Below are 72,089 nucleotides of genomic sequence, written 5' to 3'. Positions count from 1 at the left end.
GAAGATTCCGATGCATGGATTTCTTCGAAGGATCATGTTCTTTTGCATAAAAGAAGGTTGTCTTTTTGTGATAAGTGATTAGTTAATGTATTTTATTGTTTTCTAAATCTTGATGTTAGATGTGTTCAAAGATTCCAAATTCCTAAACTATATATAGTACTAATAAAGTTGATGTAATCGTATAGTTAAACGACCATTTTAAAATTGATAAATGAACATGAAAGCTGTTGACTGCTTCCTCTTGAAAAAGGGCCAAAGACTTGAAATGTGGTGAATTTCATGCATAATAACTATTTAATCATTAAGAGATGAGCTGCCCATTGTTTTGGATTTTGGATTTTTCATATATTATAAAAGTGAGAATATAATAGGCTGATGGTAAAAAAAAGAAATACTACATACTTTTAGGGGGTGCATTTACTAGATATGTCATATGTGTGGGTGTATTTTTCTTAGACTGACATGGATGTAAATTGTCTACTTATATATGCTGAGTAATATACTACGTCGAACCCTAATAATAGAATAGTCGATAAAGAATTACATATCATAAAATTAATATTTTTGGAATTGATAATTACTCCTATTATTTATACGAGTACGTTTTTATATCATTTGCTTGCACCAAAAAAAAAACTTTGAACTTAATGCATACGTCTCTCGATGGTGATGCCTGCCTGTTCCCAGTGACCTCTATTTTTATTTTCTCAAAATTATATACTTACAAAACACATTTAATGCTCACATGAATACCAGTACTACTAATTCTCTCACGGATTAATGATTCTCTTTGGCTAAAAAGATTTCCATTAAAGAATTATATTTTGAAGTTTCTAAAACTCTATATTCGAAGTTTAAAGTTATTCTTCTCTAAAAGCAAAACTTTAAACTCAATTTCAAAACTATTTATATTTCATAATATGATCCTTATATTTGTCATAACTAATTTGAATTCATAAAACTTTTGTAAATAACTAGGACATATATAAACATATTACAATAATATTAATTAATAAAATATTTTATTAAATATAAAAATTCAAATAATAATAGATTAATTAATATTAAACTTCAAACAAAATAAAATGATTTTTGTAATGCATATATGATCTATTAGTGTATTTCGAAGTAAAAATGGCTCTCCTCATTTTTACTTTGTAGATTACGAGCTAAAAATTGTTGAAATCGGGTAATATTGATACTTGTAAATACATTAGTTTGGAACAAGAAAGTAAAAGAGAAATATATAATATTGCTAAAATACTAATTTTATTCGATGATATTAATACTTGTGAATATATTCGATATGAACAAGAAAGAATTGTACGAAAAAGACATCAAAAACAACAACAACAACCATCTTCATTTACATACAAAAAATTGGACAATATTTAAAAATTTGAAGGTTCCGGATCAAACTTACCTGACTAGTAGTGTTGTTGTAATATTTAAATTTGTGTAATAGTTATATTTTCATGTAATTTTTTAAAATATTTTTGTTAAGTTTTTTTTGTGTATATTATTGTTGTCTAAATCTATCTTAAAATCTTTTAAATCTTATTTTAAAGGTTTATTTAATTTTATGTGTAAAATTTAAAATCTGTAAACAAAATTTAAAATATTTATGAGATAGTTTTTTTAAGGATTAAAACAATAAACATGAAAATATTTATAAATCATAAAAGTGATGTGTGATTATGTGGACCAAAATGCAAATAAAAATATGAAACTTTAAATTTGAAGTTTTGAGTAGTGAAACTTCAAATATAGAGTTTCACTCCTCAAAACTTCAATTGAAGTTTTGAAGTTTCTTTTTGGAGAGCAAAAAACTTCATATTTGAAGTTATAGAGTGTCTTTTGGAGATGCTCTAAGTAAATTTAAATGCAGAATTTCAAATCAACCACATTAAAATTATAAATCGGTGAAGCCAAAAAGTTAAAAATTCAATTTTCTTTAAGAATAAAGAAAACATTGATTTGAAATAAGCCACATCAAAATTGCATAAATGAAAAAATTAATGTAAAATGTAAATTTTGTTAGTCTGCTTATACTTTTATTTAGGTTCATTTAGTTAAACTTAAAGATATCCTCAGAGAGAGATAGAAGTTGTTGCATGTGGAATGAATGTCTTTGCACAGTGGGAGCCATAAATGGAGAGATTTAAGGAGCTATAGTGATCATTCAACTACCCCCATTCAATCTCGATATTTTATTTCTTACATTCCATTTTTAATAATAAATTTGTAAATTTATATACTGATTTGTTGAATTGTGCGGAAACCAAGCTTTTCAAAAATATTTTTTTGTTTATAGTTTGGTGTATATTTTTTTTCCTTTTTTCATGTATCCGGGAAATGTCTAGTAGGTATGGCTGGGAAATAGTCATGGGCTATTTGTGGGTCCGGTCAAATTTGAAGTCCATTTTAGGTGGAGAAGAGAAGGGCTCAACTAACGGACATGATGTATTGGGCTCAAATGTTGATTTAGCTAAAATACTACAAACGCGAGTATTGCGCGTGGGTTTTTTTTACCTAAACTGCTCTCAGCTCGTAACCGATGCTTTACAAAAAGGATTTTCTTTGCACGAGTTGCAAAACTTAACAAGGTAAAAAATAATTCGGTCACCCATGTTTAATCAATCAATCACTAATGAATTTGGTCAAATTATGTAACTTTCTGCACCCTAGTTAAGTTTTCTGAATCATGTGTACTCTGTCACTTTTGCAGGTTATTATACAAGTTGCATCTATTTATAAGCAAAATCCAATACATACAAGTGTAAATGTATCTTTTTACTCTCTGCCTCTATGGCTCTATATATATACGTTCACAACTATTATGGTTTATCTATAAAGGCAAAGTATGATAAATAGTCGGAGTTGTTTCTACCATTCAAGACGATGTGTGAATCGATGAAATGAGATGGTGAGAAATGTATGTGAATAAGGAAACACAGAGTCTGTGATGGTGAAGATAGGTTTCAGAATCTAAAAAGGAAGAAAGAGAAAGTTTTGAGATGGAGGGGGTGGAAAGGGTTAAAATAGGGGTTGATAGAGAGAAATGGGGAGGATGTGCAGTGCGATTCTTCATCTGCAAGTAGAGCAAACCTTTTGAAGCATATCTCTCTACTCTTCATTCAGTTGGGTATGTTTGTTCTTTGGCACGGCAAAAAATAAGCTCGTTAATGATATCCTCAAGCTCATCATTATAAAGTGGGGGTTGTGATTAATTTAACCAACGTTGAAAAGTAGATACATTCGATTAGTCTCCCAATTTTATTTTAGTATAGTTTAATTTTAAAATATTCTCTATTTCATAATATAAAATTTCCTCACATTTTATGAATTTTATATTTATTTAATATTTTAAGACAATTATACTCATGTAATTTTAATGATTTTTTTTGATTATATTTAATAAAACTTTTGTTTTTGAATATCTCTACTTTTAGATTAAATTTTTACATTATAAAATTTTTACATTTTATGAATGTATGCGAAATTTAAGGCAGTTTCAGGTTACGTTTGCAACGGATTGTTCTCAACTGGTGAAGATGGTTTCGGAACCAGAGGAATGACCAGCATTTGAAAGCTACCTGGAAGATATCAAGACTTTGCGACAAATTTTTGTCAACTCAGAAATTGTTCATGTTCTTAGGAAGGAGAACAAAAGGGCGGATAGCTTGGCACAGAGTGCTCGGCAACAACTGTCTTTCGTCGTGCACATGGATGTAGTTTTACCACCTTGGTTTACAGAGTCTACATGAGTCTGTAAATGTTTGCTGTCAAAAAAAAAAAAAAAGTTTCACCAACAAAAAAAAGAGAATTAAGTTTCTAGTATTTTTATTTTAGCTAACAACAAATATTCATTATAAACAAGGTTAGTTTGCTCTTTGTTTGTTTTTAGGTAAATTATTAAAAAGAAGTAGATACATAAACGTAAATTACTTGGTATGATATTTTCGAAATCAGGTTCAAATGTTTGACAAAAGATATCATTGAAAATTAAATAAAAGTTTTTAAACGAAATACAAATGGGTTTAGTCGTTAGAACAGTTAAATATATGTAGTCTTCTATTCTATTCAAATAAGAATACAATATAAAAATAACCTTAGTTTCATGTGGAAACAACAGAAACCCCATCCAAAAGGACTAGGGTTTGGACTTACTTTTGTTAGATTTATGGGCTGATAATAATTAGTGTGCACCTCAGGCTTCCCCCGATCCAAAAATATGTTTGACGTGATTGTTTCAGGTTTATTCAATGAGCTAATCATGGAAGATTAAGGCTAATGAGCTAATCATAGAGGATTAAGGCTCATGAATACATGATATAGAAGATTTGATCTATAGAAATGGTGTACTAGGTTTTTTCGTTCATGTGACATGAGTGCAACTTAAACTACTCTTAATTATGTAGCAACATCTGAAAGTAAATCCAAATATCTAACTTATAGATTTATTTTAATAGATATGTATTTTCAGTAGATTAAATCTGCGTTAACGGTTTTTCAATTTATAGTCATTTTCTCAGTATTAATATAAAGAAAAATTCTTTAAAGATTGCCTGGTTTGGTTTAATAAATCGTTAATAAACATGTATGGTTTTGAAATGAATTCATATTTTAGAAATATTATCTTATTATATCTAATTTATAAATTTGTTTTAATATATATGTACTTTCGGTAGATTAAATCTGCATAAACGGTTTTTCAATTTATAGTAAGGGGGGTGTATTGAATTAATGATTTTAGGAGATTTTGGGATTTTATTAAAATCCCCTGTTATTCAATCAATCATTTTAAAAAATCTTTTAAAATCTCCTGTTATTCAATATGTGATTTATGAAAAATCATTTCAATTCTCTTACAATCCCCTGTTATTCAATTAACAATTTGCATAAACTATATCAAATCTCCTGTTATTCAATTGAAAATAATATTTAACAAGAAAAATTTGTGATATAGATTTTAGGAGACTTCACGTTCTTTTTTAGTTAAAAATAGTTCTTGTAAAACAACATCTCTACTAGGATAAGACCTGCGCCTTGCGCAGGATGAGTTTATTTGTATATATTATCGATAGTTTTTTTTATATATGTGATCATTTTATTTATATATATAAAATATTTTTTGTTGTTATTATATAATTTCTTTCCGATGGATCGGATCAATTTTTATTAAAAATAATGGAACAAAACTATAATTAATACATCATGGGTTGATCGGATTGGACATTAAACAAATTATGACATAAAAACCTTATTTTTTCCATCGAACACATTCTTGGAAAAAATGAACAATATTGTTTTCACAGTTGAATTATTTTGACTTTTATCTTCCATATGGTTTTGAAAGCTTTCAAATCAACCATCGAATTGATACATGTCATTTTAATGTTTTTAGTCGTATACTTAAGGAAAACTTACATTTTTGTAATTTAAAGTCGTTTTAAAAAATTCAAAATATAATATCTAAGAAAAAATCTAACATATAAGAAAAATCTAACATATAAGGTGTCCTCATTTTGTATTTTAAAGTCGTTTTTTTTAAAAAAATAACATATAAGGTTTTCTCATTTTTGTAATTTAAAGTCATTTTAAAAAATTCAAAATATAACATATAAGAAAAAATCTAATTTTTTATTATATGGTTAATGTGATTGTTTATTTTTTTTAATAATATAAAATTAAAGAAAAAGAAGAAGGATGCAAAAATTGTTATCAAATCTTTATTATTCATAATCATTAATTGACATATATATGTAAATCATATTAGGTAATTTTGTAGCTTTTATTTAGGGAACGAATACACACTTCTTATATTTTAGGTTAATATAATGTTCTCTAGTGGACATTATACAAATTATGACATAAAAACCTTATTTTTTTCCTCGAACACAATTTTGAAAAAGTGAATAGTATTGTTTTCACAGTTGAATTATTTTAACTTTTAACTTACATATGGTTTTGAAGGCTTTCAAATCAACCATCGGACTGATACATGTCATTTTAATGTTTTTAGTCGTATACTTAAGGAAAACTTACATTTTTGTAATTTAAAGTTGTTTAAAAAAAATTCAAAATATAACATATAAGAAAAAATCTAACATATAAGGTGTCCTCATTTTTGTATTTTAAAGTCGTTTTAAAAAAAAGAAACATATAAGGTTTCCTCATTTTTGTAATTTAAAGTCATTTTAAAAAATTCAAAATATAACATATAAGAAAAAATCTAATTTTTTATTATATAGTTAATGTTATCAAATCTTTATTATTCATAATCATTAATTGTCATATATATGCAAATCATATTAGGTAATTTTGTAGCTTTTATTTAAGGAAAGAATACACACTTCTTATATTTTAGGTTAATATAATGTTCTCTAGTGAACATTAAACAAATTATGACATAAAAATCTTATTTTTTCCAGCGAACACATTCTTGAAAAAAGTGAACAGTATTGTTTTCACAGTTGAATTATTTTGACTTTTATCTTCCATATGGTTTTGAAAGCTTTCAAATCAACCATCAAATTGATACATGTCATTTTAATGTTTTTAGTCGTATACTTAAGGAAAACTTACATTTTTGTAATTTAAAGTCGTTTTAAAAAAATTCAAAATATAGCATATAAGAAAATTCTAACATATAAGAAAAATATAACATATAAGGTCTCCTCATTTTTGTATTTTAAAGTCTTTAAAAAAATATATATAACATATAAAGGTTTCCTTATTTTGTAATTTAAAGTCATTTAAAAAAATTCAAAATATAACATATAAGAAAAAATCTAATTTTTTTATTATATTGTTAATGTGATTGTTTAAGTTTTTTTAATAATATAAATTTAACAAAAATGAAGAAGGATGCAAAAATTGTTATCAAATCTTTATTATTCATAATCATTAATTCCCGTATATATGTAAATCATATTAGGTAATTCCGTAGCCTTTATTTAAGGAAATAATACACACTTCATATATTTTAGGTTAATATAATGTTCTCTAGTGTTATATAATTATGGAATAATGTGACACCATTAGATGAAACTATACTTTATATTAGATGCTCTAGAATTCTTTGAAATAGAATTTAGAAGGCATTTAGAGTGCCACCTAGGATTTGAGATTTTTTTTAATTAATACAAAATTAAGGTTCTAATTTTTCAAATGCTTCTCAATTAATATATAGGGGATAGATGTTATTTGAGGATATTTGAAATAAATTAATTAATACATTTTGAATATATGTATGAACACAACATACGCACATATGAATCAGTTCTCCGTATCACCCCACACTTCCTCACCTAGCCACCGATCTCTTCTCCACACCACCCTCACCTGCTCTTCTCTCCTCCTAACCAAGCTACCCCTCTCTATCCCTTCCCTTCGGTTCAACGTGCCACTGACGTGTCAAGGATTTTAGCTTTTCTTATCTCCAGCTCGCTAATCCTTAATCCCTTGTCCACCTCTATGATCTAGTTGTTAGGCTGGTTTCATCCTCTCATGGACTCGATGCAGCCTCGTTGTGGCTTCTTCTTCACTCATGATGTCCCCGTCCTCCACCACAACTTCACGCGCAGCTACACAATTAAAAGGTTCGATCTTGGAGGCCAGCCTTCACTAATTACTTGAAGGAACTGGTCTCTTATCGTCGTTATATGTCATGAGTCAAGCTCTGTTTATTCTCTTTTGACATCCACCGTGTCCTCAACCTTGCAAGGTTTGTTCCTTTTTTTTCTCTGTTCATAATCATCATCGAGCAAAACATAATTATGGGCTGTTTTCTGAGAAAAAAAAAACATTAGCTTGGACTTTATGCCTGATGTGCTGTTTTCTGACAAAATATAATCATGGGCTTCTTAGTTATTTATTAGGGTTAGGTTGTTAGATATCAGTGTATATATGTGTTCAATATCACGTAGTTATCTTATATTCTAAAGGGAGAGGCTTCCAAATTGTTATTGAACTTCAAAGATCATCCTCTTTTCTATCATAGTGAGTAGTATTTTTATTTACTTTATTTTACATCCCCATTTGTTTTAATACTTTGTTATGTTTTCATGAATATATATGTTTTCTTTGCATAATGTTCTTACCATCCCTGTTGTACTTTGTGATTAGTTAGCTTCCATATAATGGGAGATTCCCAAGATGCAAAAGGTAAGGGTCGATATCATATATGGTCTGGACCTGAAAACAGATTGTTATTACGGTCACTACACTACAAGAAAACAGTGGTATTCTAACGGACATTCCGACGGAAAATGAAATCTTCGGAATATCCCGAGGAATTTCCGAGGATATTCCGAGGAAACACAAAATTTGGTTTCCTCGGAATTTCCTCGGAATATACTGACGGAATTCCGAGGAAATATAAATCCGTCGGAATATTCTTACGGAATACCGAGGAAACATGTATTCCTCGAAAAAAACCGATGAATTCCGAGGATATATTATAGCCGTTAGAGAGCCGTTGGGGGATTTTAAAAATTCTGAGGAAATTCCGACGAACTAGCTGTTGGCGTCGGAATTCCGTCGGAATTTCCTCGGTCTGTCGGCAGGATTTCAACTATAAATACAAGCACCCCTCTTCCTCTTCAGTCACTCCATATCTTCATCCTCCCTCTTACTCTCTTTACACACGAATTTGATTCATAAAAAACATGTCTTCTTCAAATTATTTTCGTTCTTGGATCGATCGACCTCATTTGGATCCGAACACGAGATTGCTTACGGAAGAATACCAACGAGGTATAACCGAATTCATGGGGTTAGTTCACCGACAACCGGAAGGAAAAACAGGTATGTTAAGATGTCCTTGCTCTAATTGTAAAAATAGAAAGGTTATTAAAGAGTGGGATGTTTGGATTCATCTATATTTGAGTGGGTTTACACGAAGTTGCAAAATTTGGTATCATCATGGGGAAACTGGTTATGAACATGATAGTACTAGCGAACCTCAGCCAGCGGCTAGATTAGAAGAACCAATTAAAACGGATGTAGATTATGGTGTAGGTACTGAGCATATGGTAAATGATCATTTTAGAGGGGAAGATTTACCCAATGCAGAAGCTAGGAGATTTTATGATATGTTGGATGCTGGAAAGCAACCATTGTACGAAGGTTGCAGAGATGGTCATTCAGCTTTATCATCTGCTACAAGATTGATGGGCATTAAAACAGATTATAATTTGGCTGAAGACTGTGTGGATGCGATTGCTGATTTTGTAAAAAGTATTCTACCCGAGGATAATGTAGCTCCTGGTTCATACTACGAGGTTCAGAAACTCGTAGCTGGTCTTGGTTTATCGTATCAGGTAATAGATGTATGTAGCGACAACTGCATGATTTATTGGAGGGCGGATGAACAGCGGGTTACATGCAAATTTTGTGGGAAGCCTCGTTATAAAGATACGAGTGGAAGAGTTCCAGTGCCATATAAAGGATGTGGTATTTGCCTTTGACGGAAAGGTTGCAGAGGTTGTATCTGTCTGAACGCACAGTGCAACCAATGAGATGGCATGCGGAGCACTCAACAGATGGTGAGATCAGACATCCTTCAGATGCAAAAGCGTGGAAGCATTTCCAATCAAAGTATCCCGACTTTGCGTATGAGAGAAGAAATGTCTACCTTGGATTATGTACTGATGGTTTCAGCCCGTTTGGCAAGAGTGGAAGACAGTATTCTCTATGGCCAGTCATTCTTACACCATACAACCTACCCCCAAACTTGTGCTTGCGACGAGAGTTTTTGTTTCTCTCGATTCTCGTTCCCGGACCAGAGCATCCTAAGAGATCACTTGATGTGTTTCTTCAGCCACTAATATATGAGTTGCAACAACTATGGACTCAAGGTGCTGAAACATACGATGTTTTACTTATATTTTTAATATTTAATATAAATTTTCTACTAATTGTGTTTTTTTTTCAGCAAGAATTTAACTGGAATTCCGATGAGACGCTATTTATCTATCACCACTTCGTCCATAAAGTTATGGACAACTATGGGAAGCAGATCCACAAGTGAAAGAAGAAGTGGGAAATCAACAAGGTTGTTTTTAATTTATTAAACAATTTTTTAATTTATTAAACTATTTTTTAATTTATTAAACTATTTTCTTTTCTTTTTTATTAAAAGGTCCCAAAGTCGATCAACAACACGGTCTGGACGTATTTGTGTGTGCATTGGGATAAGGAAGAGACGAAAGAAACTTCTTCCACCAACTCCACCAACCGCAGGAGCGACCGTAAAGGGAAGGGCGTCTTCAAGCATAACTTGGGTGCTCAATCTATTGCCACTCTGGGGGATCGCATGGTAAGTTCAGCTGCTTTTTCTTCAATTATTTAAGTTTTGAAATTTTATTTTTTGTGCATTTCTTCTAATTTCTAATGTTTGTTTAATTTATGTTTTTTTCAAGGCGGAAGAAAATGATGGCGAGCCGGTTGATGATCTCGCCCTAATGAAGATGGCGTATACCAACAAGAAGACCGGCCAGATTGATGATGGTCTTGTGAGGGAAGTGGTCACCCTGGTCAAAACTCAGGTGCAAAACGAAGTGTCTCAGCTTCAAACCGAAGATGACGATTCGACGTCTTCGACCAACTTGTCCCGGTTTCGAATCAACGAAATCGTTGAATCGGTAAGTTCTTTTTTTAAAGTTCAATTCATTTATTTCTTGATTTTTATTTTATCATTTTTTTATATTATTTAAATTTGGTTATTTTCTATTTCAGTCGGTTCCAAAGAAGAAGGGACGTTTGGTCGGTTTGGGTCGTCGCACCCGGTCGGTTCCTCCTTCTTCTGCACCACCGCCCTTTGTTGATCCAGAAGTACTTACGGCTCAGTTGAAGGACAAGGATGATCGCATATCTTTGTTGGAGACCCAGATGACGGCTCAACAGGCGGGCTATGAGGCACAGAAGAGGCTGAACCAGCAAATGATGGAGATGATGCAGAGGATGTACCCGAACGAGGTGTTCCCAAACGTGCAAGACCCGTAGTTTTTTTTTTTTCAAAAACTCGGAATGTTTTATTTTTATTTGTGAAACTTTGAATATTAATTAATATGATTTCAATTTTAATTTTAATTTTATATTTTCGAATTTAAATTTCAAAATTTTTTTTTTTTTTTAAAATTAATATTTTTTACATTCCGAGGAAATTAATTATAATAGGGAGATTGATTCAATTAGGTTATTCTATGCTTTTGTTGCTTTATTTTGATGGTGACAAAAAAAAATCAATAACTAATGATTATTGCCACACCATTGAAATCACAATTATTCTGCAATAAGTAATAACTATAGAAAGAAAAGAATTTTGATGAAGTCATACACGTTAGTGGGGTTCCAGTGAATGAATAAAAGTTATTATTGGGACATTCTATTGCTTAGCTTGTTATGGGGGACATCTAAAATTTTTTTTCATCATTCTCACAATTTCAAACAAAAATAAAGCCAAGTCGTGATGTATGAGCTTTTTTGTTTTACTCCTCATGGTTATATGTTATCTAGAATAATTTTTAACTATTGTTTGTATTTTTCTATATAGTTGCAATGGGAAGTAGTCATTTAAATGGTCAAAAAACTGTTCCAGCTAGTCAGGATGAATCTCGTATGCAAGTCTCAGGTGAAACCAGTTTGTTAAATCAGAATTTAGATGAGTTTTTAGCTGAGGAAAAAGATGATATACTCAGTGATGACAGTGCTTCGGTCAGCGATGACGATGCTTCAATTGGTGATTTTGGTGAAAAAGAGGACATAAGCAACAATGAAGATTATCTTCAAATTGAAGATGTTGATGCTTTAGAGGCAAACAATGAGAATCAGAAAAAACATGAACCTTCTTTTTCACAACTAGTTCGACCTTACACCATGAACCTTCTTTTTCACAACTACTCCAGGTTAATAATTCATTCTCTATACTATTTATATTTGAGTTATCTGCATTTTTAGTTATTTTGTGTTTCATATTTTGTAGGGATTTGACAAGAGTGGATCATCGTAAAACTCTATTTTCTAAATGTGAAAGCAGACATTATGTTTTTTTTCGTTCTTACTTTTGGTGTTTCTAGCGTATTCTTACTCTTACACTTATTATTATCTTAAAAAAAATAAAGGTCATATCCAGCTTCAACGTCTCTGCTGAACGTTTAACAAAGCACACACAATGCTCAACACTTCATAGACTGTTGTATTCTTGTATCTCCAAACAAAAACAAACTAAACAAAATAATATATAGATTAACACTAGAGGTTGATGTTGGAACATTGGCAGGTTTGTAGGTTTGTTGGAACAAACATGCTTGAGTTTCGATAGAAAGAAAAAAACATGAGAGAGTGAGATCTTAAAAGTAAGAACATAAGATTTCAACAAGAAAAGTTGAACATGGTATAATATAATGTAAATCACCCAACGTTGTGGTGCATGAATCACCCAACGTTGCAAGCGTTGTATTGAATCCACTTAGAGATAAACTAACATATCACTCTGATTTCTGTTAATCTTCCTCTTCTCTTTGGGACCAATATTTCAGTGACCAATTGATAGAAATAAAGCTTGCAGAACATATATACCCATAGCGTGATTCAGATTTGTAAATGTTGCAATCGTCTCTCTACTTGGGCTTTATAGCTCTGGCTGTTATTCTTATTTTCTTGAACCTCGCAATGCAAGTCTCGGTCTGCTTCTTCTTCAAGAAATCAGGATGACCTCTCACAAAATTATGGAGAGACAACAAAGACCTCTCCACTCAGCTCAAATACTCTCGGCCAGCCCAGCCTCTCCATCATCTTTGTTTCTCTTGTTCACTCACTTACTCTTTGTTTTTGTTCTCACATTCACACTTCTTCTTCACTTTTCTGTTTCTCGTGGCTCAAGTCTCTTCTTCTACTCACTTCTTTGTAGCTTGTTCTCTGTTACTCTCTTTGTTCTTGGTTACTCACTTACTCTGTTTTTGTTCTCACACTCACCTTTCTTCTTCACTTTTTTATTTCTTGTGGCTCAAGTCTCTTCTTCTTCTTCTCACTTCTTTGTAGCTTGTTCTCTACTACTCGATCTCCTTGTTCTTCTTCTTGGGCACTTCTTCTTAGATCCACTTAGTTTGTAGATTTAATCAAACGTTCAATTCGAACAAAAAAAACTTATTTTCTTAACTTGATGCCCTTTTTCTCCATCTTCTTCTTCCTCTTGTTTGATACTTTTTCCAGAAATCCATGGATGAACGTGGTTGATTTAGCTTAGAGAAGGTGAAATTGAATTAGGATTTAGCAGAATAATTGTGACTTCAATGGTGTGGCAATAATCATTAGTTATTGATTTTTTTGTCACCATCAAAATAAAGCAACAAAAGCATAGAATAACCTAATTGACTCAATCTCCCTATTGCTTGTTCATATATAAACGTGATAATCAGAATATCTAAAAGAAAATCAAATATGATCATACATAGACATGATTAAAGATCTAATAACTCTAGTTATGCTTATAACTACACGATCAAGATATATATATATATATATATATATAACAAACAATAATTAAACTTGGGGATAATTATGTTAATTGAGTGATGAAGTAGTTCAAACCTGCAAGTTACGTGAAGAATTATTTGGGTGTTTCTGGGATGAAAAAAAAAGAAGAAGCCGAAGAATGAAGAAGGAGAAATCAGATCAAAACTCTCAACGGAGCCGTCAAAAGTTAATTCCTTTTTTTTTTACAAAACTATTTTCCATTTAGTAAAAAAAATTAATACATTTTTTCTAGTAATCTTACGTGGCAGTTTAATTGGTTTAGGGAAGTGAGGTGAATTGTATAATTCACCTTAGGGGATGAACCCAAGTTCTGTCCATGATATTTTTCTTTTTTAATTAGGCTAATCCCAATAATAAATACTTGCGTGAGGATTCATTTGAAGATTTTGAGGAGTTACAAATGATATTTGGACAAAACACTGCAACAGGGCAAAATGCTGTGGGGTTAGGTGATGATGTTAATCCTTTTAACTCCCAAATTGAAGACTGTGATAGGGAAAATGATATAAGTTTTGTCTAGATGATGAATAGTGGAGAAGATATAATACACCAACAAGGTTATGAAAACGTAGTTTTTTCTTCATCAGAAAAAAGTACGGAGAAAAACTTCCCCCAAGAAAGAAAGCCAGAACTGATTCTTATTTAGAAAAGGCTTGTGAGGAGGTGACAGAAATCAGTAGCCAAATCTTTGGCATGATACAGAAACGATGGGAAAAAGAAGCTGAAGAGAAAGAAGCTGAGGACAAAGCTAACAATGTGTGGGATGCTATCAACGAAATTCCTGATTTGGATGATGATTTACGGTATGAAGCTATGACTCTTGTTCACAGTTTAGGCATGAAATCTGGATTCGTGAAGATGTCTGTAGCTGATCGTCGTGGATGGATAAAACAAAATCTTCGTAAACAAAGTTGATGAGGTTCAATGCATTGACAAAGGGTTGAAGTGTTACGGGTGGTTTTTCCGTTTGTGGAGCTTTTCAATTTTCTTAGGTTTTGAGTTTTTTATTATTACTTTTAGCAAATTGCTATGGTTCTTTCATTGGTTTAGCAACGATTCAATGTTTTTTTATTTATTTATCTAGTTTCAGATCATTCAATAAAATATTTTCTGCTCCTACAAATATGCTTTTTCTTGAAGAAACGTATACCTTATAAGGTCTACTTACACCAACAAAGACTCTTTTAATTTGGCGGTCAAATTTGGAGGTGGGATGGTTGTTACCTTTACCTTTATTAATTTTATTTGACCTTATCAATTTCTTCTCTATCTTGTTTCTCAACGATTCAGATGTTTAGATTTTGTTATGCTTGATTTGTTCCAATATCTTTATGTTGATACCATATACAGCCGAAGAATCTAGCAAATAAATAACAAAAAAAAAGAGATTTCCTTATGAAGTGGATCTCTTAAACCAACAAAGGTTCTGTTTTAATTTGGCGGTCAAATTTGGCGGGTGGAGTGAGGGTTACATGTACATTTATTTGTCCTCATCCTTCTAGAGTAAGAAGAGTGTTCTCTCCGCCGCTTTGCTTTCTTGTGAGTTTATGAATGATTTTTGTATCATACTTTCCAAATTACAATTATATAATTTTTAATGATTTCTTGTGTAGGGAGGATATACAATGAATCACGTTGTGTATGCAAGTTACAAGCTAGGAAGAAAAGAAAGAAGATGGCAAATTTTAAAACAGATGTTGATATTATGATCCTGGTTTTGTCCATCATCGCAAAGATCCGGTATTTGACTTCGCAGATTTTGCAAATACAACACCCAATTAGAAGATCAACTACAAGACTTGGACATGAATACATACAAAATGCATTGGTTGAAGATCCTGCTCATTTTCGACATTTATATCGTATGTTTCCGGATGTATTTCTGAAGCTATGCTCTATTATTAGAGAACGGATGGGAGTACAAGATACAAGATACGTTTCAGTCGAAGAAATGTTGGCCACGTTTCTGTTTATTGTTGGTCAAAATTCAAGATATATTCAAGCTCAAGATAGATTCAAGAAGTCACGTTTCTCAATAAGTAGGAGCTTTAATACAATTCTCAAGGTATTAAATGCACTTGCTTCAAGCTATATAGCTAAACCTGGAACGGTGCCTCCAAACATAAGAGACAGCACAAGGTTTTATCCTTACTCTAAGGTAAATAGTTTTTTTTGTATTCTTTAGGTGTAATTAAATTTTAACACTGAATTCATATTTTTCTTAGGACTGCATTGGAGCTGTTGATGGTACACATATTCTTACAATGATAACTGGAAAAGATTCATCTAGTTATCGTAACAGAAAAGGACAACTATCGCAAAATGTTTTAGATGCATGTAATTTTGATTTAGAATTCATGTATGTTCTTAGTGGATGTGAAGGCTCAGCTCATGATGCAAAAGTATTACAAGATGCTTTAACAAGAAGTAGCAACCGACTAAAAGTTCCAGAAAGTACATATTTTCCTTATGATAAAAAAATCTTATGTTAATTTACGTATTTCTCATATTTGTATACATTCTAAAATTTCAGGAAAGTTTTATTTGGTTGATTGTGGATATGCTAATCGTCATAATTTTCTAGCTCCATATCGAAGTACCCGTTATCATCTTCAAGATTTTAGAGGACAAGGAAAAGATCCGGTAAATCAAAATGAGTTGTTCAACCATCGTCATTCAAGCTTCAGAAATGTAATAGAGAGAATTTTTGGCATCTTTAAATCTAGATTTCTCATCTTCAAATGTGCACCACCATTTCCGTATAAGACGCGAGCAGAGTTAGTACTTGCATGTGTTGTTTTACACAACTATCTTCGTAAGGAATGCGTTCAGATATGTTTCTTCCTGAATAAATTGTTGTTGAAGAAAGTAGAGATGAAGAAGAAGGCGAAGAGGAAAACAATGCTGATGAAAATTTTCAAGGTACTTAAGAACAATAAAGAGTGAATGCTAATAATTGGAGAGCAAATATTGCAGCAACTATGTGGGCAGATGCTACACATATGTAATCTTGATTGCAACAACGTTTTTTTTTCTTATTTCTAGACTATTTGTAATGACAATTCTTTAGTTTCCACAAAGAAAATAATAGCTGGCAAAGGGAAAGTCATGTTTTTCTTCACCGGTTTGGCAGTAAGCTCTCAGTCACAAGTCTTTTTGTTGATTTTCAAAAAATTATGGACATAAACTTTGTTTTAAGTGTTTTCCCCTTGGGATATCCAAAATTTTTCCACCATATTTCATTTAGAAAGTACGTATATGTAACAACACCCCCGAAACGTCCTAGATATATGATCGACCAACCGGCCAACAATCAAACAAGAACATGACCGATCGACCGTCCAACACCCAGGGTTAGAGATGAATGAGCCAACCGGCCAGCCAACAATCAAACAAGAACATGACTGACCGTCCAACCCAACACCATGGTCCGGAAGCGCTACGTGACGGGTTAGGGACAAACCGGCCAGAGTCACAAAATTTACTCCACGACCTCGACCAGTTCCTCCACTAACTCGTCCTGCTGCGTCAAGGCACAAGGCTTTGCAACCCGTACCTAGAGTTAGCGTTTTCCGTTAGATCGAGGCCTAAGGCTTTTCAACCCGTACCACGACCTAACGTTGTGTTAGACCGGACTAGTCAAATATCAGAGTACTCATGAAGCGCATATAAAACACTTACTTTATTGATTCAAGAAATATCCATACATTGAAATAATTCAAGACTGGACCCGGCCTAATGCCAAATCGAGCCAACAAAACAGATAACGCAATACCGTTTACAAAAGGCATGAAATCTACTCCGGCGGTCCTAACGTCCAACACCAAGTTGTCCGATCATCCTTACCTAAAGCGACCTGTAAAAAAGACAACGGAGTTGGATGAGTAACCTAATGTTACTCAGCGAGTTACAGTCCCCAACTAACACATACAACCCCTCGCTATCCCACCCCAAACAATCTAAAGTGAGAGGTTGTATGTGTTAGTTGGGGATTGTAACTCGCTGAGTAACATTAGGTTACTCATCCAATTCCGTTGTCCTTTTTGCAGGTCGCTTTAGGTAAGGATGATCGGATAGCTTGGTGCTGGACGTTAGGACGGAGTAGATTTCATGCCTTTTGGAAACGGTATTGCGTTATCTATTTTGTTGGCTCGATGTGGCATTAGGTCGGGCCCAGTCTTGAATTATTTCAATGTATGGATATTTCTTGAATCAATAAAGTAAATGTTTTATATGCGCTTCATGAGTACTCTAATATTTGACTAGTCCGGTCTAACACAACGTTAGGTCGTGGTACGGGTTAAAAAGCCTTAGGCCTCGATCTAACGGAAAACGCTAACTCTAGGTACGGGTTGCAAAGCCTTGTGCCTTGACGCAGCGGGACGAGTTAGTGGAGGAACTGGTCGAGGTCGTGGAGTAAATTTTGTGACTTTGGCCAGATCGTCCCTAACCCGTCACGTAGCGCTTCCAGACCATGGTGTTGGGTTGGACAGCCAGTCATGTTCTTGTTTGATTGTTGGCTGGCCGGTTGGCTCATTCATCTCTAACCCTGGGTGTTGGACGGTTGATCGGTCATGTTCTTGTTTGATTGTTGGCCGGTTGGTCGACCATATGTCTAGGACGGTTCGGGGGTGTTACAGAGGTGGTACCAGAGCATGGTTTCGTCCATGCTCTCAGAACTCATGATTTAATCGGTTTTAAATATTTTATCGAGTCAAAAAGAGTCGCAAAAGGCATTAGGGAAACCGGTCACGTCCAGCGATAGAATTTGTGGTTCTAGGAATTAGGATTGAAATTGTTGAATCTAGAATTGCTAGGTTACTGGTTAGAATTGTGGTTAGGTTGAATTGTTAGAATTTGTTGGGTTATTAGATTATTGGGTTAATTGTCTACTAAATTGCGTGTGAAGTGTTCTTTTGAGTTGCAGCGAGTAAGTGTGTTCGTTGATCGGAACTTTAAGGGATGAAAACCTTAAAGTGGAGGGAGTTGGAGGCCAAACCAAAAACCGAAGCGAAAGAGGAGAGACAATTTCAGAGGTACTGGACAGTGGTATATACTGGACAAATGGTGAGGAACAAGACTTCGTTGGGAAAGGACTTCATCATTATTTTGGGAAAAGGAAGATTAAGAAGGATTTGAGGAATCTGGACAAGTTCGTATCATGGGAAATCAGAGTGTTATGGCAGAGCAACAGTAAGAGATGATCCAGCGATCATTCAACTGAAGACAATTGTGGAAACCTTGTGGAGGACACTCGAGGAACCGTGGTGGACAGAGTAAATAGTATATGGAGACGAGTGGAGAATGTTGTGAAGAAGAGAATTTGCGCAACTAATAATTCGAGGACGAATTCTATTAAGGGGGGAGGGGAGGGGGGGGGGGGGGAGAAAGTAGAAACCCGTATAAAAAAAAAAGAGAATGGTCGAGTATCTTTGTGGTGGTCGAGTCGCAGGCGAGAATTGATCGTGAGTGAACTATGAGTCGAATAAGTTGCTCCACCATAGTTAGAGGATGTCTTAGATTGATTAGACAAACGTTTTGAAAGCATCACGTTTTTGGAAGCACGACGGTTTAGAAGCTCGACGTTTTTGAAGACCGACGTTTCTTCATCACGAAGTTTTCTCGGAAAATCTTCATATCAGTAAAATATTATTCTGGAGACATCATAAGTCGGAAGCAGGACTGGAATTAAGCAGGATGAGAAGCAAGCACGACGGGATCAAAGCACGACGGAAACACCCGAAATTAGACAAAAACCCTAATTTCGGTATTATGCAAGTCTTCGATGAAGCCGAAGGATCGGGAAATATTTACCGCCAAGGTTAGACTTCAGATTGGAGTTTATTAAAAATATTAAACTCATCTGAACGGGAGAAGAAAAATATTTGGGGTTAATCGCGGGTCAGAAATTTACCGGAAGGACCAGAATCAGGCCAATGGACCGAGAAGCTCCATGTGGCTCGTTGCATGGGTTCAGAACGTGGTGTCAACCATCCAGCAAGCTGAGTGTCTATAGAAGCTCGAGGTGTCACCGTGCATGGAAGCTGTACATGTAGCCTGACATGTAGAAGCACGAGGTGGATCGACCAAGCACGAGGTGTCTCCGCGCATGCAACCGAAACATGCTGATCGACATGTGTGTACTGGTGTGGCATCTTGTATGCATTCCAATCATGCAACCTGACATCTGGGAGGAGTGGTGGCGTCCTGCATGTGTCCTGGACATGCAGCCAGACATGTGGAACACGAGGTGTCGCCGCGCATTCGTCCGGAGCCATGCGAAGCGACACACGGGCTGCCACCAACCTGAATCTGATTGGCTTCTGTATTCTATAAATAGGCCACGACCCCAGCTCATTTGAGGACATCCAGACCTGTCCAAAGCCAGTTAAAAACGTGAGAGAAAAGTAGAAAAAGAAAGCAAGTGATTCCGAGCTATTTCGAGAGTTTTGGAGAGTTTTCGAGATCAGTTTTCTACTGATTTCGAGTCAGCGCCTAGGGACGGTTCTGTCTAACTGAATTCGTCCAGGACACTCAGTTCCTTTAATGATCAACTAGAGATACTGTCCGGAGTTAGTTCAGTTCTACGGGTTCAGATCAGTTGAAGTTCTGCTCGATACTCCGCCGGGAAGTCCGAAGAACTGTCCAGAAGCTAAAGGAGGTTCTGTCCGAGTCCAGATCAGTCTGTTGAGGCCTGCCAGTTTCTTCATGGTGAAGCCGAAGTTGTGTCCAGGACAAGATCAGTCCAATCCACTCCAGTCATGTCGTCAATTAGGTTTTGGCCAAGTCTTCTCCGATCAACCGGCTGCTTATCGGCAAAGAACACTGTGAGTTGTGATCAATTGATTGCTGACTTGTTTTCATGCAGGTTCCCGTTACTTGAAAGTTGGATCATGGTAGGGGGCCGGCTCTAACTGAGTAACGGTTTGATTAGTTAATAGTTGAGTTTTAGTTGATTGAGTTGATAGCATGCTTAGTTATTGCTTGGGAACCGTAGTAGCATGCTAATGGTTAAGTTGATTGGTTAGTTAGCGAATGTTGAATTCTTGCTTGTTGATTGAGGTTAGTCAGCTCTTGGTAAGGGAGTGACTAACTGGTTGATTTGTTTAGTAATGATATTTTTGTTAGTTTTCTAGAGTTAGAGTGTGATGTCATATAGCTTGTGTGTAACCCACCATGCTAGGAATGTTTGAGGTGGATTAGTGTTTCCTCGACCTCGTACCCAGCGGATTTAAGGAAACCCATTATTCGCTGGATCGAGAACACTCAGAGAGATGGGGTCATGACCTATGGCTGAGTGGTTGCACGACGGGGTAGTGACCGGCAGTGACCCAAATGTACTGTGGGCTGTCTTGCGGTGACCCGAACGTACTGTGGGCCGCAATCGTCGTGTGAAAACCGGCAGTGGCCCGAACGTACTGGGGCTGTCGCGCGGTGACCCGAACGTACTGTGGGCCACGTTCGGTTGAAAGTTCCTTCTTCTGGCCTTTGTGGTAGGGAGATAGGATATTGCCGAGGATAGAGGAGGAATACTAACTCACAAAGAGCCCTAGTTATAGTGTAGAGGGTTGTTGAACCCTAGATTGAGTTGAGTTTGAGTTTAAATGGTTAGCTACTCATTAGCGGTTATGATTTCATATCGTTAATTATCTTGCTATTATTATCCGCTGCGTATTTCAGATATTGCTTATTGTTATGGAATTGTGCTATTAAGTGAACCTCTCGCTTTAGATTGTTTGGGGTGGGATAGCGAGGGGTTGTATGTGTTAGTTGGGGATTGTAACTCGCTGAGTAACATTAGGTTACTCATCCAACTCCGTTGTCTTTTTTGCATGTCGCTTTAGGTAAGGATGATCGGATAACTTGGTGCTGGACGTTAGGACCGCCGGAGTAGATTTCATGCCTTTTGTAAACGGTATTGCGTTATCTGTTTTGTTGGGTCGATTTGACATTAGGCCGGGCTCAGTCTTGAATTATTTCAATGTATGGATATTTTTTGAATCAATAAAGTAAATGTTTTATATGCGCTTCATGAGTACTCTGATATTTGACTAGTCCGGTCTAACACAACGTTAGGTCGTTGTACGGGTTGAAAAGCGTTAGGCCTCGATCTAACCGAAAACGCTAACTCTAGGTACGGGTTGCAAAGCCTTGTGTCTTGACGCAGCGGGACGAGTTAATGGAGGAACTGGTCGAGGTCGTAGAGTAAATTTTGTGACTCTGGCCGGATCGTCCCTAACCTGTCATGTAGCGCTTCCGGACTATGGTGTTGGGTTGGACGGCCAGTCATGTTCTTGTTTGATTGTTGGCTGGCCAGTTGGCTCATACATCTTTAATCCTAGGTGTTGGACGGTCGATCGGTCATGTTCTTGTTTGATTGTTGACCGGTTGGTCGACCATATGTCTAGGACGGTTCGGGGATGTTACAGTATACGTCATAGTGATGGCAACACCAATTGTTAGTGGGAAAAGAGAGATTGTTGTAGACAGATAAACATATTCGTATTATTATAAATGACATGTCACCTCTAGCGCCTTCCATTTGGTGAGTATCCAGAAGCGTGAGCATGTTGCATATATGCCTCTATATTCCTCAGTAGCTAAACTCTTTCAATTTCTTCATGTTGGTGAGTATCCAGAAGCGGTAATATCTGAAGAACCTAAAGGGTATAGCAGTACCAACCAAAACAATGGAATTGTGCTATTGCAGGACATGAAGTAAAGAACTAAAAGCATCGAGCAAGCAGTTGTTAGGGAAAAGAAGAGGCTTGGAAAGCAGAGAAGAAGCGCTCTTGGCACAGAAGCAGAGACCGCAGGCTGTTTGAAGAGATGGAACTTGAAAACAAATTCTCGGATGAAATCAGACAGCCTAGATCACCTGCAATAACTGAGGCTAGAAATGGTTCATTGATGAAAGACATCCCACTCTATAAGATCATCATGAACAAAGTATCTAATCAGACCATGGAAGCTAACCTACACAGATGAATATGGAGCATAATGATGAAAGAAAAGGGAGATGTCATTACCACGATGCAAGCTAGGGACAGGTTACCACAAACAAACACAACATAAAGCAACTATTTCAGAAACACTGATTAATCAAGAAGAGAAAGATAAGCTAGCATCCACACTCATGAATACAAAAGGGAAAAAGAAGTGAACTTTGAAATGTATTCATGTGTTCACATGATTAGAACTATACGTACTTATTTCATAGATCTGCGTATTTGAGAATTGATTTTCTCAACACTGGAGAAAATATTATGAATTAAATATTATTATTTCAAATCACCTAAACAATTCTAAAATTTTCAGTAAAATATCTTGCCAAATCACCTAAACAATTCTAAAATTTCCAGTAAAATTTTATTTTTATTTTTATTTTTTTACTAAAATCACTCAAATCACTTCAAAACACACCTAAATCTCACCAAAATTAAAACACTCCAAAATCTCCCAAACCTCTTAATTCAATACACCCCCTAATTTGCTCAGTAATAATATAAATAAATTTTCTTTAAAGATTGTCTACTTAGTTTTAATAAATTGTTTATAAACATGTATGGTTTGACAATGAATTCATATTTTAGAAATCTTATCTTATTTTATCTAGTTTATAGATTTGCTTTAATAGATATTTATTTTCAGTAGATTAAATCTGCATAAACTGGTCTCAATTTATAGTCATTTTCTCAGTATTAATATAAAGGAAAATTCTTTAATTATTGCCTGCTTAGGTTTAATAAATCGTTAATAAACATGTATAGTTTTGCAATGAATTCATATTTTAGAAATCTTATCTTATTATATCTAATTTATAGATTTGTTTTAATAGATATGTATTTTCAGTAGATTAAATCTGCATAAACGGGTTTTCAATTTATAGTCATTTGCTCAGTAATAATATTAAAAAAAAATTCTGTAGAGATTGCCTGCTTAGGTTTAATAAATTTGTTTAAAAACATGTACGGTTTTGCAATGAATTCATATTTTAGAAATCTTATCTTATTTTACCTAATTTATTGATTTTATTTAATAGATATGTATATTCAGTAGATTAAATCTGCATAATCGGTTTTTCAATTTATAGTTATTTGCTCAGTAATAACATAAAGAAAATTTCTTTAAAGATTGCCTGCTTAGGTTTAATCACTAGTAAAAATCTTCCGCATAGCCACGGTAGTGCCAGTGTAAAATCGTGGCTTATTTGAAAAAATCACTGTTTAGCCACGGTTAGCCACAATTTTTTAAAAAGCCACGATTATTCTTTTCTAGCCACGATTCAGTCACTAAATAATCATGGTTATTTTAGTAGCCACGATTTAGCTACGAAATGACAGTGGCTAATCGTTAGCCACGACTCAGCCACTTTATTTTTGTGGCTATTTAGTTTTTCTATACCCTAAACTCTAAACTTCAAAATTAAATTATATATCCTAGATACTAAAACCAAAATACAAATATAACATTTTTGAAAAACTTTAAATATAAATGTTAAATTTAAATTCTAAATATAAATTTCTTTAAAATCCATTATAAATCTTAAACCTAAACCCTTATCTTAAACTTTACATACAAAAACCATAAATCTAATGTTTTCAAACCACAAACCTTATATCATACATTAAATCACAAATATTTAAATCTAATTAAACCCAAAATTTATATATTTCAAACTCTAAAAACATTTATACTTTCAATTATTTAATCTTAACATTTACATTTAATCCTTAACAAGTGTACTCAAATCCTATTTCTCAAAGTATAAACTCTATATTGTAAACCTATATCATTAAACCATGAAGCATTATATCTTAAATTCAAAATTTTGAAATTTAAATTGAAAATCTTATCAATTTTCTTTAGGTTATGCACTATAATCATAAGCTAACAACTAAATAATAAAAAGAAAAGAAATACTGAAATCTAATGCTAATTCCTAAACTGACTTCTCATTGGTCAAAAGAAGAAAGGAACGGATTACCCCCTGTTAGATCACAACCATTCATAAAGATCCATCGAACGGCCACAACTACACACGCTTTTTATTTTTATTTTTAATTTATTTTCTTCTTCCTTCTCTTCTCTCGTCTCTGATTTTTTTCTAGATCTAAGTTTCGTTTTCACACAGATCTCTCTACCGCTCACACATCTCTCCATCTCTGCTCACAGAAGAAACATCAATGCCTCTACTCACATATCTATGTTTGTCTCTTATCAGTTGTGTATGTATTTGATTTTGTTTTGATAGATGACAGATACGGAGGTGGACTGCGACGGTAACGAAGATGGAGAGACATAGATGGCTGAGGAAGAAGCGGAGGTGATACTGAATCTTTTTCGTATTTGCGTTTTTCAGATTTCGATTAATGTGTTTATTTTGTTTCAGATTTTTAAACTAGGAAGAAGAAGAAGAAGGAGAGAAGACAAAGGAAGAAGAAGAAAAGCCAAGATGAAGCTTCGCTGGCTCCTTCCAGAGCCAATATTGAAGAAGATGAAGGTGGTGCGGTGGTGCGTGTATCACCGGTGATCACGGGGGTGGGCTATAACCGGAGGAATGTTGCACGTGGTTCATGCCCTGGTGCGCGTGGTGCTGTGCGAGGATATACATATATAATAAACATGTAATTTATAAGATTTTATATTTTATTAATAAATTATTTAATTTTTTATTCTTGTTTTTTTTTTCTTTTTTAATTTTAATAAAGCCACGGTGAGATAGTGGCTAACCGTGGTTATTTGTAGTTATGTTAGCCACGAAAAGCAGCATGGTAAAACCGTGGCTCGTAGCCACGTTTAGCCACAGTTTTTTCCAGCCACCAGGCTATAGCCACGGTAAATTTACAATCCATAAGCGTGGCTTATTTTCTTTGTAGCCACGTTTTTCTCTTCCATAGCCACTGTATTGTAGTGGCTATGCGGTGAATTTTTACTAGTGAATAAATCGTTTATAAATATGTATGATTTTGCAATGAATTCATCTTTTTGAAATCTTCTCTTATTTTTCTACAAGATTTATGCCTATTAATTTTCCTGTTTACGAAATGTTTTTTAATCACTTTGTATATCTCAGTTCTTTACTCTATTTAGCGTTTATAAGGATTACTCGTTAGATGTTTCTGCTAAATAGCTTGCATCATCACACTGTCTAATTCAATGTTTATGCATGGTCGTGGCAGCTTGAAAGGAAACAAGCGGATGGCTAGGAACAAGATTGGCGTCAGGCCCTTAACGGAGAAGGAAAAGGAAGATAAACTTGTGTTATTATATATCAAACTTGTTACAGTATTCGACATTCTTCAAGTTATTATATATCAAAGCTTGATGAATATCGTATACCATAACAAGTTAATTTGATGTCTAATTACATAAGTTTATCTTCCTTTTCGTTGTCCACTAAGGGCCTAACACCAATCCTCTTCCTATCCATCTGGTTGATTAATTTCAAGCTGTCACGACCATGCATAAACATTGAATTAGACAGTGTGATCAACGCAAGCTATTTAGCAGTAGCAACTAACCAAGAATCTTTATAAACCATAAATAGAGTAACGAACTGAGATATTACAAAGTGATAAACAAACTAAAAATTCTTAAACAGAAAAATTAATAAGCAAAAATCTTGTAGAAAATAAGATAAGACTTGTAAAAGATGAATTCATTGCAAAACCATACATGTTTATAAACCATTTATTAAACTTAAGCATGCAATCTTTAAAGGATTCTTCTTTATTAATACTGAGCAATTAACCCTAAATTAAAAAAACGTTCATCTAGATTTAATCTACGAAAAACATATCTATTAAAACAAATCTATAAGTTAGAGATTTGGATTACTTTCAGATATTGCTGCTCAATTAAGAGTATTTTGGCGCCCATGTTACACGAACGAAAAACCCACTGCACCATCTCTAAAGTGATCAAATCTCCTGGACCATTTATTCATAATACTGTATTTGACCAATCTTTAGAACGCACATGAAGAAGCAGCAGAAGGGACAGCAGCGTCGACCTCTAAACGCACAAGAAGAAGCAGAAGCAGCAGGTCTGTGTGTTCTTGTGAGTTCTGCTGCTTCTTCTTGTGCGTTTAGAGGTCGACGCTTCTGCCGCTTTAAAAAACTGAACCCGTAAGGAATTGATTGTATAGTGGATATGTCTAAAATTATATGTTTCAATCCATGTAGAATACAGAACAATTTATAACCATGAACAAAATGTATGAAGAAACAGATCCCTTAATTAATGGTGGCCTTACCAATAGATGAAATTAATCAAAGTTGCCAACTGTAATGACTCAATATATTTTTTTTCTTTTTTTAATTGATATTTTCCATAATCATATGATTAGTTTCCAGATATATGCATGAAAAAAAAATACTGACAGAGTATGAAATCTACACAGAGATGCACCAACTATCAGCCAAAATCTGTGTGTTTATTAACTGTGAAGTTTTTCTTGAAATTTCTATAGAAAGTATATTTTCTCATGGAATTCCAATATCCATGCATTTTTCATGAGATTTATAAGGAAAGTATATTATTGTTGCTTAATTGTATTTTTAATTAAAATTTAATAGTTTTATTTTCACTAACTATTTTCACTCATTATTATCTATACACGTATGTATGTATATACATTTTCAACACTAAACAAAATATTATGGTGGCCTTATCAATAGGTAAAAATATTCTAAGTTGCATTCATGGTAAGAATGATTCAGTGTCAAACTGTCAAATATAGTGACTTGGAATGTTTTTTCTTGTTTTTTTTTTGTATAATCCATATGATTTGTTTCCAGATATGTACACCAAGATAGGAATGATATATTGAAAAGAGTAAGAGATCTAAGTCGAGATGCACCAACCATCATCCAATCGAATCTGTGTATAGATTATTGTGAATGTTCTCATGAGGTTTCTTAGAAAAATATCTTTCCTCATGAAAATTCTTTTTTTTTTTGGTAGGCTGCAGGAGACAATAGTCTCCTACTCTTTATTCAAATCAAAAACAAAACAACTACAGGCAAATTTGCCGAGTTCTGGACACTCCGTTACAATCTTCTAACAAAACTGAAGCAACATGCTCCGGAGCCGACTCAAAATAATGTAAACCAAACGGTAGAGAAAACGCATAGTTAGCTAATCCATCTGTTAGATAATTAGCCTCTCTATATACGTGAGAAATTTTGACTATCCAGTCTAATAAAATGAAGCCATAGCACAAACGTACTAGGAAGGACAGGGGATGAGAATCATGAATCCCTGTCCGAAGAAAACCCGCCACACTCTCTGAATCAACTTCCACCTCTAGCTTCCGAATACCACAATCCCATGCTATGCACAGTCCATAGTAAACACCCCACAGTTCTGCCAAAGGAGCCGAACAAATACCAATATTAATCGTGATTTGTACTTAAGAGCAAAACAATAGTTAAACATCTAGTTTGTGAGAACCTATTTCCAAAACAGCCGATTTAATGGACTGGAAAGACTCAATGATGTGATCACAAAGGTGATGAGGATCAGGTATCACATTGAGATCAGGCTGGTCTTTCTTGCACATTCCAAGAAAAAACATCATTTACAGTCTAACTAAAAAGAGACAATCAAACCAACATCATTACAAAAATATTAAAAATAAATCAAAATAACTAAGCAATGAACCATGTTCATTTCATTTACCACTTTCGGATCATTCAAACTAATAATTCGATGTATGAACTTATTAATGCTAATTGTAGCACCTGCTGGTTTCCTCATTTTGCAAGTTATTATACAAGTTGCATCTATTTATAAGCAAAATTTAATACATACAAGTGTAAATGTATCTTCTTTACTCTTTGCCTCTATAAATATATGTTCACAAATGAAGAGTTGTGTCTTTACAATTGTAAATATATCTCTTTAAGGAAGAGTTGTGTTATTTGTAAAAGTTGTGTCTTTTCTCTTTTGAACTCTTAAACAAAAGGAAAAAACTTAGGTTCACTCCCTTGGATTGAACCTTTAAATTCACCACCTCTCTTATAACCAATAAAAGTGTCAGCTAGATGACCCGCGCTTGGAAAGCGCGGATTTGTTTTTGTAATTAAATATATTTTAAATGAATTTTTATATAAGATAGTTTATAAGTTTGAGCACATTTATCCAAAACCACTGACCAAACCGTACCAAGTTGAAAAACCAAAATTGAATTAAATTGCATAAATAATAGAACAAATCATAAATCTATGACCGAAAAATTGAAACCAAACCGAGAACCAAATGACTACCTGAATTTTTAAATAAAATTATATATTTAAAAATATTAATTATATTAAATTTTTAAATAACCACATATCCTAAAAATACTATTTATAAACTGGATAACCCGAAAACTTGAATTACCGAATATTTTCATTTGGTTGATAAATAATTTAGTTAACCAAAAGTATAATTTATGTATATAATTATTTATTTCAAATATATATAACTATGTTTAATATAACACATAGTATCAAAACTATTTTCAAAATAATTTATGTTTTAAAATAAGTAGATTTTGTTCTAAAACACAATTCTACTGCTAACCTATTTTAAAGTATCGATATAGTATTAATAAATAACAAAGTGTTTTCAAAGTTTTTAGAAGTTATCACTAAACGATTTATAATTGGTTAGACTAAATATCTAACAGAACCGAAGATAAATAGCTATTTTCTGAAAATATTGCAGATGGAAATATTGAACCAGTTTTATGTAGACCATAATCATATCTATGGATTTTTATAGGAACTGGTTTTGTATTAAAATAACACAACCAACTTGGAATATTAAGTTGTGACAAACATCGTTTAGTTTGTGAATGATAATGTTGAAGTGTTCATATATATAACATGGTTAATGAAATCAGTTTAGTTAATAAGGTTGGTATAAAATAATGGTTGATCTCTGTAAAAAATGTATTTTTTTACAATGGATATTATATTCTGTTTATAGTCTTCGAAGGACTGGGCTGATTCATGGATTTCCACCTTGACCCGCGTCATTCCACACGGTCCTCTCAGGGAGGGAGACAGTGACCTCTTTGTCTCAGACTTAATTACCAGAGGGGCCTGCGAATGGAACAAGGAGCTCATCAATAAGATAATGCCGGACTTCACAGAGGCAATACTAGAATTAAAGCCAAGTAAGACAGGAGCTAAGGATTCTTACATTTGGTATCCTTCGAAGTCTGGAATCTACTCAACAAAGTCAGGCTATGCAGCAGCCGTAGCGATGCAGGAGCAAGATCACACCAGCGCAAACATCCCTAGTACTTTCAACTGGTACAAGTCGGTGTGGTCGGTATCGACTGCTCCAAAGATACAGCTCTTCATATGGAAAGCTATAAATGGGGCTCTACCCACTGGGGAAAATCTTCAGAAGAGAGGACTGATGCAGAATACTCTATGCGTACATTGTGGCCTACCAGAAACTACAGAGCATCTCCTCCTCCACTGTTCTTTTGCAAGACAGGTATGGAACCTAATACCGCTCGCATCTCGTATTAAACCAGATGATTTCCCGCACTTTATATCAGCTGTCGGAGCAGCAACATCGTGGCTCTGCCTACCACCCTGTGGTGTCTCAGGTGACATCTTCTCTTGGGTGGTGTGGAATCTATGGATCACTAGAAATCAGTTGTTGTTTGAAGCACGCCCTGCATCTGCGAAAACTACGGCTCTAAAGGCCTTGATGGGTGCTCGGGAATGGACACAAGCTCAGGAACCTCCCCTGAAAGTAATGAAGAACACTCAGATCCAAGGAAGACCTGATTCGATCCCGACCGGAACAGTCGCGTGCAATACTGATGCGGCCTGGAGGAAGGAATCTTCTGATGCAGGTCTTGCTTGGATCTTCGACTCTTCTACGGCGCTGATCGTCTCAGATGGATGTAAATTCCAACCCCGAGTTTCATCGGTTCTTATGGCTGAAGGGTTGGCGGTGAGGGAAGCTCTTTCCCACGTCCTACACATCGGCATCTCCAAAATCTGGCTTCGATCAGATTCTCTATCGCTGATCAAGGCGATAAATTCGGTTTCCAAGCCGATGAACCTCTACGGAGTTCTATCGGACATCGAATGTCTCTCTGCGTCTTTTGAATTCTGTTGTTTTTCCTTTGTCCCTAGAGAAGAAAATGGGCATGCGGACAATCTGTCCAAAGCCTGCTTGTATCACGCTGCTACCACTTGGGCCTGAGGCCGGTTTGAAGTTTATAAAAAAATTTCAGTTGTTCAAAAAAAGTCTTCGAATGTATTATCTATTAAATAAATCACAACTAACCATATATATAAATATAGGGTGGACGTTATTTAAGAATAGCACAAAATAATTATGATGGAATAATGTGTAGGGCAATTGACCAAAAGAACACCTTTCAAGTTTATGTCACAAAAATGACACCAGGAAATGAAAGTCACAAAAATGACATTCATTAAAGGGCAAAATGTCACTACTACCCTTGTGTTATAAGAATAAAAAAAACAAACAAAATTCATTTCCTTCACTCGCGACTCTTCGAACCGTGTCGTCTCCGGCTCGGGAATCTTCAAACCCTCACCGGCACTGTCGTCTCCGGCTCGCGACTCATCGTCTCTGGCTCGGGAATCATCTTCTCCGGCTCGCGAATCATCTTCTCCGGCTCGCGAATCATCGTCTCCGGCTCGGGAATCATCGTCTCCGGCTCGCGAATCATCGTCTCCGGCTCGCGAATCATCGTCTCCGGCTCGGGAATCATCGTCTCCGGCTCGCTAATCATCTTCTCCGGCTCGCTAATCATCTTCTCCGGCTATCTAATCATCAGCGTCACACTCTCTACTCTCAAAATCGGACACAAATCACTATGTAACTTTTTAAAATTAGGGTTTTTGAATTAAAATTTGTGAAGCTTGCGTTTTGATTTTGATTTGTTTGTTACTCTTTCTTATTAACCAGCGAAGCAAATGAAAGACTTTTGAATTGTGGGAACACAAAGTTGTTGGAGCATAATTTATCTCTTTGAGGTATGTTGCAGATTCAACCTTCTGTGTGTTTGTACAAATTTATAAAATAAAAGTTTGTTGTCTCTTGCTGCATCTATTGAATGTTTTTAGAAGATTTCCAGAAAGCATTTGTTGCTGCATCTATTGAATGTTGAATATTGAAACTCGTATGGTAACACATTTTGAAACTTTTTTGCTTGGAGTCTTGTTTTGATTAGGAATGTTGATATTTTTGATAGGGTCTTGAATTTGCTTATGAGTCTTTTGTTGCTTGTGAAACTGTCTAGTGTTTATAATAATTTCAGGAAGCATTTGTTTTTGATAGGGTCTTGAATTTGCTTATGAGTCCTTTGTTGCTTGTGAAACTGTCTAGTGTTTATAATAGTTCCAGGAAGCATTTGTTGTGTTATTTCAGGAAAGCCTTCCAGAAAAGTTTGAAATTTTTTTTTCCTTGTTTACGCAGGATAGAAACAAGATGGGAGATTCAGTACCTCTAAAACTAGCACTGCCAGAGCTGAAGTATCCTATTGGTTCACAGCCAAAGCAAAAGTCAGCAATCAACCAATATTCCGGCTCAGAGTTTATCTCCATTGTTGACAGCATCCTAAAACCAGATGAGATGATAAGAGTCCGAGGATCATTTCTGGGACCTATAATGAAGCTCAGTGAGAGAGGATTGAAGTTATCAGCAAAGATGGTCTACGCCATTCTCACTAGAAGCATCGTTTCTGTCAAGGAGAATGAAGCCTGGTTCCATTTCGGTGCGCAGCCACTGAGGTTCTCTATAAGAGAATTTCATATGATGACAGGCTTGAAATGTAGTGGTGCATTAGAAGGACCACGAAGGGAAACAGATAGATTTAATTGGGAATTGCTAAAGGGGCGTAGTCATAAGTTAAGTGACGTGGTGGAACAGCTCAGAAACACAAGAGAAGATGCTTCTGAGGAGAGAGTATGCCTCGCAATGCTCATCCTGGTAGAGAGCATATTATTGCGGAAGAGCAAAGGAGGGAGTTTTCCTTTGGAATATGCGAAAAATGCACAGGATATGACATATCCATGGGGGAAAGAGGCTTACATTGTGCTCCTGAAGTCAATTCAAAACGCTGTCGCGAATCATTTGGAGAATAAATCCAAATTTGAGTTGCAAGGTTATCCTCTAGTATTCCTTCTTTGGATACTAGAGTCGATTCCTTTGCTAAGGAATAAGTTCAGTAAGTGTGTACCAACAGTTGAGGTTCCTGGGCCGACTTACTTGTGTGAAAAATACACTGACGTAGAGAATCCATCACTTGATAGGGTTTTACAGGTTGAAGCTGATACAAAGGTAAGCTTTTCCAAGTATATGTTTCTCAGTTTATTTGGCTTCTTCTTTTTAATATGTTTCTCATTGGTCTTTTTTAAAATACTCTCAGCTGAAGGTCCATTGCATACTACCTTCTATTCCTCATGATCCAGAAGATGATATCTCCATTGAAGACAAATATAGTGACGAGCTGGAAACACTGAAAGATGTAACAAAGAAAGGGTACAAGCTTACAGCCGATGACTGGGAAAATAGGTGTGTAGACACATTTGAAACATTGGATGCTCTTATTCAAATGATGGCAAATAAGGAGACTGGCCAAGCTTCTACTCCGATTGATGAGGATTCAGTAAATGAAAAAGTGAACAGGATCATTGAGGTAATGGAGGAGAATCTGAAGAGCATGAAGGATCGAATGTCATTACTGGAAGAAGAAAACATGCATCTTAGAGCCCGTGTGTCAGAGTTGGAAGGAAACAACAATGTTTTTCCCACTAACGTGACACAACAGGTAAATTCTCAAAACATCTTCTTTTACATTTGCATTTTCAAGTATTTTTTGGAAGATCTTGTACATATTCTTGAATGCCTTCCTAATATTTGACAAACAGCGATCCAGTGGGACACCTTTATCTCCAATGTCTCACACGCAACCATCGAGTGAGACGCCTTTATCTCCAATGTCTCAACAGCCTAATTTGACACATGAGGTATGTAACCAATAAATATTGTTGAGTTTTGAAGTAATATTTGGAAACTTTTGTACATATTCTTGAATGCATTCTTGATTTTTGCAGGAGACAATGAATGAATCAGATGATGACACTCCTGCCCTTGATACTCAAGTATTCTCTCCTAATCTGACAAAAGAGGTATATGCTCAATGATATTGTTTTCACAGTTGGAGTTTACAAATTAGTTTTGGGTGATTTTTTTTACATATAAAGGCTTTTCTGATTTTTGACAGAAAGAAACAAGTGAGTCACCTGCTGAGAGGCCATCCAATCCTAATCAAGATGGAAAACCAGATGATGAGGTAATATTTATTCTAGAAATTATAGTTGAATGTATTCATGATGGCCTTTCCTGATATTTTTTTGCAGATTGTGAGAGAGAAATTAACAAGGGAGTCACCTGCTGCTCAGAGTCAAGTTTCGCAGAAAGAAACAGTGGAAATGAATGAGACACCTTCTTCTCCAATAGCTCCAAAGAGTATTGAAACTCCCGTTTATACTCCAAGTCAGACTCAGCAGGTACATGGTCAAAAAAAAATCTTGGATTTTTAAGTTAATGTTTGGAAGCTTTAGAACGTACTCTGGATTGCCTTCGTGATAATTTTTACAGATTGAGAGAGAGCCATCGGATGACACGCCTGCCCTTGATAGTCAAATTTTCACTCCTAATCTGACAAAAGAGGTATATGCTCAATGACAGTTGGAGTTTACAATTAGTTTTGGGTGATTTACATATATAGACCTTTCTAATTTTTGGCAGAGGGAAACACAAACCTCTACTGATGAGACGCCACCCAAAACTAATCAAGAAGAAGGAAAAACAAATGATGAGGTAATATTTACTCTAGAAATTATAATTGAATGTATTCATGATGGCCTTTCCTGATATTTTTTGCAGATTGTGATTGAGTCACCTGCTGCTCAGACTCAAGTTTCGCAAAAAGAAACACTGGAAATGAATGAGACACCTTCTTCTCCAATATCTCCAAAGAGTATTGAGGCTCAAGTTTTTACTCCAATTCAGAAACAGCAGGTAAATGCTCAAAAAATCTTGGAGATTTCAAGTAATGTTTGGAAGCTTTTGTACGTGTTTTTGATCCCCTTCCTGACTTTTTTTGTTTTTTTTGCAGACGGTAACAGAGGGAACGTATGAGGCTACACAACCATTGACTGAGATCATTTCAGCAAACAATAAAAAGGTAAGCATAGAAATGTCTTTCATAAGTACAACTTGAATTTTAAATTGTAGAAACTTCTTCATAACTACCTCTTTTATTTTATTGTTATTACAGGAGGATACACATGCTGTGCATCACACACCTTCCTCTCCATTGTCTTCACTAATTGCACTAGTTATTGAAGAAAATAAGAATGCTTTGGTAAGAAGAAATATTTAAAATGTTTATGTAATATTTTTCTATTCAACTAACTCTTACCATTTACTTTTGTCTTATAGAGTGAGACAGAAACTGCGACCCAATATTTTTCTCCAAGTGAGGGAGAGGAGACACAATCAAGCAGAAAGAATCAAGCAGAAGAAAATCTCAAGGATACTACAAAACATACAACTGAGCTAGTTTCCACAGATGTTTCGAAGACACAGCCTCTTACACAGCCTCTTACACAGCCTCTTACTCAGCAAACACACACCTTCAGACAAGTGAGGGAGAGCAATCCGATGAGACACCATCAGAGCAGAATCAAGCAGAAGAAAATCTCAAGGATACTACAGAACCTACTACTGAGCTAGTTTCCACAGAGCCTACTACTGAACCTACTACTGAGCATGTTTCGAAGATACCGCCTATTACTCAGAAAACAGAGCATCTTCAGACAAGTGCTATAGATTTTTCAGAAACAAACGAGGTATGCATCGAGTATATTTGATCTTTAATTATTATTCTAACAATTTGAAACCGCTGATGTTACTGAATCTTCATTTTTCATAGGTTGAAGTAAGCAGGCTTCTAGCTCACTTTCAAATAGGCGCAGAGGTTGAGATTTTGTCTACTGATGACGAAATATGGTATCCAGGAAAGGTTGTTGATCTTAAACTGTGTGAAGGACTAGAGGAGCTGACAGTTGAGTACACGACACTCTTCGCAGACCAACATAGACTTCAGAAACTTCAGGATACTATCACGGCTGACAAAATACGTCCTGCAACACCAACTAGTGACCAAAAATCCTTTGAGATGATGGATAAGGTAGAAGTCTTTTACAACAATGGCTGGAGCAGCGGACAAATTAGCATGGTACTTGGTGATAACACATACTCGGTGTGTCTCTATACTTCTATGGAAACTATTCTATTCAAACATTCAGATTTGCGAATTCATAGAGAATGGAAAGATGGAGTCTGGAAGATGGCAGATAAGGTAAATCATAACTTGAATTATACTTCACGTGAATTGTTTGATATACATACATTTTAGTTTCAGGAATGGTTTCCAGAAATTCCGATTGCAACAAATTTGATAATATTTTGCTTGGTGTCTATTGTTTGATTAAAGGTGAAGCCTGATAAGAAAAGGAAAGCTGCTGCCTCATCACAAAATTCAGGAATGGATAATGTTTTCCTAAGAAGGAGCGAGAGGGTGCCTAAACGATCTAGAGACACAAAAACTCCATTCAAGTCTGAAAGAAATCCGGCTTTAACTGTAATACATGAGATTATACCTGCAGTTGATCCGTTTTCAACTCCTGCGGAACATAAGCTTTCAAGGCTTCAAAATTGGATGACATTAAAGCCCGGCATGCATGAAACGTAAGCATGTTTCTGTCCTTGTCTATATATTCTTATATTTATGTATAAAAGGTTTAGTAATTCCTTTGAATCTTCAATCGACTACAGGTCCCTATCAATCAATGATAATAAGATAAGGAAATCTTTCTTTCAAAGCATGGAAAATGCAAAAAAGGACCTTAAGAAAGAGGTAATTTCTTTACATATGTTCTTGCCTTGAGCTTTTTTTTTAAAAAAATTCAGGAAGGATTTGTTTAGTTTCAGGAATTAGATAGTAACAAAATAGATAATGTTTGCATTTTTTTTTGCAGCACATTGATGGAGCCTTTGCAATGCTAAATTGCAGAAGAAATGAGAATGCTGCTTGGTTCCACAACTACAAGATTCCAAAGGCGTGCTTCCTACCTATGGAGTTCTTGCATTGCTTGCTCTCTCATGATTTGGCTTACAAGAAAGAAAAGGTCAAAGGTAAAAAGATTTTCAACGATTTATTTAAAGATATTGTAAGAGGGAAGGTATATCCAGAGAAGACATGGGGAGAAGATGTTGATGTTGTGTATGGGATTACTCTTGGAAAAAAAAGCAATGTCTGGATTGGGATGGAAATTCATTTGAAGAAGAAAAGAATCACAGTATATGATTGTTTTCAAAAGGAAAGCAACAGCATTGATATTCCTCAAGTGAAAAAGTTGGCAGGTATATATAAACAATTTGTATTTGATGTATTCAACTGTTTCTTGGTTTGAAATATTCAACTGATTCTATCTTGATATTGATTTTTAAATATGACAGTGTTGATTTCTGATCTGCTGGTGGAATCTTCTGGTGATGAGGTAGATAAAGTGAAGATGATTCCATTTGAGGTTGAGCAGGCACAAGGTTTACCCAAGACAAAACATCCTTTCAACTGTGGGATATTTCTTGTCAAGATTCTGGAGTGCCAGTCATTGAAGATAGGAGACATGACAAAGATTAATGATGACAATGCATTGGAGCTAAGGAGAACCTTGTCTTGTGAGATCTTCAACCAATTTGTGGATGAGAGCTTTGGGAAATGAGAATGATGCATCAAAACATTTTTTGTTTTAGTTAAGACTCGGTTTTAGTTATGACTGTTTATTTTGTTATGTTGTTGGCGTCTGGTTACATAAGAAAGATTGGAAGGATATCAAGTATTTTTTTTGGGTCATATATCTTGGAAGGTTAAATAATGTTTCTGGATGGGTTTCCAGAAAAAATTGTAAGCTTAAAATTGTGATGTTTACAGACAAAAAAAAAAAAAAAATTTAGATCCAAAAAGGATCGAACACAGAGGGAGAGAGTTTGCGTATTTGGATAGTGTGGGATTTTAGCCACTAGGCAAAGAAGAATCATCTGTTAATGGATTACATTTAATTGTATTTAACTCTAAACTATAACACAAAAAAAAATTAAAATTGATTTTGAATCCACCACTTATCGAACCCGGGGATAGAGAGACTTTTGTGTTATGAAATGCCTCGGTTTAACCGCTGGTCTGAAGTGAATCATCTGTTAAAGAATATTACATAAGCATACTTAAACCAATTAATATAGGATAGGTTTCCAAAACCAATACATTTCGATTGGAAAAAGACAAAACTTTTGCCGTCTCAACACTCTCGCCGTTTCTAACTTCTCGAATCTCACTCGTCTCCGCCTCTCGAATCTCTCTCTCATCTCCATATCTCTCGATCTCCGACGAAAACCCATCTCCAGAACTCTCTCTCTCTCGATCTTTTACGCGAGCTCTCTCTATTCTCCGAGAAAAACCATTTCTAGAGCTCTATCTCTTTAAGGTATGTTGCAGATTCAACCTTATGTGTGTTTTCTTTCTGAGAGATTGGTCTCCTGGTTTTTGCTTGTGTATAGACTTGCTCGTTTTAACCTAATATGATTGGTAGAATTCTAGTTCATGTGAAAGCATGTGTATAGACTTCAGGAAGGATTTGTATTGTTTCAGGAAACCCTTCCTGCAGATTCAACCTTATGTGTGTTTTCTTTCTGAGAGATTGGTCTCCTGGTTTTTGCTTGTGTATAGACTTGCTCGTTTTAACCTAATATGATTGGTAGAATTCTAGTTCATGTGAAAGCATGTGTATAGACTTCAGGAAGGATTTGTATTGTTTCAGGAAACCCTTCCTGCAGATTCAACCTTATGTGTGTTTTATTTCTGAGAGATTGGTCTCCTGGTTTTTGCTTGTGTATTGACTTGCTCGTTTTAATCTAATATGATTGGTAGAATTCTAGATCATGTGAAAGCATGTGAATAGACTTCAGGAAGGATTTGTATTGTTTCAGGAAACCCTTCCTGAAACAAGATGGGAGATCCATTACCATTAATGGATCAGAGCCAGAGAAGACGATATCGATAAACCAACACTCGATAGTTGCTTATATCAAAACTGTTAAGGAAATTCTAGGAAATGATGAGTTCAACAGAATAAGAGGGACGTTTTTGGGACCGGTGATCAAGCTTGGAGAGAGGTCTTTGAAATTATCAGCTAAGATAGTGCACGCAGTTCTCACCAAAAACATCAAGACAGTGAAGAGACACGAATCCTGGTTCCATTTTGGTGCTCAGCCAATGAGGTTTTCTATAAGAGAATTCCACATGGTGACTGGTTTGAAATGTATTGGTGAAGCAAGAGAACCACGAGAGGAAACCGAGAGATTTAAGTGGGACTTTCTAAAAGGGCGTACTCATACAGTAAAGGATGTGGAGAAGCAGCTCAGAAACACAAGAGAAGATGCTTCTGATGAGAGATTCTGCCTTGCAATGCTCCTCCTGATTGAGAGCATACTACTACAGAAGAGCCTTCTCGACGGTGGCACAACTTTTACTTTGGATTATGTGAAAATAGCGCAGGATATGGATGTCTTGATGACATACCCATGGGGGAGAACAGCTTATAATTTGCTGTTAAAATCACTTCAGAGAGCTGTCGACAAAAGCCTCGACAAAAACAATTATGATTTGCAAGGATTCCCTATGGCATTTCTTATATGGATACTTGAGTCAGTACCTTTGCTACAGTATGCATTCAGTCAAGTGGTTCCTATTCTGAGCGTTCAACCGTCTACCCCAATATTTTTGTGTGAGAAGTACCTTCAAATAGCTTCTCCACAGCTGATAGATGTTCTCCTAATTGAAATCAAAGATCATGTTAGTTTTTACATTATTTTTTTCTTGTTTCTGTTTTGCCTTATGATTCTCCATTTAAAAGCTAATTATTTTTTGGTTTCAGCTTAAGGTCATATGCATCCTACCTCCTATTCCTAATGATCCAGAAGCTGATGTTTGCATGGAAGACGAAGCTAATAAAGATCTGGATGACATGGCCGATTTATCCAAGAGAGGTTATAAGTTTAAAATTAGAGATTGGCGAAACATGTCAGTAGACCTATACGGTGCTAATGAACAAATAAGAAGAGCATCTTTACTGTTTGGGAATGGAGGGATGAGTCAAGCTTCTTCTTCGTATCAGGAGGAGTCTTTGGAATCAAAGATCAACAGAATCAGCGAGATGGTGGGAGATAATTTAAGGATCATGAACGATCGTTTGTGTTTGATTGAAAAAGACAGGAAACAGATTAAAGAACGTGTGACAAAACTAGAGAAACTACAAAGAGTTACTTCATATGAAACTCCAAACAATGAGGTAACTTTTTTTCGGAAATTAAAATTAATGTTTATCTAGTTCTTGATTCAGTTTTTTTTTTGAGTTGTCAAGTAATTTTGGAAGATGTTATACATATTTAGGATTGCCTTCCTAATTTTTGTTCTACTTGCACAGACTGACACAACTCCATTTCATGAGACGGCTTCCAGACAAGGTGAAGCCAATACAGATCAAGCAGATGAACAACTTAACAATGAGGCAAGTACAATTTTGAAAACTGTTGGTATTTATAAAATTATGAATTTGGTTGTACTTCAATTAATTTTTGGAAGTTCTTGTACGTGTTCATAATCACATTCCTGACTTCAGGATACACGAGAGCCTATGAATGAGATCACGAAAGAGACACCTGGTTCTCCAATAGCTCAATAGAATATTGAGACTCCAGTCCTTACTCCAATTCAGACGCAACAGGTACATTCTTTAAAAAAATGGACTTTTCAAGTAATTTTTGGAAGCCCTTGTACGTGTTCATGAAACCATTCATTCAGGAGACTCACGAGCAAAATAAGGTATTACTTTTATTTTAAAACCTTTAATAAATATAAAGCAACTATCAAAATGACTGGATATCCTTGAATCTAAACCATCACAGGATGTAGAAAGCAGAGTTCAAAATACCTTTGAGATCGGAGCAAATGTGGAGATTTCATCACAAGATGACAATACTTGTCATAAATGGTATCCAGGAAATGTGTTGGCAACATATTTGGTTGATGGGGTTGAGATGGTGAAAGTTGAGTACTCCGCACCGTCTCTGGACGAAAAGAAGAGGAAAAGGAGTGTTGAGACACGTGTATCAATTGACAGAATACGTCCTCAACCACCACCTGAGAGACCTGGAGCGAAGAAAAGTTATGAGCTAATGGATGACGTAGAGGTGTTCGACAATGGTGCCTGGTGCGCTGGAAAAGTTAAAGTCATTTTGTTTGATGGCACGTGTTTTGTCTCTTTGAACAATTCTACTGAACAAATTCACTTCAACCATTCTGAGATGCGAAAACCAAGAAAATGGGTAGATGGTGTTTGGAAGATGACAGAAAAGGTAAAACAAATGCCTTGGATAACTTGAATTGAAAAATAATGTCATTTGTTTAATATCTCGGTATTGTTTTTCAGATAGAAGAAGAGCAGACGCAGAGTGTGAATCCAAGTGAAGGAGATGGTGATAAAAAGGTATGAAATATTTATACATCATACTAGGAATTAAGATATAAATGTATCTGAATTTTTGTCATTCAAAAAGGGGAAGGCGAAGGCTGTCGCTTGTAAGAAGAAGAAGAAAGCAAATGCTCAGCCAGTAGATTTGCTTCCTTTTCTACAGCGAGAAGAGAAGAGGCCAATACGACCTAGAAACCCTCCTATGCCTGTAACACCTGAGGTAATCCTTCCAATTGATCCATTTGTGACACCTGAATTTCCTCGGTTTTCAAGGCTTGCACACTGGATGGATCTACGGGGCATATATCGTGTGTAAGCAACTTTTTGTCCTTGCATAAATATTCCTAATTTATTTTGTAAAAGTTTCGATTGATACTAGTTAATTTTATCAACTACAGACCGTTTTATATCAATGGAAGAGAAATTGAAAAAGAGTTCTTTCAAAAAATGGACGATGCAGAAAAGAATCTCAACAAAGAGGTAATCAACACTCTGTTCTGTCTTCTATTTATTTAATGTTAATAATTAATGTGGTTCTGGATGATGCAATGTGATTAGGAAAAGGATATGATTGAGTTTTGTATTTACAAACTCTGTTTCGATTCTTATTGAGTGGTAATAATGCTTTGTGGATATTTGATTGTGTCATATGTTTAGGAAGAGGTTGAGTTGAGCTATGTTAGATGTCCATGTTATAGCAGTTCTATATGAAGTTTCTAACTATATTGTTACATTGGCAGCACATAAATGTTGCATTTGAAATGCTAAATTGTAAGAGGGTTGAGCAAGGTGCTTGGTTCCGCAACAACAATCTTCCAGCAGCATGCTTTGTACCAGTCAGATTCTTAGAAGTGGTTGGGTACGCTTATGAATCTGTCAGGAAGCCACATAAGAAAAAACAAACGTTATTGGAGGGCTGTGTAGGCGAACTTGTGAAAGGTTTAATACATCCAAAGAAGGTATGGCTGGAAGATGTTGATGTTATATATGGTGTCATTGAAGATAAGTTGAGCTATCACTATATTGGGGTGGAGATACAATTGATTGATAACACAATCACACTCTTCCATTGTGGTCTTCCAAAAGCAAATATCAAACGTGCTCTTAATCAAATCCAAGAACTGGCAGGTAAAAACTCTTTGTGATTTATTAATTTTATCATTCAGTGTAGAAAAATCAGTTTTATTTATATTGTTACATTGATTATGGATAGGATTGTGAAAGTATGCGTATCCTGAAAAAAGAATTTTAGCTAATTTAGAAAATAAAAGTTTGTCTCTTGCTGCTTGTGCTTGTGATGCATTTTTACATATTCATTTTGTTGTCTGTTGGTGATTAATTTATTGTATAATTTTGGGTATTTATGACAGTGTTGATTAGTGCCATAAAGATGGAACTTCTTGGTGAAGAGGTTAATTTCGAAGATATCAGTCCATTTCAAGTTAAGTTTGCAGAAGGGCTTCCAAAGACAAAATTTCCATACAACTGTGGTATTTTTGTTGTGAAGATGCTGGAATGCAGGTCACTGGGATTGAAGAGCATGGCTAATATAAATGATGAAACTGCGATGGACTTACGAAGCAAGCTATGTTGTGAGATCTTCGACCAGTTTATGGATAAAGATTTCCAGGAAGGTCAAAGGAAGTGAAAATGTCATATTTGTTCTGTTTTTTACTCTGTTTTTCTACTTTGACGTTAATTATCCCTAACGTTTAAGTTTAAGTTTGTAATGAATTATCCCTAACGTTTTTTTCATTTAGATTGTTATTGAAAATTTTTTAGGATGTCTTGATGAATTGTCAAATGCTTATGGTACTTTTAGGATGGGTTTCCAGAAAAAGAGTGAGAAAGCAAAATGCACCATAGCCTAGCAAATTCCTTTAAAGTTTACAAAAAAAATGAAAAAGAATGTGATCCGATGTCAATTGAACTCGTTAACTTTTGAATATTTAATTAAAAACAGAAAAAAATGTGAGTATACACAACGGGGATCGAACACGGCTTATTGTGTGATAAGGGTACACTAAGAGTAGAAGGGCTTGCCACTAGGCTATGGTGGATATTCGATAACAGTGTAAATGTGAATTTATTTAATCACCGACGATAGATTTATATAATCTGGATATCATTTTAGGTATTCAGGATAGCTTTCCAAAAACAAATTCCTTTAATGTTTACAAAAAAAATGAAAAAGAATGTGATCCGATTTGGATTGAACTCGTGAACTCTCGAAAGATGAATAAAAGTGTGCTAGGCTTAGGTGAATCATCTGATATATGTGTCCACATAAATGAATTTAACCGCATTTTATGTCAAATTCAGGATGGCTTTCCAGAAACGAATATGAAACCGAGATTAGCCAGATATAAGACCACTAATCCTCTACATTTTAATCAGTGTTTTTGTTTTGTTTTGACTGAAACACAACACAAAAGAAGATGATAACATGAGATTACTCATAATGTGGTTTCTTAAAATAAATCATAATGTGGTTTCTTAAAACAAATCATAATGTGGTTTCTTAAAACATAAGCTTTAAAACATAAAAAAAGAGAAGATCATAACATGAGATTACTCATCCAACAGCCACTTTTCCTCAAGCTTGCACGCATTCCATCCGCTTCCATGAGTTCTTCTTTGAGTTTTTCCAACTCAGCAGTGAAGTCAAATTTTCCTTTAGCCTTAATAATCTCTTCAAGCAACTCGATTTGGGAAGCAATGGAATTTGCTTTGCTGGCTGCCTGATGCCATTCAATTTCAGATAGCCTGTGTTCGTTGGACAAACGAAGAAGAGCCCTGTAACGTTCCACAGTTTCCGCCTTTCCTTTGTTGAAACCATCGGAAGCATCAGATCCGTAAACCTCCTTTATGGGACGCTTCATCATCTTCTTTGACCCTTCCATTGAAACTTGATGAATGAGAAAAGAAAAAACACAGAAGAAATGAAAGTCAGTAAAAGAGAGATCTGATATCTTCCCTTGTATATATAGAACGAAAAGTAACCCTTCGATTACTATAAAATGGTTTAGAAAGCAACCTTTCGATTATTGAACGGTTACTGAGATAAATGATGTCTGTTTTAGAAAGGAACCGTTAAAAAAAAAATCTAATTCCAAGGGGATGCGAACCCAGGTCGAGACAAGTGTATAAGTTTCGAAAGATAGGTGGTTTAGCCGCTAGGCCAAGGAGAATCATCTGGTAGATTTTCCCACATAAACATATTTAACCGTACAAATTGTGATTAGCAAAATTTGGAGAAAAAAAAAATAAAAATATACACATCTCCCAGGATTCGAACCTGAAATGTCTGGGAGGAAAGGCGGAATAAGGTATACCACTAGACCAAGTGTGTTTCAATCGTTAGGTGAAGTAAGTAACAGAATATATTTCTTTTATCTGTAATAATTTTAAAAAAAAGTGAATCATGTGATATAAGTGTCCACATAGATGAATTTAACCGCAAACGTTATATTATAAACTTTGGAAAGAAACTCTGAGTTTCAGGATGGGATTCCAGAATAGTTGAATATTACTGTGTTTTTTTCTAGCAAAGAAGTTTAAACTAAGAATTGAAATGAGATCAAAAGATAATGTTGTATATTACAAAATTTGGAAGAAATCATACTTATTCGGGATAAGGTTCCAAAAGAAAAAATGTATATGGTCTGGTGCATATCATGTAACCATCAAATAGCCAACATCCAAATAATAATCAATAAAAATGTAGAACTTCATCCTATAGGCCTCTCGCATGTGCTCTTGTTGTGCCCTCCTGTGCCACATCTGCTGCACTTGTGGGACTGAGATTTAGATCCAGGAACCCCCAAACTCGCCAACGGATCTCTTTCTCTTTGTAGGAGGGCGTCCACTTTTCTTTTTGGTAGCTGGAGGTGGGCAAGACAGTTCATCAATATTCTCTGGATAGGTGGACGTTGACAACTCTCCACCAGGATGTATGCTTTCAGCATAAGCTTTAGCCCAGGTTTCTGTCAAGTGAGAAGCATCAACAAAAAGGTTTTCATCTCTCTTGATATGCTTAGCAGCAGCGATGGCATGGATGCAGGGGATCTTGTCAATGTCGAAAACATTACATGTGCAATGCCGCTTCTCCAAGTCAACAACAAACTTCATTGTTTCATTCTTCACCTCAAACTCGCTTCGATCAACTTGATACACATTCAACAACATTGCGGCCCCTAACCTAGATACCAATTTCTGCACAACTTTTGGAGTAACCAGGTGCTTATGTTTCGCAGCCGCTTCGCGTCGCTCAAAAAACCAAGTGGTCATCGTCAATCTGATAGTTTCAAGGAGAGAGATAATGGGCAACTCACGAGGCATCCTCAACATAGAATTGAGAGACTCTGCAATGTTGGTAGTCATGATATTATACCTGTTCGCAGGCGCATAGCTTCGTGCCCACTTCCTAAAATCAGAATCTTCCAGATACTTAGCCAATTCAGGACATTTATCCTTTATGTCCTTGAAGATTAACCAGAACTCGTGACACGTATAGGCATCAGCAGCGCTTTCCACCAGAGGTAGCAACCCAGTCTTCGCATATGTAGGAGTGATGTTGCGGAGCAGATGGATCCTGCAAATTCCATGGTGAGATAAGGGATATACATCCTCCAACGCTGAAGAAATGGAGTTAGCCCTGTCTGATACAAAAACAAGATCCGAAGCGTCCGGGATCTTCTGGCTCAAACCTCTAAAGAACCATTTCCAAGAGGCGCCATTTTCTGCGTCAACCACTGCAAAGGCGAGAGGATATAGATGATAATTCCCATCTTGAGCACAAGCTGCCAATAAAGTCCCATTGAATTTTCCCTTCAGAAATGTACCATCTACTGCAATAACTCTCCTCATCAATGAGAATCCCCTTATCGAAGGACCAAAAGCCACAAATGCATACTTGAACTTTCCTGCAGCATCCACATGTTGATAAGTCAAGGAACCAGGGTTTGTTTCTGTGATTTTATACAACCACCTAGACAAATTGTAATAGCTGTCTTCAGGAGTCCCTCTAACCAAAATCTGAGCTTCTTCTCTCACTCTCCAAGCTTGTTTGTAATTGATGTGAACACCATGCAGCATCCTGACCTGTTCAATGATCTGTTTCGGTTTGAGACCTTCCTTTTTTTCTCCATAATTGCTGCAAATCAAAGAACCCAACAACTTTGCAGATGCTTGTCTGTGGTTGGCTTTCCTGTGTGTTGTATCGCATGTATGCTCATGAACATACTTTTTAACAACGAAAAAATCTGAAAGAGGTAGCTTGGTAGCACGCATCCTCCACGTGCAATTTTCATCAACACAACTCAAAAGCACTCTTGACTTGTTAGAAGAGACAGTCTTGTACTCAAACTTCCACTCTAAAGCCCATTTCTTCATCCTCAACATCAACTCTCTCTTTGTCTTAAAATAGCTATTCACCTTAATATCGCCAGCTCCTCTCGTGGTTGGTGAAAGTCCAATATGGACAGGGCTAAAATCCGGAAGAGCATTCAGAGGAACTGTAGAAACACCTTCATATAGAAGACTCTGCAAAAGTCGAGTAGTTCTGTAAGGCATAATACTTGATTATGAAGCATATCATGCAAACACAAACAGAAAAAGGGAATTAGGGACAATGTACCTGTTTTTCTCTCTGCACAGTAGAAAGAATCATTGGATTGGCATTCAATGGAACAGGAGAAGCAAATGTATCAGAAGCTTGAGTGTTACAGCTAGCTGGATCAGTACTAACCTGCAAAAGTCCAATATGGACAGGACTAAAATCCAGAAGAGCATTCAGAGGAACTGTAGAAACACCTTCATATAGAATACTCTGCAAAAGTCAAGTAGTTCTGTAAGGCATAATACTTGATTATGAAGCATATCATGCAAACACAAACATAAAAAGGGAATTAGGGACAATGTACCTGTTTTTCTCTCTGCACAGTAGAAAGAATCATTGGATTGGCATTCAATGGAACAGGAGAAGCAAATGTATCAGAAGCTTGAGTGTTACAGCTAGCTGGATCAGTACTAACCTGCAAAAGTCGAGTAGTTCTGTAAGGCATAATACTTGATTAGGAAGCATATCCTGAAAAGTCTAAGGAAGAAAAAAATCATACAAACCTTAACACACAAACGACAGGTTCCATCAAATGCTCTAGTCTTGGAAATGAAAGTTCTGAGCTGACGAGTATTACCTATCGAGAGTGGGGGGAAACTTTCAATAATACATTTCATATCCAATGAAATACCATAACTCAAACTGATTTCTTCCTCTTTAACACTAAAATCTTCAGATACAATCTTCATCAAATCTTCATACAGTAGATCTTCTTCTATGGAAATGATTGATGCATTCCTCTTCAAATCAACAAGAAACTCCCACTGGAGATATTCTTTTGAGATCCATTGTCCACAGATGCACAAAACTTCCATTGTTCTACAAAATCAACTTCAATTCATCAACAAATGAATAATATATAACAAAAACTAGATAATGTATAAAAAAATGAAATGATTCAAACCTTAATCAAATCAGACACACGAGAGAGAGAATAAGATGAATAGACGTAGAAACGACAGATCAATTGAGAAACGACGACGACGACGATAAATAAACGGAGAGACGACGACGACGGATCAACGGAGAGGCGATGACGACGAGGGAGAGACGACGACGATGACGACGAGGGAGAGACGACGACGATGACGACGAGGGAGAGACGACGACGATGACGACGAGGGAGAGACGACGACGATGACGACGAGGGAGAGATGACGACGACGAAAGACAGCGATGAGGAGAAGAAGAAGCGATGAAACGAGGACGGCGACAATTGATTTCAAATTTTTCTTTTTAATTACTTAAAGAAGAGGGCATAAGGGTAAATTACCCCTTTAGTGAAACCTATTTTGTGATTTCTGATCCTTAGTGCTAGTTTGGGGAGGAAAACTTTGTTTGGTGTTCTTTGTGTCATTTTCTCTAATGTGTATATTGTAAATGTATAAGTAGAGAATTAGGTTAGTACCATTTTTTTATGACTAATTTGTTTTTAATGAAGAATAATTAAGTTAGTAGTATGAGAAATAATAGGAATTCTAGTTAAATGAAATGGTCCAACTATGACTTGTTTTAAGTAGATTTTTTAGGACTCCTTCTCTTTTAATAGTATTGACTAGAGTTTGACCAAGCACGGTTTTTTTGGATTATATTATAATACAAAGTCTTATTATATCGAAAAATATAATTTTTAACAGTTATATAATCTACGAATTAGTTTATTTGAGATTTTATATGTACACTTTTACGTAAGTTTCTTTTAGGCATGAGAATTATATCCGGATCAAAAAAAAAAACCGAACCGACCCGAAAATATAAGTTTAGGTCAGATGCAGAGAAGATAACCTATTGGTTTTCTTTTGGACCCGCAGGTCTTTGTTTGAGTCTGGGTCCTACCCTAGACCCGATCATAAATATGTTGTATTTATTAGGCATATTTGGATATTTCGAATATGTTTCCGGTATTATGGATATTTTTTTTTAAATTTTTTGGTTTATGATTATAGTTTTTGATTTCATGTAAATTTTCAAATTAAAAAAAATTGGGTATTTTTCAGTTAATCGTGTCAGATTTTGAATTTTTAGGTATTTGAATTTTTTGGGTATTTGTTTGGAGTTTCGAATATTTTCAGATTTTTTTGATATTCCGATTTTTTTTAAGGATCCTAAATACCCGAAAAGGTATCATAAGGAATAATATTAGGATCTGTTAAAAATATTTAAATATTGTATGGTTAGAATGATTAATGGTATTACCAAAAAAAATTGTTATACATGACTCCACAACTTTTTTATATTAGATTTTTTAAGACTATTTCTCTTTTAATAGTATTGATTCGTTTTTAAGTGAAAAGTATATAAAGGTATAATATCCAAACCAATAATTTTCAAAATCGTGAATAATCAATACAGTTATCGTGAAGTCGGGTTAATTTTAACAGAACCAATGAATTTCTACATTTTTGTGATGGTAACATGAATATTCAGAAAACTCATTTTAAATCTGAAAATATCTATCAAACTATAGACGGTTGAAAGTTTAGTATATGATATGAGATTTTAGTGAGAAAGTTTATATATGATATGATTACTTTATTATAAAGGAAAGATGAAGTTAGAATTTACACATATATGTCGTGAAACTTCTCTTGCTTTAAATCATATATTATTATATGATAAAAGTGATAATATAAAACATTAGTTTCAATGCTTTACGATTAAAAATCAAAATGGTAAATATAGTAACAGTAGTGATTAGGATTTATGAGTGAGATTTGAATAAATAAATGAATTGAATAAATTATTGTTAGAGAAATATATGGTAACATATTGTTAGTCTAAATTTAAGGTAAGACCAAAAAATAATGAGATAAATGAAATGGTCCAAACAACTTTTATAGATAGATGTTTTAAGACTTCTTCCCTTTTAATAGTGTTGATTAATTTTTTTTTTTAAAAAAGTCAGAAATAATTGAAAAAAAGAAAATGATGCCACTAACAAAATCCTAAATCTTAAACTTTAAACCCTAAATCCTAAGCCGAAACTCTAAACCCTAAATCCTAAACCTAAAATTTAAACCCTAAATCCTAAACCCAAACTCTAAACCCTAAATCATAAACCCAAACTCTAAACCCTAAATCCTAAACCCACACTCAAGATCATAAACCCAAACCCTATACCCTAAACCCAAATCCTAAACCATAAACCATAAACCACAAACCCAAACCCTATATCCTAAACCTGAATCCTAGACCCTAAACCCAAACCGTAAATCCCAAACCCAAAAGTTTTGAATTTGGGTTTACGGTTTACAGTTTGGTTTAGGGTCTAGGATTTGGGTTTAAGTTTAGAGTTTACGGTTTGGGTTTAGGATCATGGATTTGGGTTTACAGTTTGGGTTTAGGGTTTAGGATTTGGGTTTATAGTATATGGTTTGGGTTTAGGGCTTAGTGTTTGGGGGTTAGAGTATAGGGTTTGGGTTTAGTATTTAGGGGTTAGATTTAGATTTTGCGTTTAGAATTTAGGATTTATGGTTTTGTTAGGAAACATTCTTTTTTCAACTAGTTTAAATTTTTTAAATAAAAATTAATATTTTTATCTAGGTGGAAGTTTGATTGGTGGTAAGAGAGTTGATGAATTTAAAGGTTCACCATAGGAGGTGAATTTAAAGGTCCTAAATAAAACTAATTAAGGTGTTATTGGTTTATATATTTTGATTGATTTAGAAATTCATATAGTGTTTATAAATCCAAGTAAAATTTGCAAATCCGGAGGTTTTTCTTCGAATTTGAGTCTTTGTACTTTTAACAAAAAATTTCAAACAAATCCATTATAAAATCAAATATATTAGTAAATCCATACGATTGAATAACACTTGATTTGATATAGAATTTACGAATCATTAAACAAATAACACGTGATTTTAATACATATTTGAAAATCATAGAATCAATAACACTAGATTTAATTTAGATTTTCAAATCCACTAAAATACAAAAATCAGTAACCTCTACTAAAAGTCATAACTCTTAATACATACACCCTTTCAATAAAATCAATTACAACCAACACTACTCAGCCTCATATTCTAACACAATGTATCAAAACCCTAAATATCTCTTTTTATCTTATATATCAATCACTGTGTATGGTTTTTGTTGTGTAACCAAGAAGTTTCCTTATATGAAATTTTTGGTTATTAATACGTTTGATCCTGTAGGCGATATTGACAGGAACATTCATCAGCATCAGCTCATCACCGGATCATCGGCAGAACTCGGTGATCCGATAAATAACTCGCAGACGGCTGCGCCGTCGAGATGGACTCCAACACCGGAACAGATCACGACACTAGTAGAGGTTTACAGAAGAGAAACACGGACGACAGAACAAATCCAACAGATAGCATCTAAGCTCCGTAAGTATGGCAGAATCGAGAGCAAAAACGTTTTCTACTGGTTTCAGGATCATAAGGCTATAGAGAGAGAGCTAAACAACGCTGTCGTCAAGGAGATGATAATGATTTTAACAACGTTCGTGAACCACTTCAAGACGTCAAGGATCGATATTCATCATCAGGTGATTAATTATTAGCTAATTATATATATATAAATATATAGGATATTGATTATTAATTTAAAAGTGTGATCTATACTTTAAGTTTTTTGTTTGTATTATAACATTTAGTGGAACATTACTTATAATTAGTGGCAATTATAGGTGGTTATCGAGTTGATCAGACAAAGAGCTGTCCATCTTTTCCGCACACAAACCCACAACCACATATATCTATTTTTAATGTAAATACTGAGTTTATGGATGCAAATAAACAAAGAAACACTTAATATATGTATTATATGGACGTATATTATAAATCGCTGACAAAAAAATACATATTACCTCTCCAAACATAAGAGCACCTCCAATGGAAGGTTTTACCCATTAGAATTCTAAAACTACATATATGTGTATGTATGTATATATATAATAGCATATGTAATTGTGAATCCATGACTTTGTGGAAAACCCAACCCAAAGTTTCAAAATAATTTTTTTTTTAAAACACTTTGGGTTGGGTTGGGGTTTCCACAAAATCATGGATGTCACAATTACATATGCACAGATAATATATACATATACATACATACATATATATGTGTTTTTAGGACTCTAATGGGTAGTTATAGCCGGACATTTGTGGCCTCGGGATAAAGAGCTCATGGTTGTGAGTTCCGGCACCTAGTTTCGAGTCCCGGCCCCCGTCGATAAAAATGGGGTGAAAAAGCCGGCCCCTGGATGCCTTTGGCGGGTTCCCCGGCTCAGCTCCGATGGACGGTCATAGACACTGGTCGGGTCTCTTTTGAAGACATTCGGATACAAGGATCATCCAATAAACAAAAAATCTTACTTATAGTTTCTAAGACAGTTATAATCATAAGTGAAAAATACAGATATATGAAAGACCTAACTTTTTAAAATAATGTTCAATTAATATTTTAAATAAATAATGAATTAATATTTTAAATAAATAATGAATACCTTAGTTAAGCATGATAACTTTTAACTAATGATAAAATATTTTGTATGTTAAAATATAGGTTTAGAGAAGCAAATGATGAAAAGCAGAGAATCCAAGTAGAGCATCTTTATTTTCTCTCCCAGGCACAGCGTGCGAGATAAGTCTTTAGCTTACGGTCCCACCGGTCCCCCAGCCTAAGATCCAGCGGTCACTCCCTTCTGATTGGTGCAGGACCTGAGATACCTTTCTGCCAATTCAAAAAATTCCCTCTTTTAGAAGCATCCTTTGGTCCATCAAAGCTTCTGACGGTCCATCACCGGGTTCCACCTGCGACTCCGGTCGACAGGTCCGACTACCTCCGCCATCAGACTCCTCACCGACGACGGAACTCACCCCAAACCGACAATGAAGCAGGAAGGACCATCAGCACTAAGCGCTCAAACCCTCTGTCCAAAGGGACTACAAAGAACTTCCTGAAGGATCCCAGCCTATCTCCTTCACAAATTCCACTGGGGATTCCCGGTACTTCGTTCTTATCAGGCTTACAAAAAGCTTTCTAGAGGCAACCTCAGTTAACCCTCTTCCTAACCAGAACTTCCCGGTCAAGTGTGTGTGGTGTTGACTTCGGGGGATTCCCCTAAGCGATATCTACGGTTCGCATCAAGACTATCCTTCCTCTAAGCCATGGCGCACCGTCGGATCTCCTCTGCAGAAAAAGGGAAGGGGCTAGACCTAGGGTCTCAACAACCATCTCGCTCTGCTCGTGTGAGGGTTCCCCCCCCCCATACAACTCGGAATTACTTCGCAAACATTCACTCACCCTTATCGGTAGAGTAACAAACAAGACAGCACAGAAAGTCTGGTCGTTAATACCCTTTTTCACGGAGCACTGGAAAACAGAGTTCAAGCCGGTTGGAGCTGATCTAGGCAATGGACTATTTCAATTCCAGTTTGAACGAGAATCTGATCTGCTAGCGGTATTAGAGCAGCGCCCATACCACTATGCAAGATGGATGATCATTTTGCAGCGCTGGGAACCTACGGTTTCCCCCAGCTTCCCTTCCCTTATTCCTTTTTGGATTAAGGTTCAAGGACTCCCTGTTCATCTTTGGACAGAACCTACCCTTAGATGTATAGGGGCAGATATCGGGATGTACGAGAAGGCTGAAATCACTCCCCTTACCGCTAGAATGAGAGTCCACATCGATGGCCTGCTCCCATTAATCAAAGAATCTGTCGTGGAGTATCCAAACGGAGACGAGGTTATTACTACTCTGGTGTATGAGCGCTTGGATAAGCACTGCACCAAATTCCATCAACTTGACCATGAACTAAAAGAATGCCTAGTGGCTAGGGCAGAAGCAAGAGCTCTGAAGACGTCCCAAGAGGAAACTAGAAGCAAACCAGTTAGCCACTCAGGCCAGGAAGCGGGCTCTGCCAGAGAAGCTTCCCTCGCTTCAGCTCATAATGAGCCTAGCCACAGAGAAAGAGGCCAGCGAAGTACAGCCCCTTTCCAGTTCTCAGCCTCTAACCAGAGACAACTTTGAAAAAAGACCTACGAAGGACTTAAGAGAAACGCTGCACCACAGAGCATATAAAGATCAACCAAAAACCTGGCAAGAAAGGAGCTCATATCGCCGGTCGAATCAGGCTAGGGAGAGAACCAGAGGAGCAGGTGGCAGATCCACACATTCTTATCGAGCTTCTGAAAGCCAGCGTTACCTCCCTCCCCCCCCGAACAGAAGCTACTATCGGGAGGTTCCTAGGAAAGGAATAGATACAAAAGATACAGGATCTAGTGTTTCCAAGCAGCTGAGCAGACCAGCCAAAGGGGGGAATCCCCCGGAAAATGAAAACGATCTGAACTCAGTACCGCATGCTGCCCTACAAGCGGCTATAGGCGAAGTTAGGGACGTCATGTTACAGTATACTAGAGCCGCTGACCCGACAGAAAGAGAGGCAAGAATTGAAAGGGTGAGACAGGTTGAGGAGAGAGGTGAGCTAGAAGAAGCTGCCCTCCATATGCTGCAAGCATCTAACAATACGATCAGCAAGGACAATACCCCAGCCAATGCCACTCCGGAGCGCCTCTCAGCCTCCCACAGATTAGGACCGGCTCCCCAGTCCCACTCTACTGATAGAAGGAAATATTCCGCATATCTCAGCACAGACAACCGGGAAAGACTACCAGGAACTCTTCGACTAGGCCCCCCTCCCTTGGAGCTAGGCCAGCTCAGCAACGAGAGGAGCGAAATCCAGACAGTGACAACAACTGAAAGAGTTCCAGCCCCCCTGCGGCTAGGACCTTTAAACCTTGAGAATGAGGAGACACGGGTTGTACCGGAGCCAGAGCCGACTAAGAGGAAGCCAGGCCGCCCTCCTGGCCCAAGGAAGAATACAGGGGAAAATCCTAGTTCCAAAACAAGAGTAATAGCAAGTAAGAGAAAGGTTACACAAAAGCCTTCTCCAATTCGCCGGAAGATCACTGCATACTCAGAGGGTACAACAACAATAAAGAAAAAGACAGGTAGAGCGAAGACAGGAGGAACCTCTCGAGCAGGTGCACAGCAGGAACGACAGCCCACAGCCTCGGAAAATACTCCCTTCGTCAACTTAATACCAAAGTCTACGCGACGTCGGATGGATTTTCGGATTCCATCCAGCCTCGCTCCTTAGCGATTGCTAGTTGGAACTGTCAGGGGTTGGGGAATCCTCGGACAGTTCGACGCCTAGGAGAGATATCAAAGAAGTATGATCCTGATATTATCTTCATAATGGAATCGAAAAATCCCGATGAAGTGGTACTGAAAAAGCTCGAGCATCTCCGCCTGAAGTATGATTGTCACCACCTGGTCTCTCCAACTGGTCATGGAGCAGGAGGGTTAGGACTCTTCTGGAAACAAGAGTTGAATCTCCAAATTCTAGAATCAAATGCCCATGTAATAGACACAATTGTAGCTTTTGAAGGAAAGTCTTTCTACTCTTCTTTTGTCCATGGTAGCACCGACAGAAATCAACGGAATTTATTATGGGACCATCTGGTTACAGAAGCTGTAGGAAGGGATGAACCTTGGTTCGTAACCGGTGATTTCAATGACCTTATAAATGGCGCAGAACAAGATGGTGGAACGGAAAGAACAGAGGGATCTTACTCTGACCTCCGTACTTTCTTTTCGGAGGGGGATCTGTTTGATCTCCAACACTCAGGAGACTTCCTGTCATGGCGAGGAAAGCGAGGAGATCACCTTGTACGGTGCAGGTTGGACAGAGCAGTTTCTAACACCCAATGGGCGGAATGTTACCCGACGGCTCGGTGCGAATATCTCGGCTTCGAGAGCTCTGATCATAAACCCCTTATATCCTTTTTTGATAGAGGAAACAGGAGGAGGAGGGGCATGTTCCGCTATGATCGCAGACTGTGCAACAATGAAGAAGCGAAGAAAGTGATATCTGATTCATGGCGCGCTTCGGTCAACACCTCAGTCAGCGAGAAACTCAGCTCAACCCGAAGTGCGATCTCAGAGTGGAACAAAACGCAACAACGCAATAGCCAGAGAATTATAGAGCAGCAGAAACGAGAGCTTGATGCGGCTCTCTCCAGCCCAGCAAATGATACCGTCCTGATCCAAACGATCTCCGAGAAGCTCAATGCGGCCTACTTAGCTGAAGAGGAGTACTGGAAACATCGGAGTAGACTCCTGTGGCTCAAGCTAGGAGATTGTAATACCGGCTTCTTCCATGCTATAACTAAAAGCCGGAAAAGAGCTAATGGCTTCTCATTCGTTGAAAACGAAGAGGGGCAGATGGTCCACAAAGAAGAGGAGATTGTGGAGGTGATAGGCAACTATTTCCAAACGCTGTTTGAATCACACCAGGGAGATAGGGAAGAAACAGTGCGCCGGGCCCTCAACCCTATTGTCTCTGAGGAGGAAAACATAGCTCTCATTGCTGTTCCGACAGCAAGCGAGATCAGAGAAGCCTTATTTGCGATCAATGCAGGAAAGGCACCAGGCTCGGACGGGTTCTCGGCGGGATTCTTCCATACTCATTGGAATGAGATAGGGCCTGATATTATAAGGGAGGTGCAAGGATTCTTCGCGGGAGAGCCATTGCCCGAGGGGATAAACAGCACACACATACGGCTCATTCCGAAGATCTCCCAACCGCAGAAAGTCTCGGACTACCGACCGATAGCCCTGTGTAATGTTTATTACAAGATCTTCTCTAAGATCCTAACTAGGAGGCTTCAACCACTGATGGATAAACTGATCTCGGAGAACCAATCCGCCTTCGTACCAGGAAGGGCCATAGGAGACAACGTCCTCATCACGCATGAGGTCCTCCACTACCTCAAAACCTCCAAAGCGGAGCAGCGGTGTGCGATGGCGGTAAAGACGGACATGAGCAAGGCATATGACCGGCTCGAATGGGAGTTTATCTCGCTTGTATTGGCTTGGCTGGGATTCCACCGAGATTGGATTAGATGCATAATGCAATGTATCACATCTGTTACATACTCCTTCCTCATTAACGGCTTGCCTAGAGGGAAGGTAGTACCGAGTAGAGGTCTCCGCCAAGGTGACCCTCTTTCTCCCTACATATTCATCATGTGTAGCGAAGTCCTCTCGGGATTATGCAACAGAGCGCAAGAAGAAGGCTCTCTCCAGGGTCTGCAAGTTGCTCGGGGCAGCCCTCGCCTGTCTCACATCTTCTTCGCGGACGATACAATGTTCTTCCTCCAGGCTGATAAGGAGAATTGTGCATCTCTAAAAACCATCTTGAGTGACTACGAGCAAGCTTCGGGACAGTGCATCAGCAAGGAAAAATCAGCCATCACCTTCTCCAAGAAAGCCCCGGCGAGCCTAAAGATTATGGTCAAAGCTCAACTGCAAATTGAAAAAGAGGGAGGAGCTGGAAAATATTTGGGACTACCCGAGCTGTTCGGACGTCGTAAAAAAGATCTCTTCTCCTCGGTCGTTGACAGGATAAAGCAAAAAGCACGGAGCTGGAAAAACCGATACCTCTCAGCGGCGGGAAAGCTGGTAATGCTTCAGAGTGTGCTCTCTGCAATCCCTTCTTATCCGATGTCCAGCTTCATGATGCCGGTTTCCCTATGTAAAAGAATTCAATCCGCGGTGACACGGTACTGGTGGGATCACAATGAAAATGAGAGGAAGATGGAGTGGGTGTCTTGGGAAAGTATGGCAAAGCCAAAAGCGGCAGGTGGTTTAGGCCTCCGAGACTTCCAAGAGTTCAATGTTGCTCTGCTGGCCAAGATTGGGTGGAGATTATACCAGAAGCCAGATTGCTTGCTAGGGAAGGTTCTCTTTGGGAAGTATGGCCCGGGGAGCGATATTCTGAACGCTACTCCTTCATCTACAATGTCGCATGGGTGGAGAAGCGTGCTATTGGGCAGGGACCTTTTACTACAGAATCTGGGGTGGCTGGTTGGAAATGGGGAGTCGATAAACCTCTGGGATGACCCCTGGCTGAGCCTGACCAGTCAAGAGAGACCTATGGGACCTCCGAATGAGGCGCACGTGAAGCTTTCGGTCGCTGACCTTATAGACCATACAACAAAGGACTGGGATGTTGCTAAAATTCAACTACTACTCCCAGCCTATGAAAACAGTATCACGAGCATCAAATCAAGCCTTACCGGGACTCCGGATAAGCTCGTCTGGTTAGGCACAAAATCTGGAGAGTATACAACAAAATCTGGGTACTATACTGCAGTTAACAAAGAGGATAACATGGCGGGCGTGGCCATTGCAGATGGATTCAAGTGGAAGAATAGCGTTTGGAATCTTCCATGCGCGCCAAAGGTCAAGCTCTTCTCTTGGAAATTACTTAGAGGAGCAATCCCTGTGGGCGAAAGACTCGTTGAGAGACAGGTACCGATAGACCCTCTCTGTAAACGCTGCAGCTGTTCAGAATCTATTGTTCATCTCCTATTCCACTGTCGTTTTGCTCAAAGAGTATGGCACCTTGCCCCTCTTGCTACGACCCTGGATGTCAGCGGAACTATAGATTTGATGTCTAGCTGGGACAGCCTTTGCGCTCTCAAGTGCCTTCCCCCTGCAGGTATCACTACTGGATCGCTTGTTCTGTGGATCTTGTGGTCACTTTGGAAAGCTCGGAATAACTTTGTGTTTGAAGGCCACTCAGCCTCTCCTGAGGAAACCTTATCGACCGCCATAAGACTTGCAAGAGAATGGGGCGTGGAAGTTAAGAAAGACGATAATCTCGGCTCGAGACAGACTCCTTTGGAAATAGTTCCACCTTGCCCGGGATCGCTGGTGGTAAGAACTGATGCCGCGTGGTCTTCAGAGTCTAAAGAGGCGGGTTTGGGATGGGTCATTTTCTCAAATGCGGGAAACTCCTCTTTCAAGAAACCAGTGAATCGTGTAGCTACACCACTGATGGCGGAAGGGCTTGCTCTCAGAGAAGCAGTTCAAACATGTGTGACCTTGGGCGTGAAAGCGGTGACCTTCCAGTCAGATTCGTCGCAACTGATAAAAGCAGTGACAGGAGGGGTAACGACAATCGAACTCTACAGTGTGGTCGCGGACATACACTCTTTTGTTTCAGTCTTTGATTCGGTATCTTTCTCTTGGATCCCTCGAGAAAGAAATGTAATCGCAGATGCTTTAGCAAAGGCTGCTTTGATTGTGGCTGGTACTTTGGTGGTTGAGGATGCTTTCATAGCTCCCAACTAACTCTCTTAATTAATCAATTTGTGTTTCAAAAAAAAAAAAGAAAAAAAAAAGAGAGAAGCAAATGATGATTATCTCAAAAAAACATAACATACATCTAATTTTAAAACCAAATATAAAGTATATATTTCACAACCAAATAAGAAAATATTTTACAACTTAAATATTTTTTTACAAAAATATAAAATTAAAAAATTCACAAATAATTATTCAAATCGAAATAAGATAAATAAAAGTACTTTGAAAAAAAATGAGTTTTTATTTTTTCGTTGGATCTAAAATGGTATGCAATTCTTAATAATTTTAAAATATTTTTTACAGTATAAAATGGTTCTTTATTATAATTTGAGATTATGCAACAGGAACCTACAAATGAAAAGATGTATGTAGTAAAATAAATAGAGTTAAGCGTTAAAAAGATAACTTTTCATCTAAATATAACAAAAGGAAATGCTCGCCCTAATAATAATTGTTTCTTTCTATTTTCTTTATCTTTTCAATTCCAAGATTCACAGCACTTTTGAACCTCTGATTTCCTTATAAAACAAACAAACAAAAAACCTGAAAATTATAAATAAATTATTAAATTAGAGAAGATCTATACGTTTATAATTGCTAAATGAGACGAAATAGGTTGTTTGTGATGTGATGTTTAAAATGAACCAAAATTTTGATATTAATTTGTTTACTAAAAAATAAAATAAAAACTTATTTTGCTAGATTTCATGCAGTGTACTTATACCAAAATACACATTTTCTGTATTTCTATAAGGTTAATCATTTCTATAGGTTTTGATGAAAATCTTCCGAGGAATGGGTACTCTAAGTTGGTAAAAGGGATAAGTTGCTATGAAACCGTAGAGCTTAAAAAAGACGACAAGGGATGTGGAGTGAATGGTGGCATGAAGGATGCGGAAGGCCTCCGATATACCAACTCAATGCCCTAGGATATGACGCACCTAGACAACAATAAGGTTGATTCTCTAGATATGACGACTAGGACGAATCGGTTTGATCAATTGGACATGACACACCAAGACGGATCGAAAAGATCAATGGATATTACACACCAAAACATGAAAATCCCTCTCAAGGTTCTAAGATAATACTCAAAAGATTATTTTATTTTAATAAAGATTACCACTTATTTATAAAAAATTAAATTTGTTGAGAAAGCCTAATAATTCATACATAGGAAATCACAAAACATTGTTTGGAAGAGAGATAAGGTTCTTAGAATAAACATTCTTTGCATGCAGGAGAGATAAGCGTTGCAAGCAATTTAGTTTATGATTTTCGTCACTTTTGGACATATATGAAAGACTAAATTCAGAGTAATATATTATTCTGCTGGACTAATTCTATATGATTGGTTTTTGGGTTATCAATCATTACAATTGTTGAATAGTATTGTGCTCATCACTGTACTTTATACATAAGAGAGGATATATGTAAATTTTAAAGCAGATTTGTAAATCAGTAGGTTAGTATATGTAGATACAAAGGAGCTGGGAAATATCTTCGTTATAAGTGTGTCCAAAAACTTTTGTTATTTTATATTTGTTCCTGTTTTGACTTAGTTTTCACACTGGATTTATTCATATGGAAACAGGTTAAATTTTATTTCATAAATTTTCATTCTAGTATAAATAGTTTGAAGTTAGTTATTTAATTTTTACACATGGAATTTGTTAAATTTTATTTTATGATTACTTTTATATTAACACTTTACTTTAAACTTCTTAAAAAAATATTCAAAGAGTAATGCAATCACTACGTAAAAACATATGTGGCATATAAAAAATTATTAGTGCTATTATTCTTAATCAAAAAATTTGTAAACAAGTAATATAATTTAGTCTTATAAATTAATGCACTTATTCCAACAAATAGGACATCTGTTATTTAAATGAAGCCTCATTAAAATAAATTCTTTTCCGAATTTGTGAACAGTTTAAAATCACCATTTATGATACTATCAAATACTTTTTCAAACAAATAACACATTGGACTTGTAAATGGTTTTCATCATCTTTAACGATTATAACTTGCAAACAAGCAATTGCATATTCGCTGGTCGGTTGGATACTGGTATTCAGATTCTTGTAATTGTATGTTATAGTTTATATCGCTGACAGGTTCAAGTGTACCTGCTGAAATAATTAGGGTATTCCCCCAATAATAATAATCATCAAAGACCATATTTTGTGCAACCATTATCATATTAGCTATTATTTAAATGAAGCCACATTAAACTACATTCTTTTCCGAATTTGCGACCACGGTTTAAAATCACCATTTCTGATCCTATCAAATACTTTTTCAAACAAATAACACATTGGTCTTGTAAATGGTTTTCATCATCTTTAATGATTATAACTTCCAAACAAGCAATTGCATATTCTCTGGTCGGCTGGAACACTGGTATTCAGATTCTTGAATTGTTTCCTGTAGTTGCATGTTATAGTTTATATCGCTTACCGATTCAAGTGTACTTGGTGAAATAATTAGGGTATTCCACCATTAATAATCATCATCAAAATCCATATTTGCTGCATTAACCATTATCATATTAGCTATTAGCATATTCGCGTCTTCTGATCTCATGCCCGCTAAGACTAAAGAATAATAGATATCTTTTTTTTTTCATTTCCTTCTTCTTCAATAAATTCTTTTATTGTAAATGTGTAAAATAATATTTAGGAGTCCCTACCGATTACGATAATTTCAGGTTCAACATTGAACAAACCTTTTTAATAATTATTTTTCTCTTTTATCATGACGCCACCTTTACTTCCAAAAAGTGTTTGAGCTACAAAATACATGCGAGAAAAAATAAAAAGTATGAATCTCTAATTAGATATTAATTTATCACTATTCTAATTTAGATAATTTTAAAAATCTGTACATGTGTGTTTTATTTTCGAAAATTATCATCAAAATCATAAATTTTTATGAATTCTTCCTAACCTTTTGAAACTAAATTTTAGGTATCGATTTGTAAGCAAAAGAAACTAAAGTTATGTTGTGGCATTGCAAATCTTTTCTCTTATATTTCCTAGTTAAAATGAATACCTTCTTCTCTTCTCACGCCACACTTTTATTTTTCTTAAGACAAATACAGGTGGGATAGCAATTTACAACTATATGTATATTAATAACGAAATGCTAACAATTTTACATGGTTGTTTCGTTATTAGAATCATTTAGATGTAAATTGCTTCCACACCTGCATTTTTCCTAAGAAAAATAATGACACGAGAAGAGAAGAAACCATTCATCTTAACTAGGAAATAGAAGAGATAAGATCGAAAATACCACAACATAAATTTAGTTTTCTTTTTGCTTAAAATCGAAACTTAAAATATAGTTTCAAAAACTTTAGGAAGAGTTCATAAATTTTATAATTTTGATAATCATATTCTAAAATAAAACATACATGTACAGATTTTTACAATTGTTTAAATTAGAATAGTGATAATATAGTATCATAAGAGATTCATAATTTTTATTTTTCTCGCATGTATTTTGTAGTTCAAACACTTTGGAAGTAAAGGTGACTCCATGAAAAAGAACAAAATAATAACTAAATATAACACTTCTACAGTTCAATAAAAATGTTATAGGAAAAAGAGAGAAAGAAAATGCATGCCTTGTCTGTGAAAAAGATTGAGGAATATCGTATACCATAACAGTTTGATGTATAATAACATAAGTTTATCTTCCTTTTTGTTCTCCACTAAGGGCCTAACACCAATCTTCTTCCTATCCATCTGGTTTATTAATTTCAAGCTGCCAAGACCATGCATAAACATTGAATTAGACAGTGTGATCGACGCAAGCTATTTAGCAGTAACACAACAAACAATCTTTATAAACCATAAATAGAGTAAAGAACTGAGATATTACAAAGTGATAAACAAACAAAAAATTCTTAAACAGAAAAATTAATAGGCAAAAAAACTTGTAGTAAATAAGATAAGACTTCTAAAAGACGAATTCATTGCAAAACCATACATGTTTATAAACCATTTATTAAACTTAAGCATGCAATCTTTAAATGATTTTTCTTTATTAATACTGAGCAATTAACCCTAAATTAAAAAAAAACCGTTTATCTAGATTTAATCTACGAAAAACATATCTATTAAAACAAATCTATAAGTTAGAGATTTGGATTACTTTCAGATATTGCTGCTCAATTAAGATTATTTTGGCGCCCATGTTACACGAACGAAAGACCCACTGCACCATCTCTAAAGTGATCAAATCTCCTGGACCATGTATTCATAATACTGTATTTGATCATTCTTTAGAACGCACATGAAGAAGCGGCAGAGGCACAGCGGCAGCAGAAGGGACAGCAGCGTCAACCTCTAAACGCACAAGAAGAAGCAGAAGCAGCAGGTCTGTGTGTTCTTGTGAGTTCTGCGGCTTCTTCTTGTGCCTTTAGAGGTCGACACTTCTGTCGCTTTAAAAAACTGAATCCGTAAGAAATTGATTGTATAGTGGAGATGTCTAAAATTATATGTTTCAATCCATGTAGAATACAGAACAATTTATAATCATGAACAAAATGTATGAAGAAACAGATTCCTTAATGGTGGCCTTACCAATAGATGAAATTAATCAAAGTTGCCAACTGTAATGACTCAATATTTTTTTTTTCTTTTTTTTAATTGATATTTTCCATAATCATATGATTAGATTCCAGATGTGTGCATGAAAAAAAATATACTAAAAGAGTATGATATCTACGTACACAGAGATGCACCAACTATCAGCCAAAATCTGTGTGTTTATTAACTGTAAAGTTTTTCTTGAGATTTCCATGGAAAGTATATTTTCTCATGGAATTCCAATATCCATGCATTTTTCATGAGATTTATACGGAAAGTATATTATTGTTGCTTAATTGTATTTTAAAAATTAATAGTTTTATTTTCACTAACTATTTTCACTCATTATTATCTATACACGTATGTATGTATATACATTTTCAACACTAAAAAAAATATTATGGTAGCCTTATCAATAGGTAAAAATATTCTAAGTTGCATTCATGGTAAGAATCATTCAGTGTCAAACTGTCAAATATAGTGACTTGGAATGTTTTTTCTTGTTTTTTTTGGTATAATCCATATGATTTGTTTCCGGATATGTACACCAAGATAAGAATGATATATTGAAAAGATTAAGAGATCTAAGTCGAGATGCACCAACTATCAACCAATCGAATCTGTGTATAGATTATTGTGAATGTTCTCATGAGGTTTCTAAGAAAAATGCATTTTCCTCATGAAAATCCTAAGATCCATGAATTTGTACTTAAGAGCAAAACAATAGTTAAAAATCCAGTTTGTGAGAACCCATTTCCAAAACAGCCGATTTAATGGACTGGAAAGACTCGATGATGTGATCACAAAGGTGATGAGGATCAGGTATCACATTGAGATCAGGCTGGTCTTTCTTGCACATTCCAAGAAAAAACATCATTTACAGTCTAATTAAAAAAGAGACAATCAAATCAACATCATTACAAGAGTATTTAAATAAATCAAAATAATTAAGCAATGAACCATGTTCATTGCATTCACCACTTTCGCATCATTCAAACTAATAATTCGATGTATGAACTTATTAATGCTAATTGTAGCACCTACTGTTTTCCTCATTTTGCAGGTTATTATACAAGTTGCATCTATTTTTTTTTTTTTTTTGGAACTCCACAAGTTGCATCTATTTATAAGCAAAATTTAATACATACAAGTGTAAATGTATCTTCTTTACTCCCTGCCTCTATAAATATATGTTCACAAATATTTTGGTTTATCTATTAAGGCAAAGTATGATAGACCACCAGCTAAAGGTTCACAAATCCACAGTAACAAAGCACAACATGTCCTTTCTTTTGACAAATCTTTTATTGATTTTCTCCCTGAAATAAAAGTGACTAGGGCAGCAAAGTTTGAGTTTCTTCATATCATGGACTACATGTCCAACAACAGCCTTCAACTATTTGACCGTCTGTACTACTTGTAAAAGAAACTAAAGTTTCTAAAATATAACAAGAAAAAAGAGATGAATCTCTTAAAGAAAGAAGAAATAATTCTATATCACAATCTATATAATTTTGATCCCTACAAACTTAAGGATGTGATATAAGAAACTAAGTTCCACGTTGGAGAATTAGACAAGAAATGTCTAATATAAAAAGAGATATCCAACTCTAATAGTACGAGCCTTTTGCAAGGAAACCAAAGTTAAATCCATGCGGGCCAGCCTCTAAGGCCCAAAATAGACAAAGTCGTACTAATCAGATAATATATAGTTGGACATGGACTTAACAATTCCAACAATTGACTCGATGGGTCCCGTTCCTACTCGAAGGGTATTTTGGTCTTCTTACAAATTTTCATCAAACCTGGCTCTGATACCAATTGGTATCAGAGCGGTTGACGAGAAATCTGCAAGAAGACCAAAATACCCTTCGAATAGGAACGCGACCCATCGAGTTAGGATTGGGAGGTGTGTGCTGCAGAGATCAAGTCAAAAGATCTTGGAAGTCAGTTGTGGGAGACGAGATGAATGTGATCCTTAGTTTGAAGGGGAGAATGTGAAGGGGAGAATGTGATATAACAAACTAAGTCCCAGATTGGAGAATTAGACAAGGAGTGTCTAATATATAAAGAGATGTCCAACTCTAATAGTACGAGGCCTTTTGGGAAGGAAACCAAAAGTAAATCCATCACTACAAGAAAACAGCAAGGATTCTGAGGGAAAAAATCGTCGGAATTTCGTCGGAATATCATTATTCCGGCGACATACCGACGAAACAAGTCGTCGGAAATAATTCCTCGGAATTTCTTCTTTCCTCGGAAATTCCTCGGAATTTTCCGACGGAATTCCGAGGAAATAAACTTCCGAGGAAATTCCGAGGATCACTAGTTTGTCGGAAAGGTCCTCGGAATATACCGAGGGAGAACTTCGTCGGGATACTTCCTCGGACGTTCATCGATCGATGCGTTTTTAGGCATATATACATTGATCGATAGGAATATACCGAGGGACATATTCCTCGGAATATTCCGAGGAATGTGTCCCTCGGTATATTCCGAGGGATCTGTCCCTCGGAATATTCCGAGGGAAATGTCCCTCGGTATATACCGAGGAACCGTTCCCTCGGTATATTCCGAGGAAAGGTTTCCCTCGGTATATTCCGAATGTTTTTTTATAAACAGATCGATCGATCGAGTAAAAAATATAATTAATTTCCTCGGAATGTAAAAAATATTAATTTTTTAAAAAAAATAAAATTTCTGAAATTTAAATTCGAAAATATGAAATTAAAATTAAAATTGAAATCATATTAATTAATATTCAAAGTTTCACAAATAAAAATAAAACATTCCGAGTTTTTGGAAAAAAAAAAAACTACGGGTCTGGCACGTCCGGGAAGACCTCGTTCGGGTACATCCTCTGCATCATCTCCATCATTTGCTGGTTCAGCCTCCTCTGTGCCTCATAGCCCGCCTGTTGAGTCGCTATCTGGGTCTCCAACAAAGATATACGATCATCTTTGTCCTTCAACTAAGCCGTAAGCACTTCTGGATCAACAAAGGGCGGTGGTGCAGAAGAAGGAGGAACCGACCGGGTGCGACGACCCAAACCGACCAAACGTCCCTTCTTCTTTGGAACCGACTGAATAGAAAATAGCCAAATTTACAAATTTAAACCAAGAAATAAATGAATTGAACTTTAAAAAAAAAAGAACTTACGGATTCAACGATTTCGTTGATTCGAAACCGGGACAAGTTGGTCGAAGCTGTCGAAGCGTCATCCTCGGTTTGAAGCTGAGACACTTCGTCTACCACCTGAGTTTGGACCAGGTCGACCACGTCCCTCACAAGACCGTCATCAATCTGGCCGGTCTTCTTGTTGGTATACGCCCTCCTCATTAGGGCGAGATCATCAACCGGCTCGCCATCATTTTCTTCCGCCTTGAAAAAAAACATAAATTAAAGAAACATTAGAAATTAGAAGAAATGCACAATAAATTAAAATTCTGAAAATCAAATAATTGAAGAAAAAACGGTTGAACTTACCATGCGATCTCCCAGAGTGGCAATAGATTGAGCACCCAAGTTATGCTTGTAGATGCCCTTCCCTTTACGGTCGCTCCTGCGGTTGGTGGAGTTGGTGGAAGAAGTTTCTTTCGTCTCTTCTTTATCCCAATGCGCACACAACTCCTTCCAGACCGTGTCGTTCATCAACTTTGGGACATTTTAATAAAAAAAAAAAAGAAAATAGTTTAATAAATTAAAAAATTGTTTAATAAATTAAATCGAACCTTATTGATTTCCCACTTCTTCTTCCACTCGTGGATCTGCTTCCCATAGTTGTCCATTACTTTATGGACGAAGTGGTGATAGATAAAGAGCGTCTCATCGGAATTCCAGTTGAACTCTTGCTGAAAAAAAAAACACAATTAGTAGAAAAATTATATTAAAGATTAAAAATATAAGTAAGAAATTAGAATACTTACCGCAAACTGACGAAACCACAGAACCTGCTTCTCGGTAGGGAAGTGAGTGAAAATCGGATGTCCACTGTCGAGGGCCGAGTACATCATACGGTTGATCCATGCGCTGATCTCGTTCCCGGATCGGTTGAACCTAATAAAAAGAATAAACGGTTAATAATGAATCCAAATTTAAAGAAAAAAATGTTTAATTACCATGTTTGACCCCGTCCATGTGGATAAGGAGTGAGATACGGAAGATGGTCACGACCGGGCTGTTAAACCAACTCCGCGACACGCATCACTCCCGGAGGACCCGGAGGAACAGGAGCGGATGCAGCAGCGGGAGCGAGAGGAGCAGGAGCGGGTGCAGCAGAGGGAGATGTATGGTTGGAGCTGTGGGGCGAAGGAGAATCCTGAAAATGGCTGGAATCCCGAGACTGGCTCCCCGTACCACCACGACTACGACGCTGTCGAGGCCGGGTCTGATCATCATGAGACCTGTAAATTAGAAAAATATATTTAATAAATAGAGAAATATATAAATTAATTTTGTTTTTAAAAAAAATCCCAAATAATATAGTCACAAAAAAGATTTATATATATTAAAAATATTTAATAAATATATAAAAATAGTTCTAATAAACAAAAAAAAGTTTTAATAAAAAAAATAGTTTAATAATTAAAAAAAAATAGTTTTAATAATATATATATATATTAAAAATATTTTTAAATCCCAAATAATAGTTTTTAATCACAAAAAAAGTTTTATAGATATTTAAAATGTTTTGTAAAATATAAAAAAATCGAATTTGTATACCAAAATTTTTTTGTAAAATCTAAAAAATCGAATTTATATAGAAAAATTGATTTGTAAAATACAAAAATCGATTTTATATACAAAAATCGATTTTATAAATACAAAAAAATAAAAAAATTATAAAAAAATTCTACATCAATTCAACAAAACAAATTATTCAACAAAATCATAATTTTAAACCTATTATACAACCAAATCACAATCCTAACCAATCACCCTAACAAAAATCTATCAAAACTACACAAAAACTTAACAAATAGAACCTAAGAGAGTAGGATAGGGTCCTTACATGATTTGTGTAAGAGAAGGGGGAGATCGCCGGAGATATCGTCGGATTTCAGGGGGAAATCGCCGGAAAGGAGAGAGGAGTCGCGCAGAGGAAGAAGAGAGAAATGGGGAAGAATAAGCGGCTCGTGGTTATAAAACCTAGTGTCCGACGGATAATATCCGTCGGAATTCCATCGGAATTCTAATTTCAATTTTTGCAAAATATTTGCCCGGTAAAATGAAAATATTCCGAGGAAATACCGAGGAACTAGTGTTTGGGGTTTCAAAACATCAATTTTTTTTGCCGTATTTCATTTCTTATACAATTGTAATGCATACCATTGAGGATTCTTTGTGTAGATGAGCATAAACCATGAAATAACAAATTTCAAAACTAATTGAAAGTATTCCCTTTACCGTTCATTAAAAGGTATAAGTGTTTCTCTTATGTTGTGGGATTTCGTTCATACAATCGGAAAAGTGTTAATTATACGGTAAGGAACAAATATTTGACTTCATAATGAACGTAAGACACTTAATAAGGGTTATATAGGTGTTATTCAAACCGCAAAACGTTGTTTTCGGTTTAAAAACCCTATTTCCTCGGAATTTCCTCAGATTATTCCGAGGGAACTCCGAGGAAACCCTCTTCTTCCTTGGAATTTCCTCGGAATATTCCGAGGAACTAGTGTTTGGGGTTTCAATACGTCAATTTTTTTTTATAAACGGATCGATCGATGTATATATATCCAAAAACGCATCGATCGATCACTAAGATGGACAGGACCGTAAGAATGTGATCGATCGATGAGATTATCCCATCGATCGATCGAGAATCTCAAGTGTTCCTCGGAATGTCCTCGGAAAATCTTGTAAGTTTTTTTATAAACGGATCGATCGATGGATATATGTCCAAAAACGCATCGATCGATCACTAAGATGCACAGGACCGTAAGAATGTGATCGATCGATGAGATTATCCCATCGATCGATCGAGAATCTCAAGTGTTCCTCGGAATGTCCTCGGAAAATCTTGTAAGTTTTTTTATAAACGGATCGATCGATGGATATATGTCCGAAAACGCATCGATCGATCACTAAGATGCACCGGACCGTAAGAATGTGATCGATCGATGAGATTATCCCATCGATCGATCGAGAATCTCAAGTGTTCCTCGGAATGTCCTCGGAAAATCTTGTAAGTTTTTTTATAAACGGATCGATCGATGGATATATGTCCAAAAACGCATCGATCGATCACTAAGATGCACCGGACCGTAAGAATGTGATCGATCGATGAGATTATCCCATCGATCGATCGAGAATCTCAAGTGTTCCTCGGAATGTCCTCGGAAAATCTTGTAAGTTTTTTTATAAACGGATCGATCGATGGATATATGTCCAAAAACGCATCGATCGATCACTAAGATGCACAGGACCGTAAGAATGTGATCGATCGATGAGATTATCCCATCGATCGATCGAGAATCTCAAGTGTTCCTCGGAATGTCCTCGGAAAATCTTGTAAGTTTTTTTATAAACGGATCGATCGATGGATATATGTCCGAAAACGCATCGATCGATCACTAAGATGCACTGGACCTAACAAATAGAACCTAAGAGAGTGGGATAGGGTCCTTACATGATTTGTGTAAGAGAAGGGGGAGATCGCCGGAGATATCGTCGGATTTCAGGGGGAAATCGCCGGAAAGGAGAGAGGAGTCGCGCAGAGGAAGAAGAGAGAAATGGGGAAGAAGAAGCGGCTCGTGGTTATAAAACCTAGTGTCCGACGGATAATATCCGTCGGAATTCCGTCGGAATTCTAATTTTAATTTTCGCGAAATATTTGCCCGGTAAAATGAAAATATTCCGAGGAAATTCCGATGGATAGTAAAATATCCGTCGGAATTTCCTCGGAATATTCCGAGGAAATACCGAGGAACTAGTGTTTGGGGTTTCAAAACATCAATTTTTTTTGCCGTATTTCATTTCTTATACAATTGTAATGCATACCATTGAGGATTCTTTGTATAGATGAGCATAAACCATGAAATAACAAATTTCAAAACTAATTGAAAGTATTCCCTTTACCGTTCATTAAAAGGTATAAGTGTTTCTCTTATGTTGTGGGATTTCGTTCATACAATCGGAAAAGTGTTAATTATACGGTAAGGAACAAATATTTGACTTCATAATGAACGTAAGACACTTAATAAGGGTTATATAGGTGTTATTCAAACCGCAAAACGTTGTTTTCGGTTTAAAAACCCTATTTCCTCGGAATTTCCTCGGATTATTCCGAGGGAACTCCGAGGAAACCCTCTTCTTCCTCGGAATTTCCTCGGAATATTCCGAGGAAATTCCGAGGAACTAGTGTTTGGGGTTTCAATACGTCAATTTTTTTTTATAAACGGATCGATCGATGTATATATATCCAAAAACGCATCGATCGATCACTAAGATGGACCGGACCGTAAGAATGTGATCGATCGATGAGATTATCCCATCGATCGATCGAGAATCTTAAGTGTTCCTCGGAATGTCCTCGGAAAATTTTGTAAGTTTTTTTATAAACGGATCGATCGATGGATATATGTCCAAAAACGCATCGATCGATCACTAAGATGCACCGGACCGTAAGAATGTGATCGATCGATGAGATTATCCCATCGATCGATCGAGAATCTCAAGTGTTCCTCGGAATGTCCTCGGAAAATCTTGTAAGTTTTTTTATAAACGGATCGATCGATGGATATATGTCCGAAAACGCATCGATCGATCACTAAGATGCACCGGACCGTAAGAATGTGATCGATCGATGAGATTATCCCATCGATCGATCGAGAATCTCAAGTGTTCCTCGGAATGTCCTCGGAAAATCTTGTAAGTTTTTTTATAAACGGATCGATCGATGGATATATGTCCGAAAACGCATCGATCGATCACTAAGATGCACCGGACCGTAAGAATGTGATCGATCGATGAGATTATCCCATCGATCGATCGAGAATCTCAAATGTTCCTCGGAATGTCCTCGGAAAATCTTGTAAGTTTTTTTATAAACGGATCGATCAATGGATATATGTCCAAAAACGGATCGATCGATCACTAAGATGGACCAAAGCGTAAGAATGTGATCGATCGATCCGTATTTGTTCAAAAACGCATCGATCGATGCGTGTGCGGGAAACAGAATTATAAGGCAAAACCCGACCTTTTTTGGATCTAAACCTTAGAACTCTCATCCCCTCCGATTTCCCCTATAATTCCCCCCCCCCCCTTTCTCTATCTATAATCATCCGATTTGAACAATTTTGGGCTCTATTCCCCTTGATTTTTCGAGCTCTACCTGATTCCTACACTCGTTTTCACCCTAAGACAGGTATACTACGCGAATCTCCACATTCTGAAATCGTGTTCTTGATCAAATATGCATGAAACAGATGTTTAAACATGGAATAGAACACAATTGTTTGTGATCAACGAGTTTGGAA

At 36.1% G+C, this 72,089-nt stretch overlaps 5 protein-coding genes and 1 long non-coding RNA gene across 7 annotated transcripts; 5 read left to right on the top strand and 1 right to left on the bottom strand.

Annotated features, from left to right (window-relative positions):
- The first annotated feature begins 24,537 nt into the window (after positions 1-24,537).
- On the top strand, positions 24,538-25,220 carry LOC106381789. The gene is made up of 2 exons (XR_002656012.2): positions 24,538-24,868; positions 24,935-25,220. It is a non-coding gene; the product is annotated as an uncharacterized LOC106381789 (long non-coding RNA).
- Positions 25,221-29,670: 4,450 nt separating this feature from the next.
- Positions 29,671-30,762, top strand: LOC106369796. The gene has a single exon (XM_048764201.1). The coding sequence runs from the start codon at positions 29,671-29,673 to the stop codon at positions 30,760-30,762; it is 1,092 nt and encodes a 363-aa protein (XP_048620158.1).
- A 1,373-nt stretch (positions 30,763-32,135) lies between these two features.
- Positions 32,136-35,176, top strand: LOC125590324. Its single transcript, XM_048763786.1, has 7 exons — positions 32,136-32,871; positions 32,960-33,361; positions 33,462-33,560; positions 33,648-33,722; positions 33,818-33,886; positions 33,954-34,103; positions 34,195-35,176. Exons 1-7 carry the CDS (start codon positions 32,164-32,166, stop codon positions 34,279-34,281), a joined length of 1,590 nt encoding a protein of 529 aa, XP_048619743.1. The 5' UTR covers positions 32,136-32,163; the 3' UTR covers positions 34,282-35,176.
- Positions 34,540-37,517, top strand: LOC111209582. Its single transcript, XM_048764200.1, has 10 exons — positions 34,540-34,617; positions 34,715-34,783; positions 34,877-34,963; positions 35,041-35,077; positions 35,188-35,450; positions 35,534-35,962; positions 36,098-36,351; positions 36,439-36,520; positions 36,642-37,026; positions 37,123-37,517. The coding sequence occupies exons 1-10, from the start codon at positions 34,540-34,542 to the stop codon at positions 37,386-37,388; spliced, it is 1,950 nt and encodes a 649-aa protein (XP_048620157.1). The 3' UTR covers positions 37,389-37,517.
- Positions 37,518-40,525: 3,008 nt separating this feature from the next.
- LOC125590699 lies at positions 40,526-42,976 on the top strand. The gene is made up of 3 exons (XM_048764398.1): positions 40,526-41,504; positions 41,591-41,672; positions 41,933-42,976. The coding sequence occupies exons 1-3, from the start codon at positions 41,395-41,397 to the stop codon at positions 42,335-42,337; spliced, it is 597 nt and encodes a 198-aa protein (XP_048620355.1). The 5' UTR covers positions 40,526-41,394; the 3' UTR covers positions 42,338-42,976.
- A 1,879-nt stretch (positions 42,977-44,855) lies between these two features.
- On the bottom strand, positions 44,856-47,690 carry LOC125590720. Of its 2 annotated transcripts, none has more exons than XM_048764461.1 (3): positions 47,316-47,690; positions 47,117-47,227; positions 44,856-46,736 (listed from the first exon to the last, which is right to left on the bottom strand). In XM_048764461.1, the coding sequence occupies exons 1-3, from the start codon at positions 47,625-47,627 to the stop codon at positions 45,000-45,002; spliced, it is 2,160 nt and encodes a 719-aa protein (XP_048620418.1). In that variant the 5' UTR covers positions 47,628-47,690; the 3' UTR covers positions 44,856-44,999. The 2 variants fall into 2 exon arrangements, with proteins under 2 accessions (XP_048620418.1, XP_048620419.1); XM_048764462.1 differs by having other exon boundaries at positions 44,856-46,941; positions 47,316-47,420.
- Positions 47,691-72,089: the final 24,399 nt, after the last annotated feature.

This window comes from Brassica napus, chromosome C7, assembly GCF_020379485.1.
Source record: "Brassica napus cultivar Da-Ae chromosome C7, Da-Ae, whole genome shotgun sequence".
In the NCBI taxonomy this organism is placed as follows: domain Eukaryota; kingdom Viridiplantae; phylum Streptophyta; class Magnoliopsida; order Brassicales; family Brassicaceae; genus Brassica; species Brassica napus.
This window is presented reverse-complemented; position numbering and strand designations above follow the sequence as displayed.

Bases quoted from the DNA above. Each gene is read 5' to 3' on its own strand.
- LOC106369796 (XM_048764201.1), top strand. From the start codon at position 29,671: ATGCCGGACTTCACAGAGGCAATACTAGAATTAAAGCCAAGTAAGACA.
- LOC125590324 (XM_048763786.1), top strand. From the start codon at position 32,164: ATGATAAGAGTCCGAGGATCATTTCTGGGACCTATAATGAAGCTCAGT. The intron at 33,723-33,817 runs GTATATGCTCAA...GATTTTTGACAG, and splicing joins CTCCTAATCTGACAAAAGAG to AAAGAAACAAGTGAGTCACC. The intron at 33,887-33,953 runs GTAATATTTATT...ATTTTTTTGCAG, and splicing joins ATGGAAAACCAGATGATGAG to ATTGTGAGAGAGAAATTAAC.
- LOC111209582 (XM_048764200.1), top strand. From the start codon at position 34,540: ATGAATGAGACACCTTCTTCTCCAATATCTCCAAAGAGTATTGAGGCT. The intron at 35,963-36,097 runs GTAAATCATAAC...GTTTGATTAAAG, and splicing joins TCTGGAAGATGGCAGATAAG to GTGAAGCCTGATAAGAAAAG. The intron at 36,352-36,438 runs GTAAGCATGTTT...AATCGACTACAG, and splicing joins AAGCCCGGCATGCATGAAAC to GTCCCTATCAATCAATGATA.
- LOC125590699 (XM_048764398.1), top strand. From the start codon at position 41,395: ATGCCTGTAACACCTGAGGTAATCCTTCCAATTGATCCATTTGTGACA. The intron at 41,505-41,590 runs GTAAGCAACTTT...TATCAACTACAG, and splicing joins CTACGGGGCATATATCGTGT to ACCGTTTTATATCAATGGAA. The intron at 41,673-41,932 runs GTAATCAACACT...TTACATTGGCAG, and splicing joins AAAAGAATCTCAACAAAGAG to CACATAAATGTTGCATTTGA.
- LOC125590720 (XM_048764461.1), bottom strand. From the start codon at position 47,627: ATGGAAGTTTTGTGCATCTGTGGACAATGGATCTCAAAAGAATATCTC. The intron at 47,228-47,315 runs GTTTGTATGATT...CGACTTTTGCAG, and splicing joins CCTGTCGTTTGTGTGTTAAG to GTTAGTACTGATCCAGCTAG. The intron at 46,737-47,116 runs GTACATTGTCCC...CGACTTTTGCAG, and splicing joins CTGTGCAGAGAGAAAAACAG to AGTCTTCTATATGAAGGTGT.